General features: G+C 52.7%; 3 protein-coding genes and 1 long non-coding RNA gene across 5 annotated transcripts in view; all 4 read left to right on the top strand.

Moving 5' to 3' along the window:
- The window catches only part of LOC124092791 (uncharacterized), a 5,567-nt gene extending 4,186 nt beyond the window's left edge, over positions 1–1,381 (top strand). Inside the window, exons 3-4 of the long non-coding RNA XR_006851696.2 lie at positions 715–798; positions 954–1,381. This is a non-coding gene — a long non-coding RNA (uncharacterized LOC124092791). The remainder of the gene's footprint in view (positions 1–714; positions 799–953) is intronic.
- Positions 1,382–9,209: 7,828 nt separating this feature from the next.
- Ms4a18 (membrane spanning 4-domains A18) lies at positions 9,210–22,601 on the top strand. Its single transcript, XM_046444519.2, has 6 exons — positions 9,210–10,000; positions 12,369–12,482; positions 17,457–17,513; positions 19,101–19,193; positions 21,451–21,564; positions 22,270–22,601. The coding sequence occupies exons 1-6, from the start codon at positions 9,488–9,490 to the stop codon at positions 22,465–22,467; spliced, it is 1,089 nt and encodes a 362-aa protein (XP_046300475.2). The 5' UTR covers positions 9,210–9,487; the 3' UTR covers positions 22,468–22,601.
- Positions 22,602–29,640: 7,039 nt separating this feature from the next.
- On the top strand, positions 29,641–43,248 carry Ms4a15 (membrane spanning 4-domains A15). Of its 2 annotated transcripts, XM_046444479.2 has the most exons (7): positions 29,641–29,699; positions 36,770–36,944; positions 38,206–38,328; positions 40,824–40,880; positions 41,480–41,572; positions 41,913–42,026; positions 42,920–43,248. In XM_046444479.2, the coding sequence occupies exons 1-7, from the start codon at positions 29,641–29,643 to the stop codon at positions 43,034–43,036; spliced, it is 738 nt and encodes a 245-aa protein (XP_046300435.1). In that variant the 3' UTR covers positions 43,037–43,248. The 2 variants fall into 2 exon arrangements, with proteins under 2 accessions (XP_046300435.1, XP_058435662.1); XM_058579679.1 differs by lacking the exons at positions 29,641–29,699; positions 38,206–38,328 and having other exon boundaries at positions 36,720–36,944.
- A 9,177-nt stretch (positions 43,249–52,425) lies between these two features.
- Positions 52,426–58,150, top strand: Ms4a10 (membrane spanning 4-domains A10). Its single transcript, XM_046444518.1, has 7 exons — positions 52,426–52,460; positions 52,877–53,072; positions 53,459–53,578; positions 54,594–54,650; positions 56,324–56,455; positions 57,549–57,659; positions 58,034–58,150. The coding sequence occupies exons 1-7, from the start codon at positions 52,426–52,428 to the stop codon at positions 58,148–58,150; spliced, it is 768 nt and encodes a 255-aa protein (XP_046300474.1).
- Positions 58,151–69,169: the final 11,019 nt, after the last annotated feature.

The following is a 69,169-nucleotide window of genomic DNA, read 5'->3' as shown; positions in this document are numbered from 1 at the left end:
GGACCCCGAGCTCCTGGGCTCCCGGGAAGCACAGGCAGAGGGCTTCTATTTCCCTGGCTCCTCCTGATGCTGCTCAGTGACTTCAGATGGGGATCACTTCACTGGCTCTTTTCCAAAGGCAGAGTGGTGGCCCTAATCCCTTCCCCAACAAAATGCCACTGTCACCCACCTAGAGGGTTGTCTCAGAAGCCCACTTTCCCTGAAGGTTCAGAGTGAGGGGAGGTTGCCATCAGAGGCAGAATCTGCCCAGTCCTGAACACCAGCCGCCCCTGCTCTGGGCCCTCAGTCCCCCCAGCAGCCTGTTTCTGCAGCTCCGCCCGCCCCACGCTGCTGGGTGCCACCTCTGCTCTCGCCATCTCAATGTCCTCGCTGTCACTGGTCCAAACCCTCAGGGCCCTGTTCACTACCCACACAGGACAGTCTAGCTGGTCACTGTCTTGCTCCCGGAGACCTCCCCCGTCACCTGAAGCCACCGTCCAGGTGTTGGCCCAGCAGCCACAATCCATTCCTTGCAGTAGCCCCAGCCTTGAGGGGTCAAAGAGCAACTCTTTCACCCCCTTGGCCTCACAAAGCCCCGGAGACATTCTCCCCTGAGCCTGGGAGGGGACCGGGATTTCACAGGAGCCAGGGGTGGTCCATCATGAGACCCGACTCCAGCTGAGACGTGTGGGTCCCAGAGTTGGCCTCACGGCCTCTCCTCCCGTCTGCTTCCAGCTCTCTGGGATGATCATTTGTGGAGGGATGCTCGCCATCTGTGCTGTTATCACAGTCTTTGCGACCATAAATGCTTCCATTCAGGTGAGTTGTGGCCCTCCTGAGTGGGTGGAGAGACCCCAGCTAGGTGAACTCTAGAGGGCCTTCAGTGCCTCACTCCCTGCCCAGGGGCTGGAGGGCTCTGGTGGCCCAAGGGCCGAGCACCTGCCTGTCTCCTTTCATCTCATTGTGTTTTTCAGGTGAAGGTGGATGTCAACAATTACTTTGGAGGAGGCAGGTCCTACTCCAAGCCCCCTAGTCGCAAGAAGTGAGATCCAGCATGCAGATCAGAGGACCACCCCCCTTCTCTGCTTTCATAATCTGATTCCTTCCTTTCCAGACAAGCTGAGGGCTTGTCTGCTCACACCCTGCACTGCACCCTTCAATTCAGCCTGCTGCATCCTGCTCTTCTTCTGAGAGGCAGAGGGGTTTTCCGTGTATTTTAGCCCCAGGCTCCTCCCTGAGGCGCGTGCTCCTGTGTGCTTGTGTGTGGACATCCTCTCACAGGCTTCTCGCAAACCACCACCTGCACTCCTCTGCCTTGGGTTTATAGGTGAGGAGGAAAATATCCAGGCACCCATCTTCTTCTTTCAATCATCCATTCATTAATAAATTTGGATTGAGCATCTGTCCGTTTGAATGTTGTTCTGGCATCAGTGGTAACAGCATAGGGAGAACTGATTTCAGACTATTCAAGGTCGATTCATGGCAGGAAGTGGGTAAACATCATGACCAACATGGTCCTTGACCTCAAGGGACCTCTGGCCTCAAGAACACACAATAGCGCCCACCATGCATATTAGTGAAGTTTTTATTAGTGTAATAAAAGGCCCGAGACAGGCCGCCTTTGGAGAAAGAAGAGATCAGCTAGTAGTTATGAAGTTTGAAGGGCCTGGCAGCCACATGGGCTCTGCTGTAAGGAGGACATCATGTCAAATGGTGCTGGCAACCATGGGGGCCCTTGTGGAAGACAGTGGTCCCTTCTGGAATTGAAGGGTGCAGTGCAGGGTGAAGTACAAGGGGAGACTTTGCCCTCAGCTTGTCTGGAAAGGAAGGAATCGGATTATGAAAGCAGAGAACGGGGGTGGTCTTCTTTTTGTTGCAGTGAAAGATTCTTCTAGAATCTTTCATTTTGCTGATCTGCATCCTGGATCTCACTTCTTGTGTCTAGAGGACTTGGAGTAGGGCCGGCCTCCTCCAAAGTCATTTCTGACATTCACATTCACCTGAAAACGAAACACCATGGAGAACTGTGACAGCACCGTGGCAGGTCAGAGGGGACACAGCGCGCCAGGCACCATGTGATTCCAAGAACAGAGGCTCCTTTGAAATTGTCCCTTTGCCCCAGGTGGATTTTCAATTCCTGGAATTAAATGGGCCTTAGGAAATTCCAGACACTAAAAGTAGATCTTGATAAAGGAAATAGGGGGCACATCATTTCCTAGTTCTAGACCAGCCCTACCTGGATGGTTCTGCAAACCAGGATACGAGTACACTGAGCCCCCCAAGGGGGCCACCTCTCAGGCCATTCTCTGAGGGCTGGGCAACCAGGTGCCCTCACCTCTCTCTCCACATCCTTCCTCATTGCTGCCTGAAGGGCTCCATCAGATTCCACACCATCTCCTTCTACAGAACCCTAGCCCTCAGCCCTGACCCCTGACTGTGTTCCCAAAGCCTCCTCCCTGACAGTTTGGACCTAGACTTCACTGAGATTCTGCCAACATGGCTCACCTCTGTAGCGTGGTTCTTGGAGAAAGCACCTGGGGCTTCTCCGGACAGGGGGCACCAGGCATGACCCAATGACTTGCTGAAATCACCATGGGGCTTTGGAACAGGGTTTCTTGTGTGTCCTACCACCTACCTACCAGTGTTCTGTTCCCAGCACCCTCCAGGGACACCTCATCAACGTAGAGTGACAGCCACCCGTCCTGTGTATGAGGAGACTCTGGTCTCTCTGCACCTTCCCACAAGCCATCTATCTGCAGGATTCTGGCCCCTCCCCTCCCCTCCAGAACTGCAGAACAGCACACTCAGTGTCTTTGAAAATCTGTGGCCCACTCCACACCTGGGCAGAGAAAGCACAGAGGTAAGGGGGCAGAGATGTCCCCGGGGTCATCAGCCAGCGGGGACCACAGGCAGGACCTGCACCAGGACTCCAGAGGGCAAGTTTCCAACCTTATCTCACTGGCCCTCAACTGGATGTGACCCACCCACCTCTGTCTCCTTAAAGCACCGTCTCCTGGCTCTGCCCGGCTTCCCCAGGGTCCTCTTCATTGTCTCGCATGAGCAAACCTTTCCCCCCTCGTGCCTCAGGATGCTGCTTCCCCTGGTCTGCTTCTCAGGTGCTGGACCTGAGCCCCTCCCGTGGGGCTCCCATGAGAGTCAAATGGGCTAATCAATGTCTGAAGGTGATGCAAAGTCATCCCACCCTGCAGACCCTGAGCCCCAGGCCTCTCCATCCTTCCCTTTGGGATCCCTAGGAAAGAGCCAGGGCTATTTCTTGGTTGCTTTGCCCACACCTGGAACATTCCGGGGAGCAGGAGGACCTATGATAGTCCAGGACTGGCACCATAAGATTTAGGAGGCAAATCCAGAACACCTCCTGTTCCTATAAATAAAGCTTTATTGAAACACAACCTCTCCATTTGTTCACATGCTGTCCCTTACTGCTCTTGAGCTACAACAGCAGAATTAATATCAAGACAGGGACCACAGAGCCTGTCAAGCTGAAATATTTACTACTGGGCCCTTGCAGAAAAGGTTCTGTAATCCCAGAGATCAATGATGATGATGATGATGAAGCCCCTTCTTTGTGCACCAGAGTCATGATTGTGAGTCACTGTCACTTCCTCACGGTGGGGATGAGCTGGTTAGATGCACCAAACCCCCATCTGCCCTGCCTGCTATGACCAGAGGCTTCCTGGCAAACGTCATGAAGACAGAATCTGTAAGCACACAGTTGTGGTGCAGGGAGTGGCCAGGGATGGTGGAGCCGGACAGACTGAATGCCTGAACTGGCTAATGCAGTGCAAACTGGGGGGGAGTTTGGGACATGGTTTGCGGACAAGATCTCCAGGGATTATGGGTGGATGAAAATGCATAGTGGGATCTGAGCCAGAGGGATAAATTGAAGAGAGCTCAAAGGTTTTAGGCTCAAGAAAATTGGGTGACAGTCATTTTCTGAGATGGGGAAAGGCGGGAGTAGGAAGTCGTCAGGAGAAAAGCCAACACTCTAGTGATCTCTCCCTCATGAACTTATAGGAGCACAGAATCTCAGAGGAGGCTAAGAGTTTAGAGAAAATTCAGTCTCATATCCATTTGAGGCATGGAAATCGTCTACACTTGACCTTAAATTGCCATATCACATTTCTCAGAAGTCTGTTAGACCTGGAAATTCTTTGGCTCCACCCAGACCCACTGAAGTAGAACCTCCAGGCTGGGTCAGGCAATCTGTCTTTGCACAAGCCTCCCAGCCGATTCTGGAGCACACTCAGGTTGGAGAAGCACTGATCCATTGCATCTTCTCAAATGATTGTTTTATCTCATGTAAGCACCACTCTGGGTTGGATAAGTGTAAAGGTTTGTCCCCAAGGTGGCACTGTTGGGAGGTGGTGGAACCTTTACCAGGGGGGGCCTTGTGAGGGCATCTTAATAACTCCCCACCTCTCAGCAGCTCATCCATCCTGTGAGAGCTAACCCACCCCAAGAGGCCAGCACTAATCCCTTCACAAAGGAAATCATGACCAGTCAGTCACCTCCTGCTAGCCCACCTCTTAGAGGCCCCTGACCTTTCAATACAGTTACCTGGACAGCACGTTTCTAGCATGTGACATTTCAGGTAACAAACTATCCAAATCTGTCCAATAAACACCTGGTAGATGGGCACAATATTCTGGAAAACAAAAGGAAGCAATTAACATTTTTTTACTAGATCCCTGTCCTGTTATTTCTACTCAATGCCGTTCCATCGGAATGATGTCACTTTGTATTCAGACAGTGCAGAGAAGATTTATTTATTCTCTAGCAACAAGGAATCTGAAGAACCTGGGGCTCAGGAGGTTTAGCAATTGCCCTAATTGACACTGACAGTCCTTGGTGCCAAACTGGATTGGAATCCATGTCCCTCTTCTCTAGAGCCCATGCTGGTTTGCCACTGTATCCTGTCATGGCTGCAGTGCTGGGCACAGGACACAAAGAAAGCACACAGTAGTGGCCATGATGATGATGATGACGATGACGAGGTTGTTCTTTGTGTGCAGAATCATGATGTTGCAAGCTACTCACTCACAGAGGGAATGAATGGCCTTGACCCACCTGCTGGTCTCTTGCCCTTGATGTTGACCCTGATGTTGCTCTTGATGACCAGAAGCTCCCTGGTGAGACACATTAAGGTGGGATCTGGACATGCAGGACCATGGTTAGGGGAGGGGTCTTTTCGTGGCAAGTAGGGGTGACAAGCAAGAACTAAAAATAAAAAAATTTGGAATATTCTCCTCTCAGTCCGGCCTCAGCTGGGTGTCCCATTCCATGCTCAGCCACTCAACAAACCTCAGGGCTGCTGTCACACGTCTCCCAACCACTTCATCACTGACAATCTGGCTGACTCTCCCTAGCTGTGCTTGTACGATAATTACTCAATGATGGTACATCCTGTCTTGGCCCCTGAATGTCCCCCAAGGCTCATGTGAGGAATGCTGGGTCAGCCATGCAGCCATGTTCAGAGTTGGGACTTTTGAGGAGAGCCTAGATCATGAGTCCTCTGATCTCGCTAATGGATTAACCCATTAATGGGTTCATAACTGAATGGACGACTCGAAAGTGATGGAAACTACCGGACGTGGAACCTGGCTGGAGAAAGTAGGTCACTGAGGGAGAGTCCTAGAAGGTTACCTCTTCCCCTGTGACCCTTTCTGCCCCACTCTTTGCTTCCTGGCCACCATGAGGGGAGCAGCTCTGCTCTTCCATGTTCTCCCGCCATGATGTTCTACCTCACTAAAAGCCCAAATCTATTGAGGCAAAATGACCTTGTACTGAAACCTCTGAAACTGTGAGCCAAAATAAATCTTTCCTCTTTTACAATGATTTTCTCAGGCATTTTGTCACAGCAATGAAAAGATAACACAAGTGCCTTATATCCTAGTGCTCAGCACACCAACCACACACAGCAGAGACTCAATAAATACTTGCTGATTGCTTAATCAGTGTAATCTGTGGGCTCATGTAAATTTCATGGCCCACTTCTCCACTTCTTAATCTCTCCATTTCTCACAGACAGACTTTGGAAGGAGCTCCCACAGAATCCTAAGCAGTCAAGGCCATAAATTCTCTCAGGGGTAAATAAACCCTCCCTGGGTGCTAGACAATAGACTCGTTGACTCTACCTGAAACTGCAAAGAGGACTTTGGTCCTTGAAAGAGAAACCTAATATTTCTTCTTCATCTGGAATTTCTGGGCCAGCTGTAAGAACCAACAGACTGAAGAAGGAACCCCAAAGACTCACCAGGACCACAAGGTAAGGTTCCCGGGAGTTCCTCTGAGAAGCCTCCACAGAGACTGGGTGACTTCAGGAGAGACCTGGGCCCTAGACAGGACCTGGGAAGTGCCTCTTGGGAGCTGCAGGGAGTCAGGTTCCTCCTGTAGGTGAGCAAATCCAGCCTGATGGGACCTCTCAACAACCTGGCATTGGAAAAGGGGAGCCAGGCCACCTGGGAGGTAACCGAGAGTCAGAACAGGTCCCTGAGGCTAGTTCCCATCTCTGCAAGGACATTGCAGTGTCCCCCTAGAAGGCTGGAAACCCTGCATCTTCTGGGAGACCCCTCTGAGTCCAGCCCTGGGTGCCTTGTGATCAGGATTGTTTAGGGCCTGGAGCTGGCGATGCAGGAAAGCCTTCTGACAGACCTCCTGCTTTGCTCCTGATGGTTTCCTGGTAGGAAGCAGAACTGAATGGGTCTCGGGGGCCCCTTACAGGGCTCAGTCTTCTGTGCCCATTGTCAGGTCTTCAGTTGTCTTGTTTTTCACACATAGAAGAATGAAGCCTGCTCTGAAAAGGAAGAGAAAACTAATCCATTGTCTCAGGTCATGAAGCAGAGCCTGGCACGCAGCACAGTATTCATTTTGAAAACAAAAGCTTTAATTCTCATAATTCAAACCTCAGCGTCAGCATTTCCTAGCTGTGTGTCTGTGCTCCAGTTACCTAACCTCTCTCAGCCTCCAGTACCTCAGCTGCAAAATGATCATAGTAATAATGTGTCACTGGAGGAACCGCCTTCCCCCTGCAGGCCTGTGAGGCATAAGCACCGGTGGTGGCTGTGGTTGTTACTATGTCCCACTCCCCTAGGAAACCTGCCCTTCCTTCCCAAAGCCAGGAGTGCTCGGGTCTAAGAGGTTGCACGTGCTGCCTGCCACAGCCTCCCTTTGCACTGTGGAACCTTCTGCCATTTGTGTGTCTCCTGGTGGATCTAAGATCCCTTTAGAACAGTGACAGCACCTTGAAGTGAGCGTAGCAGCCAGGAAAGATGAGTCTGAGGCCCGAGTCCACTACTGAGGGCTGAGCATGCACAGGCGGGCCCTTCCGGCTCACTGCCTCCTCTCCCTGCTTAGCAGAGATGTGGGTAAGAGCCACCTGAGCAAGAAGTCCTGGGGAATGGCTCAGCTGCCAGGTGGCAGACAGGACAGGTGTTTTCTAGAGCAATAGCAGAGCTGCACGGGCCTTGGAAACCAGCTAGAAGGTAGAAGAGGGAAAGCTAGGAATTTCCTGAATTCCCGCAGAGCCCGCGTTATCGACATTCGGGATCCAAGGAAAGGGAAGTCACGAGGAGAAATGGGGGGTGTTTCTGAACAGCCATGGGTCTCAATCTTCTGCAGCAAATCCCCACTCCTGGAGCCTCTGATCCAGTAGGTCTGTGGAGTGGACCGAGAATTCACATTTCTAGCAAGTTCCCTGGTGATCCTGAACCTGCTGGCCTGCAGACCACATTTTGAGATCCCCTACTGTAAGTATTGCAAACAAAATACTTTGGAGTTAACTAGGAAAAATGTTCAAAACAGGGGGCCTTCTGTTGTGGACGGTCTCTATATTTCGACAGAGAACAAGTGTAAAGTGGGTGTTTCCCCTGGGCCAGGCTCTGTGCTGCAAGCACCCATGATAAGAGGCCAGAGCTTCTTATCATCTCTGCTTCATAGATAGGAGAGTGAGAGCTATGCCACGGGCTCAAGGTCATGAAACTATTAAATGGAGAAACTGAGAAATGACCCCAGGGCTATCTGATCTCGTAGTCCTGATGCTGTCTTGCCTTCATTTTCTAGACGATTAAACATTAAACACTATCCATCCTTCAGTCAGCCCCAAACCCAAGTTGGCTGTGGGCGATTCACAGTGTTTCTCACTCTGTCAGCAGCTGGGACTCTGGGCTCTAGGATGGGTTCACTTTATCTTTATGGCTGGTGTAGAAAGGGCAAGAGCCTCCTGAGCACTTATGGCTGGATCAGGTCTGCAGCATTTGGTACCAGAGAGGTGGTTTTCTGCCAGCAAGGAGCGTACAATTTTGGTGACACAAGCCCAGCAACCAAAACAACTAACACCCCCAGGTGAATCACACAAGCTACCTTCCCCTGCTCTGCGTGGGATCTCGTCCCACCTAGCGCTGCTTCAAGGGTCTCAGGAGGCCCTTTGCAACCTTGCTGAGCTGGGCTGAGCAGCACAAGAGTTTAGAGCTTCTCCAGATCCCCGTTATCTGAGGTCAACCCAGGACTACATTCACGCTTTTCTCAACTGCCTCTTCTACTCAGAAATCAATCGAAACTGCGTGTGATTCAGGGTTTGGCCATTCTCAGACCCTCTAGGAACCCAGAACATGGCACGGAACATGTCATTGGCATCATTTCCTGCATTTGATCCCAAGAAATTCATCAGTTAAACACAGACCAACAGAATTCAGCAAAGCGTCTCTGTGGTCCTGATCCCAGCACCAGGTGGACAACCTTCAGGAAGAGGGGACAAGATGGGCATTCCCAGGCCACCTGGTCCACTGTCCCCCTGGGTGGCAAGGGTACATGGAGCTTGGGAAAGATAATCTGCCTTTTCTTTCTAAAGCCAATGAATGTTAAGGAACCATCCATAAACTAGCTGAATTAAACCCAGGAGCTAGCTAACTGCTCATAGACTCCAAGAGCGAAAGTAGGTGGGGCTAATGAGAACCTTGAACCAGAAATTAAAAGGGCACAATCAAAGTCTCCCCTCCCCCTCCCTCCATCCATGGTCCTCATTCTCCTGACTCTGAAGAGCTATCTCTTCCCCTCTGCACATAACATGTGCTTGACCCTCCAGCTCTGTATGGCTTCCCATCTCACAATAGTCCTCAAATTCAATCCCAAGTCCCCAGGAGAAAGGAACTATCAGCCATTCAAGGTCAGCTGCGCATCCCCAGACCCACCCACAGTGGCCAGGGTAAGGGGCAGGTGGGCCTGTACCCATTCTGCAAACTCAAGGTAAGCAGACTGAAATACCAACTGCAGAGGCCTGAACAAAACCACCAGCCAAAAGGTACCCAGGCTCGACAGGAGCTAAGCAGCCAGGAGACCTAGTCTCCAAATCCACACCCACATAAGGAAAATAGAATGTCCCTAGAACATGGACTCCCAGGAAGGAAAGTAGCTTATTGGGTAGAGCAGCGTGGCAGGTGGTTTTCATTTTAATGAGGATGAAGCTGAACATAAGAATGAGGAAAGATGGGTCATGCATTTTGTCAGAGGAGGAAAATGCACCTTCTTGTGTGTTCTGTGGCAGCTGCACACCATGTCCACAACCAGCAATGTGCCCGGTGCTCATGCCCCAGCAAGTGTCCATGTCGCCCAGCCCCGGTATCCGGTGACTTCAGAAAGCCACAAGCAACCTTCGGGGACAACCCCTTACCCACCCTCCTCGACAGTGGTCCAGTGTGATACAGGAAGAACAAACTTAGCGCAGCCATTCCTAGTGTACCAGAACCCAGCGGGGGTGACCGGTGCACAGAGCCAGCTCACCGTGCTCCAGCCTCCAGCAGGAGGGCCCGGAGTGACCCAGTACCCCCTGGGAACAGCCCATGTCCAGACCCTGCCTGGAGACCCTGAGAATCCTGCGATCACCATCCCCGGGCTGACACCCACCTCAGGCCAGTCCCCATCGAACATGGCATGGAACATGTCATTTGCATCATTTCCTGCATTTGATCCCAAGAAATTCATCAATGATGAGGTCAGAACATTAGGGGTAAGTGCGATGTCTTTTCTTCTGCTTGGGTCACTTCATAAGGCCCCTTCTGGTGCAGTTAGATGAGGAAGGCGAAGATCTGGAGAGCAAAGAACAAAGCAGGTGACAGTTTCTGGAGGCTGGACCCAGGAGGTCCCACAGACAGCAGTCCCCCTCCCCGTCTCCCTCCCCCTCTCCACCAGTTCCCTGGTCTTTGGGGAGGCTGTAAAGTTGGTTAACCATCCCCTTCCTAGTTGTCAGAGCCAAAGGTCGGCATCAGTTTCACTCAAAAGACCATCGACCAGGAAGTCATGTGATCCAGGTTTCGGGGCTGGCTGGAGGCTGGGTGGACTCGGGCACATCCTTCCCTCTCGGGGCCTCAATTTGCTCATCTCTAAAGGGAGCAGATCTAGTGAGATCCTCTCTTAAATCCCTTCAGGCCCTGAGGCTCTGTGACTTCCTCCTCAACCAAGGGGATCCTGACCCTGACCTGCCTCCTCCAGCCTCATTTGGCCCCTGGAAAAGCTCCGGTCATCCTCCTCTTGGGGCAGAAGCCAGATCAGTCCTGTGGCAGACTGGAGGCCCAGCCAGTTCCTAGCAAGGGGACTGGCTTGTAACAGATCCTCAATCTGTACACACTCACCCATTCCATGTGACAGGGACTCAGAGCTGACCAGGACACCACCCTCAAAGACCAAGGAGGGTCTTCACTCCGAGGCAGCTACTGCAATTATATCAGCTTCTGGCCTGGCCAGAGGACGCATGCCCAGCTCATCCTGAGCGCCCAGAGAGTTCTGTGTGAGGCTGGAAGGCCAGGAAGCCAGAGAGCAAGCACAGGTCGGGAAGAGGCTGACTCACGAAGCCCCGCTGTGGGTGGGTATGGTTAGCACAGGCCCCCCAGGTGCCCATGTGCTGGAAACTGTGTTCCCACCAGCATGGCCATGTTGAGAGCTGATGAGGAACTGTAAGAAGTGTGGCAGAGGGGAAGTGCTTGGCACTGGGTTCAGAAGAGAATAGCATAGTCCCCGTGGAGCTTCTGACTAGATGTCAAGAGCAGGTTCTGATCAAAATCGCAAGAGTGGCCCTTCCCCATCCTCTCTGGTTTCTCTCTTTCTGGCATGAGCTCTCACCATGATGCCATCTGCCTCAAGGTGACACAGCCAGGGGGGTCTCACCAGATCCTGCATCATGCAGTTTAAGCTTTTAGCCTCCATACTGTGAGCTAAATAAGCCTCTTTTCTCTGCATATTACCCAGACTCAGGTATTCCGTTGGAGCAACAGAAGACAGACTAGCACACACCCCAATCTATCCCTCCTCATAGATCCTTCAGGAATAGAAATGTGGGTTTTACCAATGACAAAACTTATCAAAATCAATCTTAGACTAAGTTCCATAAAACAGTATCAGGAAAACAAATGCTGGTTGTGAGCATCTAGTGAGATTAGACATGTGTGTGGACCCTTCCAAAGGTAGAGCTAGCCTACGATATTGCACAGTGATTGGGATTTTGTAACATGATTACTATCATTATTAGTTAATACTGGATAAATAAATCCTTGTTAATTTTGGCTTCCAGTGATTTTAAGATATTTTGGAAGAATTTGAAAATTTCTCAAAACAGAATTGAGTCAGCAAATGCCTGGGGATCCTGGTCAGCCACAGTGAAAGCTAAAAATGTGGGCTGTCTTTCATGGATTGAATTTCATTTTAGTGGGAAAATTATGCCAGCCTTCTGAAGTACAGACCTAATGAGAACACAGACAAAAATCAAGCACATTGTCTTGTGAAGGGACGATCGTGTGAAATGCACATCTGTCACCAACTCATAGACACATGGGCCAGGAGAGTGGGACGCATCTGCTCAACCCTGGTCATTTGACCCCTGAGGAAACTGAGGCCCAGAGACGCCCAGAGCCACCTCCCACCTCTCAGGAATAGCCATGCCGTGGGAGCCCAAATAGGAGGGGATTCATTCTGATGGGTCATCAGAAAAGCGTTTAGGTGACCCGTAAGAGAAGGTTAGAGGAGAAGGAAAGATAAGAGGGATAGAGGGTCTCCCAGGGCATCCATTGCCAAGGGAAACTGGCTAGTCATGGGAATGGCTGAAAAGAGAACTCGGGTGTGGGAAAGTGTCCGTGTAGTTCCCTGCAGGAACTGGCCAGTGAGCTTCATGTGCGCTGCAGTCTCGCACGAGCCCTGCAGGCCAGCTTCTGAGAGCCCATCTTAGAAGGAAAGAAACCTGGGCACAGAGAAGGTAGGGTGGTCTGGGGGAGCCCCAACACCTACCATCCCTTGAGTCATTCTGGAGCATCAGCGTGGCTGGAAGAGCAGCGTGGCAGCCCGTGGCCCCCAGCTCTGCCTCTCACCATCCTCTGGTCTCCTCCTAGGCCATCCAGATCATCATTGGCCTGATGCACGTTTTCTCTGGGATCAACCCTCTGCTGTATTCCAAGCCTTCTGTGACTGGACGATCAGGGTATCTGTTCTGGGGAGGATTATCCGTGAGTACAAAGCCTCCTTCCTGGGTCACCCAAGGGGGACAAGGAGAACATAAAGAAAGAGCAGGAATTTCCACTCACAGTCATAGGATGCTCAGAGCCAAGAGCCAGCCTTCTGCAGGTGCAGCAAAAGGTCAGCATCCAATTCACACCTGCCCAGCAGCAGCCCCTGCCTCCAGGGCACATTTGGAACACAAACCTTTATTGCTTTAGGCCTTCTCCACTGCACTTCCTCAGGGCTCTTTCTAGGAAACATCTCATAGGTAAATCAGAGCATATCCACTCATGTGCTCGCGAGACGCCTGCCAGCCAGTCACGACAGCTAACTATAAAATTGTCAGGAATTAGGTAAGCTATTTGACCACAAATGATCCGCTGTTCTGCACCAAAGAAATCAGCAAATACTGCAAACCAGAGTCTTTTCCAAAACCACTGGCACCTCAGCAGGCAGATGGGAAGCCTTTCTGCTGACAGGCCACTAAGAATATGGAACTGAAGAAGTTAACTAATAGAGAAATGGACACCCATGTTGAGTGATTCCACTTGTGTGAGGCACCTAGATGAGTCAAATGCATAGAGAGAGAGGTAGCCCGGTGGTTTCCAGAGGCTATCCAATGGGGAGGTGGTATTGAATGGGGACAGTTCAGTGTGGGACAAGGAAAGGGATGTGGGTGTGGATGGTGGTGTTGCTGGTGCACAGTGCTAGTGAGCTGCACACTCAAAGGTGGCTGGAATGAGTTTTAGGATTGTGTGTCTAAAGGGAATAAAGAGTAAAAATTTTTAAAAATGAAGAGATATGTATCCATGACCTAACTCAAAACCAGAGGCATCACCAAGTTTTAAAACCCCAAGAGTATCCGCTCCCTGCTTCTAGAAGTGGCCCCTATTCTCCATTTTGTGTTTCTCATTCCCGTTCTTTGTGGTCCAGCCACATGCACCCACACGGCGTGCCTTTGCACGGGTATAAAGCCATGTGAATGAAGCCTGCTGCATCTTCACACAGCTCACTCTGTCTCACTGCATATTCTGTTTTGGAGATTCGTCTGTGCCACAAACAGCCATAGTTCATGTTGCACTGATGGATCCTGATCTGCTACATGAATACGCTACAATTTACTTGTCCATTTTCTTGTCAACAAATATCTAGGTTGTTTTCAGTTCTCAGCAGTGCAAACCGTGCTACTGTAATTGGTTGTGTGAGGCACGTGGGCAGGACTTCCTGTGTTAGCACACTATAAATGGTCCCAGGTGTGCCTTGAGATACTGCCCCAAAGCCCAATGAGATTTGTGGAAACCAGGGCAATTAAAACCAGGGCAAACGTTAAAACTTCTGCCAGTCTGGTGGGATATTTGAATTTCCATCTAATTATCAACGCTTTGAGCATCTTTTCATTATTGAACATTCAGTTTTCCCTTCTCTACCGACATGCCAATTTTCTTTTTCTTTTTTCTTATTTTCTTTTGGGTTGTTTGTCTTTTTCTCCTTGATTCATTGGGATTCTTTGTAAATTCATGCTTCTTCTTTATTGATGATAATAATCTTCCAGTTTTTTGACTGATCCTTTGATTTTTGGCTAATCCTTTCTTTATGGTATCTCCTGATGGACACAATATCTTAATCTGAATGTGTCCTAATTTGTCAAAATTTTTGTGTTCTGTGCTTTTAGTGTCTTGCCGAGGTAATCTTTTCCTGTCCTAGGTCATAAAGAGGTTCTTCTATGTTTTCCTCTGAATTTGTTTTAAGTTTACTTTTACACTTAAATCCTCAATTTATTAGGGATTGATTCTGGTTATGTTATGTTAATGTCCAATTTTGATTTTTTTTTTGTCTCTGTGAATTAGTAATTGTCCTAGGCTCTCCTTTGTCTGCTGACCTAAAAAGCCAAATATCATATGTCACATATGAATATGTGCGGGTCTGCTTCTGAGACCTCTCTCCTATTCCACATTGCTTGATCTGTCTTTGTAATTCTATATTACATTGTATTGATTACTATATCTTTATGCTAAATCTTTATATCTAAAATTTCCTGGAATTTGTTTTCCTTTTTAGCCAGGGGAGCCAAAACTAATGTTAGCTTTTGATCATCCATCTATACTTCATGTTCCAAGAAACATTCTACTAAAAATTTTCTTCCGATTCTTCCAAGTGGCTTTTTTTTTAAGCTGCAATATACTTTGATAGATATTTTTATTGATTGTGTAATTTTAACAGCACAAATTTAAGAGATACAGTATGATAATTTGGTACATATAGACTTTGTGACAAATCAGGTCAATTGAATTTATTCTGAAGCCACAGATCAGCATAGAATGAATTCACGTTTTGCTGGTATTTATTCTTTTGATCTATGAATAGGCATCAGAATTTAATATCTTTCAACATTGGTTAATTTTTACATTAAAATTTTTCATATCTTTATTACATCATTCTGTAATTTTTTCTTCATTTCAAACCACTCTTGGTAGTATATTTACATGCAATTGACTTTTACATATTGATCTCACATCTAGTGAAATTACTAAACTTTCTTATTAATTCTAGTGATTTGCTTCTAGAATCTTTTGGGATTTCTGTGTAGACTATGATATGTACTAATAATCACCCTGTTAGTTGTTCATGCGCAATCTGTTCATGGTTTTCGTTTTCTTGTCTTACCATACAGGCTAGTACCCATTTCGGCTGTTTTAGATGCAACTGTCTGGGACTAGCTTATCATTTTTAGGATTTCAAATCATCCAGTTCAAAGCTCCTTTCCAATGTATAAGCATCAGACAAAACACGTTTTTAGAGCAGTGGCCAGTTATGACCGTTTCTCATACAGCATCTCAATCATCTCGACAATAGAATAGAGGACTGGTCTGTTGTTCTGTAGTAAAGGGCTGGCCGAGCATGTAGAAGGTCCTGGGTTTGATCCCTAGCACTATTTTTTAAAGGCAACATAAATAGAAAGTCTTTTTTACACATAAGGGAATGGAAGAGGCTTCAACAGAAATTCACAGAGATCTCTTATCTGTGCCACTATTCTATTCCAGGATGTCCTTCCTGAACTGCAGGGGACTTTAGTGTCATGGTTTTCAGTACTGTCACAGATCATCAGATATGTCAAATAGTTTCTTTAATCCACTGGGTTATTTTAAGACTTGGCATTTTTAAATTTGTTTGACAAACCTATTTGATTGCCACTGATTGAATGCTACTACTGACACTGGATTGACTAAAACTTCAAATATAGTGGCCTAGAAAGACTTATATGCAAAACACAAATTCATAAAGAAACACTCAGATCAGGTAGATAGCATATATATTTCCTTATGGACAAATAGAATGGTCAACAGTGCCCCCAGGACATAACGCTGGGTCAGCCAGATTCTGCACTCACCTATTTCCTTTAGCGATGGCACTACCAGAGAGAAGTTTGCCAAAGAATAGTGACACTTATCTGGGAACAGAGGAGCATTGCAGTGGGGACACTCAGACCAAAGCAAACTGTAGGCAGAGTCAAGGAGGCTGAGGCAAAGGCTAGTTTTATGAGCAAAATGAGAGAAATCCACATAGGTGGCTTGGACACAAAGTTCACTGGTTTCGAGAGCCAAGGCAGGAATTGGCTTAGCTCAGTGGTGGAGGTACCTTGCTGGCCAAGTGCCTGTCCAGAACATCTGGTCTGTATTATTGTAGCCTAAAAGAATATTAAAGATAGACTTTGTTCCAGAAATATGTGCATATGTATCAACATGCAGAACCAGTTGTGAGCTCAGGACAGGAAGCAATTTCCAGGGGGATTTTAGGATTTAAGTCCTGTAACAGCACTGATGTCAAGAGCAGGCATGAATCTTCCTCTCAAACTTCCTGGATCTAACTTTCTGTGGACTGACAAGACCAAAGGTGTCAGCAACGACTGCACACTGATAACCTTGACCCAAGCTGCAAGCACAAGTCTATACAGCAGTGACAGGAATAAGTGTCTCTTGGAGAAACCACTGGAACACAATGAAGTCCCCCTGTGAGGAAAGTCCCAGAAGGCTGAGGGCTGCAATCAGCACATGGCGGGATGATCAAGGCTGCCCCATGCTGCTGTCCTCTGCCAGAAGCCCTGCTGCAGGCTCCCAGCCAGGCCCAAATTTATGCTCCAGCCCTGCTGCCTTCTAGCCTCCCACAGTGGCACAGGAAGTGAGTTCTTGGAGGAGAAGCTTTAAGAGAGCCCAGGATGCCCTGGAAATCTCCCTGTCCTCCCCACTGAGAATACCATTCTAATTCTCCCGCTTGAATGGCACGACCTACTTGGGGGTAGAGAGGACAGGGATCGTTATCCATGTCCATTGTCTAGATGAGGAGACTGCAGTGTGGAGAGGTTAGATGTTACCATCACACCCTCATGGACAGAAAGTTCTGGAAGAAGGAACTGAGCCTCTCCTAATTAGACTGAGCTTGGAGTCTAGCCTCGAGTGTTCCATGCCCATCACATGACTTGCATCATGGAGTGCTAGTTGGGACTCTCAAGCTGGGTCCTGGAGCACAGTGAGGTGACCAGTCACAGAAGTAGAGCAGGATCCCAGGTCTCCTGTCTCCCAGCACCAAGGCTCTGCCCACCACACCAACCTACCCTTGGCTGTTACCCTTGGTTGTTAGGCAGAGTGAGCAATAAGTGAGTTTGGGCAACAACATGCCCAGGCAACGTCCTCAAGGAGAACCTGTTAGAAGGTGACGATAATGAGACAGAGCACCCTGGAACAAGATTAGACTGCCAGAGGAAAGGGAGTCTTTAGACTCGGCTCACAGGGGTCAGAGCATTGCAGCACTCAGTACACTGGGCACGTTCACTGGGATGGGGAAAATGTTGGAAAGAAGTAAACAGTTTGCATTTTTTCTGGAACAAAATGCGTAGAACTTGCAGACTTAGGGAAGATCCACCTCTGAATGGATGGTTGTCATTTTTAATGTTCTGCAAAACCTATCATTCTTTTTTGTCTGCATAGTACATTGCCTCTGGATCCCTGTCTGTATTGGCTGAGAAGGACACCAGCCCATGTGTGGTGAGTTTGATGCCTTCTTTGGTGACCCCTGAGTGTTAATGTTTTCCTCTCCCAATCATGGAAAAGAGGTCCCACGGTGGCAGAGTGGCCCAGCGCTGGGTTCAGAACCTTCACTCACCTCAATCCATTCAGTATACACAACTCTAGGAAGTTCTGTCGTCCCTGTATTGTAGCTGAGGAAACTGAGGCCCAGAGAGGTCACATGTCTTATGTGAAGTCACACACTGAACACAGGGCAGAGCTGGGACTTGGACGTACAAGCTGATTCCAAACCTGTGCTTCTAGTTATCACAAGAATTTAGTTGCTAAAAACCACTTGGCTATTTGGGAAACTCGTGAGTTTGCAGAGCGGTGCCCCAGGGGGGCTCTGCGTCAAGCAGGAAGCCAGGCCTGGGCCACAGGGGATGGTGCGCGGCAGCCGCCTCCCTGGCACTTCCTGTCTTCCTCTTTGGCTGGACCTGGAAATTCTGCTTTGAACAACGTGGAGTCCCAGCCACAGGGCACAGGGCATAGCATTCCCTGGGGCCTTTGGGGTGTCATTCAACATCCAGAAAAACATCCGCTCATGTGTTGAGTTTGTTGTGGCCTCTAAGAAGCTTGGGAATGAGTGCAGAGCTCCACGGTGGCCCCCTTCACCCCTGCCCCAAGCCCTCCTTCCCCTTAACACCTTCTCCCCTCTGCAGGCATCGGATCTGTCTCCCGCCATGTGAAGAAGGCCATAGGCTGAGGGGCTGGGTGATCTAACTGAAGTGTCCCCAGACACCAATCTCCTTCCCCAGGACAAATGTCCACTGCCCCCATCTGCCTTCCTTACTTCATCCCTCCCAAAGGCCAGAACCCCAGATACCCCAACATCGGCTCAGCTCACACGGCTTCTTCATGTCCCAACAAGACTGGTTGAACCCTGTCCCCCAATCTCTGGGGAGTCTAGAGCCCTCTAATGGTGTCTGCCAATTCCTGGGCACCCCCTAACCCCCTTGCTCTGCTGCGTGACATCTGAGTGACATCTCTGCTTCAGGCTCTATGTCCCACAGCTGTCCCGGGCTCAGCCCAAATGTGGCCCACAGCCCCTGTCTCCTTCCCCATACCCCTCAGGGAGGCCGCCTGAGTAGGAGTCGTCGTGAACAACTGCAGGATGTCAGCATCTCATCACGGAGAAGCAGATCCCTTAACATTGACCGTTAGACTTTCTGGCCCTGAAAACCTTCCCCTGTCACCCTCCAGCCCAGGCTGCAGCCCTCCACCCCAGGAGCCATGTCTCTCCCACACCCTCCTCCCAAGGCAAGGCTGGGGTCCCTGCTTAGCTCCCTGAGAGCACCTGGGCCCTGTCCTTGTGTCTTTCCAACCCAGCCTTCGAACCTCATTTCCTGTCCCTCTACTTAGTGAGGTGTTGGCCAAGCAAAGGGGGCCCCTGTCCTAAGGGGACCTGCACGGTGATTCCAGAACAACTCCCACCTCACTCTGCTTGGAATCCGCTGGCTTCTCACCTCTTTCCTGCACAGACTTTTCTCTTTTCTCCTGCCTCCCTATGTTGCCAGATGCTGGGCTTTGGGCCCTGCTCACGTTGTCTCCCTCTGTGTCCTCCAGGTGAATGGCAGCATCGCCATGAACGTGGTCAGTGCAGTCTTCTCCCTGACGGGCATCTCCATTTTCATTGCAGATATGTCCATTCAAAGGGAGGTGAGCAATCCACCTGCCTAGGCCCATGCTGCCAAAGGACAGGAGGGATCACAAGGTTGTTTCCAGAGCAGGAGGCTAATTCCAACAGAATTCCAACCTAGTAAGATGAGCACTGTGTCCACCAAGTATGGACCCTCACCAAACTCTGTGGCTGTGGAGGCCACCATCATAAACCTCACTTCGCAGAGAGGACAGAGAGGAGAAGACAATTGAGCCTTTCTTTTACCCACCCTACATCCTGTTTAGAGGTAGCAAGTGCTCAGGTTTGCAGCAGGGTTGCCACCACTCAAATCCACAATCGAATGCACAAGATGACCTGCCCCAGGAACCTACGGAGGGACAGCCTGTCACTGAGAGAAGAGGTGCTGAAGCTAGGTTCCTGTCTTATTTGGGGGGCTGCAGAAGCAGATGCAGGAGCAAGATTCAGGTACAGGGCATTTCTGTCAGAGGTGAGCCCAGGAAGCCCCAGCAGGGGAGGGAGGGCATGATAAGAGCAAGGGGGGAAGCCAGGATGAAGGGCGTGGTCAGGCAGGTGACCACAGGAGCTCCCTCCTGGTGGGAGTCCAGCAGAGTGAGGAGTGGGCGTCTCAGTTCTGGCCTGCGCGGGGCGAGGGAGCAGGCAGGGAGCCCCCAACTCCACTCAGTCCTTGGTTTAAAACCGCTGCTGAGGCCACCAATTCCCAGGTGCTTCCTGTCTGCCCTGCACATGGGCAAAGCAGTCTCCTGGCCAAGGGAGGCCCTCGGGCATGTGATGAGGCTGGAAGACAGGTGGTGGGAGTGGAAATAGGGCCACTGGGATCCAGGAAGGACCTCAGTGGCATTGACACAGTACTCAGCAGGCCTGAAGGGCAAGGGCAAGAATAACTGTTCCACAGTGAGCCGTGACCCTGTCCTCCCTTGGGACTAACCAAGCAGGCAGGGAGGGCTGGCAGGGCACGGGGTCTCTATCCAGACCTGTGTGCTGGTGAGGTGCTCCCTACAGACAGGGCTCCTGCCGGCTCTAGGGTGAAGTGACTCTGCTGATGTAACATGGCATCTAGAGGATGCAGCAAGCCACAAACCAGGCCAGGTGTTGGCCTCTGGAGTCCCCAGGGTGGGACTGGATGTCCTCCTCAAGAGTGGATTGTGGTCCTGGGGAATCAAGAGGCCAATATCTACTGGTCCTAAAAGCAGTCATTGGGCATCGTGACCTCTGTCATGAATGACCACTGGTGTAGTGGTACCCAGAGACTTCGGATTCCCTTAGGCAAGGGGCCAGTCCTCTCTGCTGCAGAGAGGAGGAGTGTAGAGGGGACCACAGGATGATCTCCATGACCCCTCCACCCCACTGGGGATGGACATGATCCTAATTACACCGAGTTCTATGGGGTCTCTTGAACTGCCCTGGCCTCCCTCTTAGCAGAAGCTCCTCAAGTTCTGAGTCCCCATGGCCACCTTCCAAGGACAGCATCCATATAGCATCATAGGGATCAGGCCACAGAAGCCAGGAGCCAAGCAGAGCTGATGATCACCCTCATTGGTGTCTGTCCCAACAGCCCCTGTCACCAATCACCTGGTCTGTGTGCTTGTTGAGGCACGTCTCAGCTTGGGTTCTTCTCATGCGACTTTGAGACATATCGTTCATTTGGAAGAGAAGCAAACAGGAACCCAAGGGGCAAGGCAGCTGGGGTCTTCATACACCGAACACTGATGGTCATTAATAGAGGGCTGCCCTCCAGGGGCCTCTTTCCTGAGCTGCAGACCTGCTGTGCCAATAGCAGAGTGGGCTCTGGAGGCCAGAGGAAGCCGCAAGGCAGAGAAAGGCAGGTGTTGTAAGAGAGGCGTTCAGGGGTGTCCGTGGGGGGGACGAGCGAACAAGAACACATCCATGTGCAGTAGAGTGGTGCACCCCGGCCCCACAGGGACGGAGCCTGGGACCCTCCAGACCCTGCCCTCTGTGAGTCTCCATCTGATGGTCCATTTGTATATGTAAATATCCTTTATAATGTCAAAGGGATGAAAATACAACAATTACTTTAGAGATCGAAAGAAAGAAAAGTAAAAATGCAGGTGCTGACAGTTGGGCATCAGGTAAGGTCCACTAAGTGGACAGGAAGGGTACATGAAGGGGTGCCCAGAGGATGTGCTCAAGAGACCACTGCAGAGGGTCTCAGGCCTTCCAGATGAGGCATGTGGCACTTGCCTAAGGTGAGCCCTGAGTGTCACCTAGATAGTCAACCCTAAGGACTAAAGTGCTTCCGTTCCTGTCTGCCTCTAGGTTAACATGAAGGTCTACGTGGGTAGTCTCCTGCCCTTTGTCCTCTTGGAGTTCTTCCTCACATGTGTGGTCTCGCATTTTGGATGCCAGGCTGTCTGCTGGAGACGCTTTGAGGTCAGTGTCCCAGGAATCAGAGCATGCTCCTGGGGGGGGGGGGGGGCGGCGGGGAGAGTAGCAAGACATGACCAAAGACAGACAAATGAGCCTGAGAAAGAACGTATCGGTTAAGCTTTGCTGCATAACAAATGACCCCAAAATTTAGTGATTTAAAAAAGCAACCATTTATCAAGCTCTTGATTCTGAATATAATCAATCTGGGCAATCATCAGTGAGTCCGTCTGCTGGTCTTAGATGGACGCGCTCTTGCATCTGTAGCCAGCTACCAGGTGGGAAGACCTGTGTACGGAGCCCTTGATGGAACAGTTCCTCTCTGATCCACGGGCTATCTCATCCTCTGGTATGCCAGCCTGAGCTCCTTCACAGAGTGACCGTTCCACAGAGTCGTAAAACATGGCGGCTCCCTCAGCAAGCTCTCTTGTCCTCACTTGTGTCACACTTGCTAATCTTCCCGGGCCAAAGCCATTTACATGGCTTTGTAATCAGTTTTGCAGTTGATAAGTCTTCCTCTCTCCACAAATTACTAGCACTTATACAACATGCAAAATATGCTCATCCCTGTCCCAAGAAAGCCCTGTGACTAAGCCCAGCATCAGTGAGAGAAGGTCCACCAAGGCATGGAAACAGGAAGGGGAAGAATTAGTGATCATTTTACGGTTTACTGCAGAAGAAGATGATGGTCTTGTGTCCTTTGCCTTTCAGAACATGACAATAGGTTCAAGCATATTCAGCTTCAACACAGCCAACATGACCGCCAGCCACGTCTACACTACTGACATCCCTGTCAGTGCTGCCACCAGCCCTGCCAACCCTACCACCAGTCCTGCCAAACCTAGCTACCCTGACAACGTTCCTCCTGAACCGACGTACCAAGATGTACCTGATTATGGCCGGAGATAGACGTCGAAGGTGCCTATTCCAAGTCTCAGGAGGAGGCATTGCAGAAGAAAGACTCCTTACTTCCTGAACCTCCCATGACCTTGACCCTAGCATCATTGCTAGGCCAATATCAACCACCATCTTCTCCCCTCTTCATTCCTAAACCTAATTTTTATTTGTTATTAATATTTTTACTTCATACATATTTCCCCCTTGGCTCTAGATCTCTTTCAGCCACAGTGAACTGCGAGGGGCTTTTTAAGTCCGTTGCCCAGTGTGTGCACCCTATTGAGAGGCTGGCTCTAGACTGGTCTGCAGTCTGGTGGAGGTCCAACTCCCAACCTTCCTCCCCCGACTCTGACCGTGACAGTCTCACCCCCAAGGGGGAGGGAACGTGATACAGGGCGTGTGCACTGCCAGCCATCTGTGTGTGCCCCAGCACCCCTGGGTGTGTGAGCGGGAGACAAGGGGCGCCCAGGCTGCCCGCTGGGGCTGCAGAACGCATGGCACCCCTCCCCCACAGACAGAGCTGCTTGGGATGGGCCATGGTGGAGGTGCCCGCGGAATCCAAGACCGCTCATGAAGGGTCCTTCCCTCGGTTGCACAAAGGTGCTCTGTGGGCCAGCGGTCCCCACAGGTGGTTCCAGCCCATTGATTGAGAACTGGCTGCATGACTGCTCCCTCCTCTCTCTGGTGTCCCTCTGCCTTCTTTCCTGTGTGACAACAGCCACACTGTCAGGATGTGGGGGCCACAGGCCTGGTGCTCCTGACAGACCTCCAGGGGTCTTTCCACTGGAAGCATCTTCCAGAGAACCTCGCCCCTGCTCATGTGGCCATGCTCCTGCCGTTCTCGGATGGCTAGTTGTGCTCGGGCACCTCTTCTCCACCTGCAGCGAGGAGGGGAGGCAACAAGATGAGTGAACCCCTAGGCTACTGCAGTGCCAGCCACAGGCTCCCCACAGTCTCCTCTGGAGACACGTTTGTGTCACCAGTCACCAGAGGGCCCTGAGACTACCATATTATGCTCTCCCCACACGGCGCCAGGATGTGGTTCCCAAGACAACTCACACCAGAGCCACGCTCTGGGGGGTAAGGGCAGTGGGCCGCTCCCATGGGCACGGCACCTGTACTTCACTGAGCGCAGGTATTGAATCTCCAGTGGTAGCACAGGTGGATGTGAACCCATCTTATAGATGAGGACACTGAGGCTGAGGGAATCCCTCCTCTGAGCCAGTCACTGAGGGGTGGACACAAGGCAGGGTTCCTGTCTGCTGACCCACAGCCAGCCCTCTTTCCACCCGACACCGGTTCATCTGGTTTCCCTTTTCCGTAAAAGTCTCCATTTCTATTCCCAAGGCAGGAGAAGACACGCCCCTCTGTCCGGGAAGCAGCATGACTGGGAGCCATCTGAGATGGTTCCTGGGAGAGCAGGGGGTTGGAGTCCTTGTGTGGGGGCGTCCATTGTCACCCTCAGGTGAGCACATCTAGAGGTTGGCATCCAAGGCATTCAGCTCAAGGCATCAAGCTCCTCATCACCTCTGCTCAGGACCTGGCCACACGCAGTCCCGGACCTGCAGCCCCAGTGCAGAGCATGGCCCTGGAGGGTGCAGGAGAGGGAAGGGGAGCAGGTCCATGCCACACTTACAAGGTGCTGGACAGGGTGCTAGAAACTTCCCTCCATTCTTGAACACAACAAATGTATACCTGTTGTGTACCAGGTGCTGTACCAGATCGTAAGGGTACAACCAGGGGGTGGGAATCGAGATATTTCATAACGGATGCACAGACACTGAAAAATGAAGGTCATTAGAGCCTCAGAGAGGGTTGTTATCTGGCCAGGGAAGGCCAAGATTTATGAGGCGTCACTAAAGTTTTAGAGAAGGCTGCTATCTGGTCAGAGAGCCAGGCATGGGTGAGTTCAAGGCCCGGGCAGGCATTCCAAGCAGGTTCAGAATTTGCAGTAATTTATAGTAAAGCCGAAATTAGCTTTTCATGGCTTTGTGGCGAGATGGCTCCCAATTTTAAGAGAAAATCAGGCTGGCCAATGCCATTAAGAACCATTAATCCAATGCCATTAAGAACCACTGAGCTCATTGATGGCACCATTATTGATAATCAAACAAAATTGGAAACATCAATAGCCAGGTGTGTTGGCACATGCCTGTAATCCCAGATCCCAGCTATTCAGGAAGTTGAGGTAGAAGGATCGAACGTTTGAGACAAGCCTGAGCAACTTAGCAAAACCCTGTCTAAAAATAAACAACAAAAAGGGCTGGGGATGTGACTCAAAGCAACCCTGAGTTCAATCCCCAGCACCACACACACACACACACACACACACACACACCAAAATGTCCTTTTGGCCAGGTGTGGTGGCGCACACCTGTAATCCCAGTGGCTCAGAAGGCTGAGGCAGGAGGATCACAAGTTCCAAGCCAGCCTCAGCAAAAGCGATGTGCTAAGCAACTCACTGAGACTCTGTCTCTAAATAAAATACAAAATAGGGCTGGGGATGTGATTCAGTGAACTCAGTGCCCCTGAGTTCAATCCTGGCTACCCACCACCCCCCCAGAAAAAAAAAAAAAAAAAACAATGTCCTTTGGTGGGGAACTAGGGGACTACAAAAGCTACACAGTCCAACAAGGACAACTTAGCAGCTGTAAAGAGGAGTGCACATATATACCTAATTAAAATAAATAAATTTTTAAAAAGAGGGGTTCACATGATCTCCAGATCTGCTTGAGATGATCTCCAGGATGTCTTTTTAAGTGGAAAAAAAATGCACAGAATAATATAAAGAGTCCGCTACTTTTGTATGAAAAGAGATGAATATAAATAGATATTCTTACAGACATTGTGTATGTGTGTATATATATATATATATATATATATATATATATATACAACCCTCCCCACGTTGGTGGACAGAGGTAAAGCAGTTACTATCAAAATAACAGCTGGATCCTTTGTATGTAGAGGCAAATTGGGTCTAAAATTTACAGGAAAAGGTCAAGGAATTAAAATATCCAAAGCAATTTTGAAAAATAAGAATAAGCTGGAAGAAACACAGTATTTGATTTTAAGACATATTATATGACTATGTTCATCAAGACGGTGTGACATTGGCACCTGTCAGCACAGCAGAACAGAGAGTCTAGGTCCACTCTACTACACGAACTAAGGTTGACAAAGGCACAAAAATAATTCAGTAGAGGAAGATTGGTCATTTCTACCCACAGTATCGGAACAACTTGGCACTTGGCCAAAAAATTAAAAGGAACTCAATCTAAATCTCAGGCCTTATGCAAAACATTAACTCAAAATTAATGTAGATCTAATCTTAAAATGTAGAACTATAAAATTTATAGGAAAAAAATGTAAGAGAAAACCTTTGAGACCTGGAGTGTTTAGATATAACATCAAAGATACAATTCACAGAACAAGAACACATCGATAAATTGAACTTAAAATTCAAATTTTTGCTCTGTAAAACATCTCATAGAAAAGATTAAAAGTTGCCAGGTGCAGTGGCTCACGCCTGCCATCCCAGCGGCGCAGGAGGCTGGAGCAGGAGGATCATGAGTTTAAAGCCAGCCTCAGCAGCTTAGAGAGGCACTGTCTCAAAATGTAAAAAGAAAAATTTTTGAAGGGCTGGGGATGTGGATCAGTGGTTAAGCACCCCTGAGTCCAATCCTAGTACTAAAAAAATGATAAAAAGTCACAAATTAGGAGAAAATGTTTGCAAATCATATATCTGACAAAGACTATTAAGAACTCTCCAAACTCAATACTGAGAATACAATCTAATAACAAAATTGAATAAAGACTTCAATAGTTTAACAAAGAAAATGTGGGATTGCAAATAAGTACATGCAAAGAAGTTCAATGTCATTAGCCTTTACGCTATGACAAAACAGCACTAATCACCTGTCAGAATAGCTCAAACTAAAAACGGGCAAATACCAAGTGCTAGAGAAAACTCAGAACAACCAGAGTCCCCTAGGCTACTGTCAGGGATTGCATATGGCCCTGCCACTCTGGGAAAAACTCTGGCTGATCATTAAAAAGTAAAATACACACTTACCATATGTCAAGGCACCCTCACTCCTGGGTTCTCTTCCTATAAAGTAACTCAAGGCAGACTTCCGAACGCGGCATCTTCAGCAAAGAACAGCTGGGGCTGGGGCACAGCCCAAGGTAGGAGCTCAGGGAGCTGCAGGACTCAGCCTCAGCATGCTGGGTGGGGAGGTGGAGAGGTGAGGGATTCCTAGAGGAACCGGCAGAACAAAGGGAAGCAGGTTTAGACTTCCAAACGCAGAGAACGGGAAGGTGAACACACCAGAGATTGCTAAGACAGTAGTCCTGCCATCTCTGCGCTGAGAAGGTTCTAGGCATCTGCAGTAAAGGTGAATTTACCTCCTGCCTCTAGGCAGAAAAGGGCAGGGAGGGTCGAAAACCTGCCTCCTGGTGTTGGCTACTTCCCAGTTGCCTTCAGTTCAAAAGGAACTTTATGTCAAGAGACCTAGTTGGATCCAGCTCTGGGATGTCCAACCACAAAATAAATTATATTGAAAAACCAGCCTCTACCTCAGAGCAAAGCCTGTCCAAGGAAGGGACATGACCCACAGAGCACTCCTAGGCACATTCCCACCCCGCTAAGTGGTTTATCTACAAATAACAGGAGAGATCTGCTGCGCCAGGTGTCCCTGACTCAGTCAGGCTAGGTGAGGATCCATAGCAACCCCCTAGCAGCCACCAATCAGCATGAGACAGGGAAATACCTGGGATACCAGATGACCCCCCCAGTAGTTTATGGTGGTTGATAACGTGTTGGGAAACCATGTAGTTCAGCACGTACACCCTAAACCAATCAGTTCAAATGAATCCCCCTCTTGTACTAACCGATCACCCAACTTGTTCCCGCCAGTGAATGTGCTAATCATGTTTTAGAGTTGTTATTTGATTTTCCCGTGGTGTGTGATGATTTGCTAAGAGATGCTATGATGTATGTGGGGGTCCCTGCCTTCTCCAAAGAATGTATAAAACTGCTGCAAACCCTGGGCTCGGGGCCTCTCAGCGTCACCAGTTGCTGTGTGCGCGCAGAGGACCAAGCTAGCTCGCAATAAACACCTCTTTGCTGTTTACATCGATCTTGGTCTCTGGTAGTCTTTTGGGGGTCCCGAATTCGAGCATAACAATGTATAAATATTCATCTCTACCATATATGATGGAAAGACTTTTTGTTTTCCTTTCCCAAAGAAATAAATTGGAGAAAGCCTCTTGAAAAAAAAAAAAGAGGTATATTTGAGGGTGACGGCCTTCCTTCAGTACACACCACCATCTGGTGAAAAAGGCAACCTCAGAAGATTCTATGCTACACGATTCCACAGTAGATGTCCTCAGTGATACAGCTAAGGCCAAAAAGGGACTAATTGGACCATCAAGAGTAGTAACAATGGCAACAATGAAAACATCAGTGACATCTTTGATGGACTGAACCACTTAGCTTCATCATCATACCAAAAAAAAAAAAACAAAACAAAACTAACCACCTTTGGGGACTGCTCTGGCACCCCTATGATACTATAAAATAAACTGACAGTGGACAGATTCACAGGAGAAAAGACATTTCAAATTTATTACGTGTGCGCACACAGGATCTCACAGAACCCATCTGGTGCCAGGGCCCCTGGCTGGACGCTTCCTGGGCTGCAGAATCACAGGTCTGGGCTCTGGGAAGTGTAGACAACGGTGCCTCCTTATGTAGATGAAGTTCACTGGGTAATGAAAGTTGTCTACAGGAGAATAAGTGACAGCCTGTGATAGCTGTGACATTGACCTTCAGTCTCCCGGGACAGTAAGACGTCTTCCCTGGTTGATAAAATGGTGGGAGAGGGTTTACGACAATCGTGTGGGCTTTGGAGGGTCTGTCGCTAGGCAGATGGGACTTCAGAGAAAGCCCCTCCCTGCTCTCCGGGAGAAGGGCGAGAGGGAAGGCAGGGCGAGGCCAGAGAGGCCTTGGTCCCCCGCTGGAAGCATGGGGAGGCCACAGCGCCACACCTCGAAGTGTCCTTTCATGATCCACGGCGCTGCCTTATCTGGTGCCTGGCCTGTGGAGTTGCTTATATGAGAGCCGATGAGGCCACCATAAAGGCTTCACGTGGCTGTCGCCCCAGAAACACTGCACACAGAGCAAACAGCCCCAACCCCACACACACCGCAGAGAGCACTCCCTGCAGCTGGATCCCACCTGGGCTTGGCAGGGCCCCTCATGCCTTGGTGTTTGCTGACGGTCAGCTCGGTGCCCTCCAAACTGTGACTGCCCCTGTGGGGGCCACTGCAGGGACAACCGGGCTGGCGAGCTGTCCCGTGTGCCCCACCCTCCAGCAGTCTGGCCCAGACACAACGCTGCTGCTCACAGTACCAAGAGAGCCAGAGGCCAGCAAGGCCCTGCAGAGCCTCGTCTCAGAAAGGACATGCCCCCTCCTGCTTCCCAGGGGCACAGGAAGTCCCAGGGCAGCCCAGTATCAAGGGTTTGGAGAAAATGGACTTCAGTCCCTGCTGCCAGAGGTGTGGATACACACGGGTGAGGAGAGCTATGAGGGTCAGTGTGGCACCCTGCCCTGTTCTGAGTTAGCTGGGAGTTGGCCCCGGCCTGTGGATCCTGCGTGGGCTCCCAGACTTTGTGCAGAGACACCTGTGCAGAGGTACTTTGGCAAGAATCTGAACCTAGAAACTGATAAGCAAATCCTCCGCTGCCGCTTGAATACACTGTGCCCGCGCACACACACCTCACACACGCACGCACCTCACACACACACCCTCCATTCCTGCCGGGAACACCGTGGGCCACCTGGTCCTTGATCTAAGGTTGCACAAGTCTCCTGGGTGGGAGGAGGGTGAAGGCCACATGGACCCCCCTCTCAGCTGTGACACAAACAGAGGAACCCCAGCAGTTCGCCCGCCTCTGTGGGCTTCAGCGTCCTGTGGGTGGAAGGCTTGATGCTCCCCCAGGGCCCTGGGGGCTGGGAGACCAGTGACCCCCGAGCGACTTCCTCGGCCACTCTGCTGGCCCAGAGCAGGGGGGTGCTCAGAACCCGGAGGGACTCGATCGCTCCCCAGAGGCGCGGCTCACAAGCAGAGTGATTTCCAAGCCCCACGCGCATAGCAAAGCTCTCACACAAAAATGTGTGAATGCGGGAGAACAGAGGCAGCGGGGAGCCGGCGGCCAGCAGAGCAGCCGAGGCAGCCCGGTGAGTAGCCGCCGGCCTCCTGACATGATGGGGGCATGGGGAAGGGGATGCATGGGGTCCCCAGGGAGGGAGAGGAAGAGACCACTGGACAGAGAAGGCTGAGGCCTGTGGGTCTCCCCCTCACCTGGCACTCAGGGGGACAGGACCGTTCCCGGGGCCACCCACTGGCAGAGACCTCAGCTCAGGGCCTGGGGCCCTCCTGCATGGGCAGGTAGGGGCAAAGGAGGAGCATCTGCCTTTTCTGCTCAAAGCCAGGGACTGAGATGACTCACGTATTCCCCCAAGACCCCAGGTCCTAGCCATCTCCCAGGGAAACCTCACCCCCACCCCAAACCTCCACCATTTGGCCAGAGGAATAGTTTTAACCCAGACACAGGCATCCTGTCCTGCCCTTCTCCTAGAGAAGGAGAGGGCTCAGCAGGGGTTTTCAGGGCTGCAGGACAAAGACTGTCTCCCGTCAATTGCGGAGGGGGAAACGGAGACCCGGGGAAGGAAGGGGCTGTCCTGGCCACCCACCTCTGGGGGAGACAGTGCATGGAACTGTGGTGGGCGTGGCGCTGTCTCTCAGGGTGGAGCCTGCCTCCCCGTCCAGGTAGCCTGTGCTGGCCTCCTTCCCAGGTCTGTCCTGGAAGGGCTGACATCAAGGAGCCCAGGACGGCCTCCTGGGAGTCCAATGCCTCAGGGTTGGACTCGGGCAGAAGGAGCAAAGTCCTGTGGGGTCCTGAGAGCAAGGCTGGCAGTGGGGGAGTCGAGCAGCATCCCCTGGAGTCTGGAGCACCCCACCCCGACCGACACCAGAGCCACCCCCCTGACAGACGGGGAAACCGAGGCCCTGAGAGGTGAAGCCTCTTGCCCAAGTCACTTAGCCGGCCAAGCCCACGTGGTGGTAGTATGGATGCTCCCCGGGCTGACCCCAGGGCCTGTGGCCTGACCACTCTGCCGCCCCCGAGCTGTGCTCCTGTGCATTTCGTGCAAGATGCCCACTTGGAGCCTCTGTCCCCTCGCACCTCCCTAGGCAGCAGCCCCAGCCTGGGCATAAAGAGGAAGCCACGAGGGCTCCCAAGGGATCCCTGGCTGCTCAGCAGCAGCGAGGCCAGGACATGGCCGCCTCCCACTGCCTGCCTCTGACCTCGGCTTCCTCGTCTGCAAAACAAACGGGCACAGTAACAGAATCTGCTCCCAAGGTAGCCAACCCAGCAGAAGCCGGCGGGTATCCGAGGCCTCCTGCGGTGCCAGATTCAGGCACCAGATGGGCATCCCCCTCTTTTGACAGCCATAGTGACTAGAGAAGGGACCGGGGCAGTCCTGAGGCTTCTCTGGCTCAGAGCCTCAGAGCGTCCAGTCCTGTGCTGTGTGGCAGGTGAGAAGGGCGTTGCGTGGTCCCCTCCCTTTCCCACTGGCTTCCCCTGCGGCCCAGCTGGCTCGGGGTGGCACTGAGAGGCTGGATGATGGGGAAGGAGAAGACGGGGGCATGTGCTTGCCGGGGGCTGTTCTGAGCTGGCAAATCCCCCTGAGGCTGGGCCTTCTCTGCAGGGGTGTTTCACGGGCTCTGCGGAGATGCCCATCACTGAGGGTCTCTCCCCTGGGTACCCACCCAAAACCTCCTCGCTCACCTCTGGAGTCCCGACACGCAGGGCCTACACAGGAATTCTGCCCCACAGCCTCCTTACACCCTTGAGGAGAAAGAGGGTGTGTCCCCCTCCTCCCCCCATTCTAAATGTTCTCTCCCCAAATCTGCTCTCGACCCCACTCCCACCCTGTGGGGAAGGTGTAAAAGTCACCTAGCAGGTTCCCAGCCACCTCCTCTCTGCAATTCCCCCTGGGCCGTTGGTGGCACTGCTCACCCCAGTGTCGGGTCTCAGCCGAAACCTCAGCGTGAACGTCTCTGACACATTCAGCCTCCAAGGCCCACAGCCTGGCCCCCCACCACACTGCTCCTCTGACCCTCAGCTTGCCAGACTGCAGAGTGGGCACATTCTACCCGCCTCTCAGGGCTGTCGACGGGTCTCTGTGAGAGCTTGTAAACTGTGAAGGGCTGTGCACACAAGGGACCGTCACAGCTGTCACTACAGCTGACCCCTCATGTCTATCTAGGCCAGGGTGTTTTCTTTGTCTCTGTACAGGAAGGAGGCTGCCACGTAACTCCTGGAGGTGAGGGCTGTGACCTTCCCTCTTTTCCACCTGCCTGTGCCTGCCACGCACGCAGCAGTGTTGGGGCACGCGGTTGGTTAGAATGGCACAGAGACCAGGTGGGTCTCGAAAGTAGCAGATGGGCCCATCCCTCACCCAGGGCTGCAGAGGGGGGGGAGAGAGCGGCTCCTGAGTCTCAGGAACTCTGTGACACTTTCCTGCTTGTGATTGCCACGTAACCTGCCTGGGGCAGAGAGCCTATTTTTGCAGGTGTCTTCTCGTCTCCCCGCCCCCAGGATCACGAGGTCTGTTTTATCAGACTTCTCACCACCCACTGGAGAGAGGTGCTGCTAATTACACATGCGCCTCCTTCTGGGTGGCTCAGCCCTGAGGAGATCCCAGAGCCCTCCTGGCCCCAGAGAAGGTCCACAAGGGCACCCACAACCCACCGTGGGTCTCAGATGCAGATTTCAACTGTCCCCATGAAATGACATCTACCCAGTGGTGAGCCTTCCCGAGTTAGGTCTGTGCCTTTAAATGGTGTCCTTCCTGCCCTGCTGCTGTTAAGATGTCCTTCCAGATGAAAGTGAGAACATGGTTTTGCCTTAATGAATCTCCTCGGAGAAGGCGAAGCTGGCAGATGCATTCACCCCCACTGGTTTTTAACTTGATGATCTGGAACCTTCCTCAAGGAGTCAAGTTCAAGCATCAGTCCCCTCACTCCAAGAAAGCCTGCTTCTAACCCAGAAGCATATGAATCCCATAATGTCACTGTCATTCCTACTGAGAGGTGGTGTTCTAAGATCCATCCCAGTTCTGCCACTGAGGTGCTGTGTGACCAGGAGGGTGACACTCACCCTCTCTGAATCTGTTTCCTCTCTAAAGCACAGCTAATAATCTATGCCAGACTCTCTCTCAGAGTGAGATGAGGGCTGTAAATGTCCTTTATTCACACCTGAGAAAGTCAAAAGCCTGTCAATGGGGTGGGTCATCCTCAACTAGATTCTCCATCTTCCTGCCCTTGGTCTCTCTCATCCCATTTTCATGGACTCTTAGGGCAGACAGTCTTTATTTACTGATGTCCCCAGAAACTGCCTCATCTTCCCAAATATGTCTGGCAGGGAGGGAAAAGGCCAGTGGGTAGGACAGACAGACGGAAGGAAGGGAAGGAGCCTGCAGGAGGGGGTGAGAAGAGCAGTCTCAGGGTCTCCGGTTTAGGCCCTGTCCCCCTGAAGACATCCCTGAGGTCCATCAGGGACCCCTCCCCCATCTCCCCAGCCTCTCTCTCCTGGCAGTGGTCTCTTCTACTTCACAGGGACTCCCAGGACCTGAGCCCAGTGCACACAGTAAATGCTCAATAATTGTTTGTGGAACTGAATTGCAAATCTCTCTTGCTCCTCCTTCCAGACTCTAGGCTCCTCGAGGGCATGGATTGTGGTGTGTGTGTGTGTGTGTGTGTGTGTGTGTTAGTTACAGATATTCATTTCTGGAGGAGGTAGCAGTCAGGAGAAGCCAGGTTATGCTGCTGTAACAAACATCTTAATGGCTTAAAACAACAAAGATTGATCTCTTCCTCGGGTTCCATGTCCTGCTTACTCAGGGGCCCAGGTAAACAGAATGCCCTCTGCATGGAACTTTGCTAGTCACTGTGACACAGGGAAGAGGAGCTCTGTGGGGTCCTGCACTGACCACTAGACCCTCCGCTCAGACACTCATTTAACCAAAACAAGTCATGTGGCCACACCAGACCTGAAGGCAACCAGAACATGTGGGCCAGACCAATGGTCAAAGAACAGCGTGACTTCCCCTCGAGGCAGCCCCTGGGGACAAACACAGGCTTTGGCTGGGACACGCGTAGGCTTGACTCCACACCCTGCCATTTACTAGCCAAGTCACCCGGAACACAGCCCTTCACTGCTCTTTTCCTATCTTCAAGGACATTCTTGTCCATTTTTGCAGTGATCCTAACAACCTCTGAGGCAAGAGGGCAGCTGTATGAGCCAGCTCTCCAATACTGTAACAAATGCCTGAGACAATCAACTTATAAAGACAAAAGGTTTATTCTGGCTCACAGTTTTGAAGGTTCCAGTCCATGATCCATCAGTTGGCCCTGTTGCTTTTGGGCCTGTGATGAGTCAGCACATCATGGCAGGAGCATGAGGCCGAGGAAGACCAGGCCCCTTAGAGTCAGGAAGGAAAGAGGAAGAGGAGGGTCCAGGATCCCACAGTCACCTTCATGGATACACCCCCAATGACCTAAGGACCTCCCCCAAGTCCCGCCTCTCTCTCTTTTTTTCTTTCTTTTCCTTTTTTTTTTTTTTTTGGTACCAGGATTGAACTGGGGCCACTCAACCACCGAGCCACATCCCCAGCCCATTTTATTCTTTATTTTGAGACAGGGTCTCACTAAGTTGCTTAGGGCCTCACTAAGTTGCTGAGGCTGGCTTTGAACTTGCGATCTACCCGCCTCAGCCTCCTGAGCTGCTGGGATTGTAAGCTTGCGCCTGGCCAAGTCCCACCTTAAAGCCTCCACCACCTCCCAAGAGCACCAAGCTGGAGACCAGGCATTTAACAAAAGAGCATTTGGGATCCAAACTATAGCAGCAGCTGTCATTCCCCTTATTATACAGAAAGGTAGGACAGCTCACTGCATATTCACATCTTGCCCAGCAAATAATCACTGTACACAGCAGTTATTTAAAGCAGTAGGTGAATTTCACTGAGCACTTACTGTGTGCCAGGCCGTGTTCTAAGAACAGAGATGGCACGCTGCAGTCCACTGATCACACATGGCCCACCGCCTGCTCTTGTCAATAATGCTTCACAGAAACAGCCTCATCCATTTGTGTGTGTGCCACCTATGTCTGCTCTGCGCTATAGCAGAGGAGTTTCCTAATTGCAACAGAAGCCACGTGGTTCCATAAGGCCCCAAATATTCACTGATTGAGAAAAAGTTCGCCAATCCTGTTCTAGTCAATGTTCATGCCTGCTAATAATCGTTTTAGCGTGGGTTCATGCAGATGAGAGCCCCCAACAGAGTGAGCGCTGTGTGGGAGGTCAGTGCATAATCCCTATGGAGACCTGTTCCTGCTGTCACGTGTTGTCACAGCACCCTGGCTGGAGGAAGCCTTGTTAGCAAGCCCTTCAAATGTGCAGTGACTTACACCTCGTTCTCCATGTGGTTTGTTACAACACCACTGGCCTCAAATTTAATACATATAAACCAGTCACTTACAGTGAACAGATAATGTCCGCGGCTGCAGATTGTCACCCAGTGTGTCCTCGGTGTCTCCAGAGTCCCCAGTCCCTGCAGGCCTCGCCCAACAGCCCTTGCTGCTCTCCCGTCTGGTTCACTCTTGCAGGTCCCACACTGACACTTGCCTAGCATGTCCTCCAACAGAGCTCAGACCTGTCCCAGAGCAAACGGCACAGGCTGCCCAGAGGACACACAGGAGGCAAACCCAAGGACCCCAGCATCGCGGGCAGACCCACCCGCCGAGGCCTGCAGAGAACCCACTGCAGACCCACTTCAGAGAACTTGCTGCACAGTCTGTGAGCTGCTGCCTCCCAGTGGACATGCGCAATAGCTCTCAGGGCACTAGAAACACACACTAGCTGTTCATTTTAAGTGACTGGCACACACATGTGTATACAGTGTAATATATGCACACACAGATGCACATGTACATATATGTGTTATGTTTAAGAAAATATTTCAGGAGCTGAGCACAATGGCGCATGCCCGTAATCCCAGTAGTTCTGGAGGGGCAGAGGTAGGAGGATCACGAGTTCAAAGCCAGCCTCAGCAACTTAGCAAGGCCCTAAGCAACTTAGCAAGACCCTGTCTCTAAATAAAAAATAAAAAGGGCTAGGGCTGGGGATGAGGCTCAGCGGTTGAGTGTCCCTAGGTTTAATCCTAATACCAAAAAAAAGAAAGAAAATATTTCAGGCAATGAGTGTTGTGCCTAAGCAGGGTAAGGAATGGCTTTGATGGGGTGTTATGAGGCTGGTACCAGTGTTATTATCCCCACTTTACTGGTCAGGGAACTGAGGCAAGGGGAGGTGACCAAAATCTGCCGGTGTCCGGAGCTGTGTCCTGAAATGCTGCACTCTGCTCAGAAGGCCAACAAGAAGGTTGACTGTGTTTAATGTCGTAAAATCCACCAGACGGATCACCCTGCTTTTTCCTGGTTAACTCATCTCGGACACCTGGCTAATGGATGGTTTCTCTCAAATGTTTTCCCAGACCATCCATACCCAATGTTTCCATAACCCATGTCATCTTGGCAACATAATAACATTTGTCAAAGAGAAGGGCACAGGAACCCACCCAGGGGAATTATTTGCACAAGTTCAACAGCTGCAGACTGAGAGGCAGGAAGGGAAGAGTAAGTCCTGAACTAAGGGTAAAGAAGCTGGCTCTCTGGCTAAGCTCTACCTTGCACTAGCTGTGTGTACTTGGTAAAGTCACTTACCCTCTCTGGGGAAATGAGTATGTTTAAGTACCTGCTCCTTCAGAATGCCCCCCTTGGGCTGGGATTGTAGCTCTGTGGGGAGCTCTTGCCTGGCCTACAGAAGGCTCTCAGTTTGATCTCCAGTGTAGCAAAAATAAAGGGGTGGGGGGGTGCCTTTCACATAACACAGCACAAGAGTTTAAGGTCAGGACCTCTGACATCAAAGAGACCTGAGTTAAGTCTCCGGTTTATCTGCCTGTGAGCCCTTGTCCTGGGACCTACCTCCACTCCTTAATTTTCGGCTTCCTCAGTATGACCAGAGGTTTGGACCACATCCTGCCTTCAGTAAGCAAAGACACGAAGCCTTATGCTAGCGTCTAGCCTCCATCGGTACATTATTATCCCGAGCCTTTGTTTCCCAGGCCCCCTGAGCACCATGTCCGCGCCTCCCGCCAGCAACGGGGTATTCGTGGTCATCCCGCCCAGCAATGCCAGCGGCCTCCGCCCGCCTCCCGCCCTTCTGCCCCCGTCCATGTGCCAGCCTCCAGGGGTCGTGCAGTTCGAGGAACCACCGCTGGGGGCGCAGGAGCCCAGGGCCACCCAGCAGCCCGACCTGCGTCCAGTGGAGACTTTTCTGACCGGAGAGCCCAAAGCTTTAGGGGTAAGAGCTGCAACTCCTGAAGATCTGAGGCTTAGGTGCTGGGCAGGTAGTGGGCGCCCAGCCGCGGGGCATCCAGGACACCCGGGAAGGGGCAGCAGGCAGTGGTCAGATACTTGAGGAGGTCTGGGTCCTGCACCAAAGAGCCGAGGACCCTTCCCCCCCACCCCGTGGAGTTCACGGGGGGGGGGGGGGAACAAATGACTCAGAGAACTAATGAGGCTGATGAGGGTGGGGGAGGGGCAACACCAGCAAGGGCCGGGAAGTTCTCCTGGGGAGCTAACCTTGAAGCTAAAACCTAAATGTCAGGTTGAAGGCAGTCGAGGGAAGATCTGACCCAGGGTGGGTGAGGGGAAGGATCCTCGGGGTGAGGGGACAGCAAGTGTAAAGGCCTCTGGGTGGGAGGGAGGTGGCTTGTTCAAGAACGAGACAGAAGGTTGATAGGGCTGGGATGTAATGAGCAGAGGAAGGACGGACAGGGGACCAGGGGACCAAGACAGTGTAGCCAAGAGCCAGCTCCTGTCGTTGACAGCAATGATGACCTTCACTGCTCTATTCCAGTCTGGGTGGCATTGAGATATTATTCTCTTGGAGGGAATAAAATATTGGATGGTTGGATAGACGGACACGCCCTTGCGTGTTGCTTAAAAGAAAATCTCTAAACAAACTACACTCAACTGTTTGTTTGAGCAAAGAATGATTCACGAATCGGGCAGCTGTCAGAACCAGAAGGGATTCAGGGAGGTCCACCCAGCAGGGGGAGTGGCCACAGGGGAACCCAGGAGCCAGGTGGCGATGTCGCCTGACTGGCTGCAGCTAGGTGCCAGTTTGTGGGGATGGGGTGAGATGAGGCATTTGCCTTCTGTGGACATGCCCACCCAAACTGGGATGGATGAGGGAGAGACTGCGAAATGAAAAGGATGCTCGAGGCCATGTTTATTGCAGACAGCAGGGGACAGGAAGGGCAAGTGAGGCGGTCAGTGCAGAGTGTTGGGACCAGGAAAACCAGAGAGCCACAGAGCCATGCTGGAGAAGCAGGACTCAGACCACAAAGCAGATGCAGCCGCGGGGATCGTTGCCCTGTGGGTCCCGTGGCTGCGGGGAGCTGGCTTTCTCTTAAAACTGTCTCTTACGGATGTTATAATGATGTCGCCTCCAAAGAATGGGATCTGAGTTCCTTGGCCGGCCGCGCTCTCCTCCCGGGCCGGCAGGGGGCGGCGTGGAGCCGGCGGCCCGCGGGCTGAGCCCTGGCTGCTTCCCGCAGACGGCGCAGATCCTCATCGGCCTCATCCACCTGGGCTTCGGCAGCGTGCTGCTCATGGTCCGCCGCGGCCACCTGGGGATGCTCTTCATCGAAGGCGGCGTCCCCTTCTGGGGAGGAGCCTGCGTGAGTGCGGGGCCATCTGAGGGCCCCCACCCGGTCTCACCGGTCCCCCTGCCTCACCCCCACATTGCCCTGGGCTCATCTCCTCCTAGCTGGGACCTAAAGCACTTCCTACAAGAACCAGAGCCTAAGTCCAACTCCTGACCCCAAACCTGAGCCTGACCATCAGTTCCTAGGTAGGGAAGGTTCCAGCAAAGAGCCAGAGCAGGCTGCCAAAAAAGGATGGCACAGCCACATGCCTACCACCTGAGCCTAAGGCTCACCCCACATCCAAACCCCTCGGCTCCCTCTGAACTCTGCCCCAGGGAGTCTGACCAGCTCAGAAAGCCCAGAAAGCCCTGAGCCCACTCCTCTGACCACACCTCACTGGCCAGCTGCCCACCCTTGCTGGAGAACCAGGTGAGGGCCTCCTTCTCATCTCCAGTGGGAAAGGCGCCTTTCAGTGTTTGCAAAGTGAACACCGTTCGCGCCTTGGCAAAAGCTTTGGGGTCAGGCCAGTGGGGTCTGAATCCCAGCCCCACCACTTATTATCATGAAGTCCCTTAGGCAAGTCACTGAAACTCAAGCCTCAACTTCCTCAACTAAGAACTGGGTTCCTAGCCGCAGCCCTGACCATTCCGTAGTTTGCTGAGGAAATCGAGAGACAATACAGAACAGAGCCAGTGACTAGCCCTCAAGTTCTGCAGCTAATGGTGACTGTCATTTGTGAGGACTCCCCTTATGGAGAGAGAGTCAGGTTTGCAGGAGGGCCTCCTGGGGAAGCAAACACAGACATAGCATCTTTCTTCCCCTGTCCAGGCAGCCTCCAGCAAGAGGCCAAACGCCCAAAATATAGGGTCCAGAGAGGCCAAAATTGCTGACACGCCATGGCTAGAGAAGGATGGTCACTTGGCCATGCCTGAGGACCGGCGCTAACTCTTAATGGCCCAGAGTGACCCAAAGTTGGAGGAAATGTGGGCAAGCTGGACACTTTACAAGAAAAAAATCACAACAGGGAGAAAGAAAGGAGCCCCCTTCTTTCCTGAGCTCCCTCCTGCCAGGCTGTATCACACAACATGCCTCAGAGAGACGTCAAACTTGGTGGAAGGGAAAAATTAAAATAAGAACCTGCTCTTCAAGTTCAGGAGACATCAGGGTCGGGAGACCCAGGCAGGACTTCCCCAGCCTCAACACCTAATCATTCCATGGGGTCTGCACATTGCTGGCCTCTGGGGACCCCAGAAAGTACACATGGATAGCTTTCCTCAGAGGTTCACAGGAGTCCCCATGGGCACAGAAGGAAGGAGACAGGACAGCTGAGATGTGGCTCCAGCTGGGACTCCTCTGTGCAGTCCTGGGCCAGTCACTGCCTCTCTTGTTGGCCTCCAGCCCTGGGAGCTGGACTCTAAATCCAGTGCCATCTTGACACAGCCAGTTGATGCTGAAGAGGCAACTCCACATCTCGAAACTAAGCTCAGTTCCTGCCCCGTTTCCAACCCTACTCCTCCCTCATCTTGGCAAAAGACACCGCCATCCACCAGTTGCCAAAGCCAAAAACATGCCAAGAGTCATCCTGGACTCCTCCTCCCACTCCCACATCAGCGCACCAGCAGGGCCATGGACTTGCCCTCCAGAGCAAGGCCTGCGCTTGCCCACCTCTCCTCCTCTATCGCACACCCTGGTGCTCACTGCCTGGACGGCTGTGGTGGCTCCCTCCTAGTCCTGACCCCCTGTGTCCCCAGGGCCTCTGGGACCTCACCGCCTCCCTCTGGCCTTTCCATGTGACCCCTCCCTGCACCTCTCCAGCATGGCAGCAGCGAACCACAAGCTGCCAGGCCTGCTGAGTGCGGGACCCAGAACCACTGAGTGCCACTGCCACCTGCCCGCAGTCCAGCCGGTCACAGAGCCAGCCTAGACCCACTGGGAGACGACTGCCCAGCCCATGGGCACCATGAGGCAGGTCCCTTGGAAGCTATCCCTGGAGCCGGCCTCTGCACCCCACAAACTCTGCGCCTCTCTCTGCAGCTCAGAGGCCTCTCCTGTCCATCCTCCAACCTCAAGTACCCCCAGCGGCTCCTGGTCACTACTCCCCCTACCTTTCTCCAGTGTTTGTGAAGTGTCTGTGCTGCCCAACAGGACAGAAGCCCCATGAGAGCAGAGCAGGGACCCTGTCCATCTTCTCCAGCTGTCATGTTCTTGGCACATGGCCGCCACTTAGTACATGCTGGATACACGAATGTTAAAAAACAACAAAGTCTTCCTCATGAAGCCGTGATATGATGTCAGTGGGAACACTTACCTTGGAGGCGCTGGCCCCAATTCCCTGGACAGACCCTCACAGACTCCTTTAGACCCTTGAGAGAGACCCCGAGGTGCCTGGCCAGAAGGCAGACAGCTTGGTGGCCAGGAAGCAGCTGCTGCCCTGTCCCTGGTACCCGTGACCTCTTCACAGAGCCCTGGCAAGATGTGCCCTGGACAGTGTCCCTGCCGAAGCCTCACTGGGCCCCTCTTTCCCACAGTTCATCATCTCTGGGTCCCTCTCTGTGGCAGCCGAGAAGAACCACACCAGCTGCCTGGTAAGTGTGAATGGCGGTGGGGACCAGGGGCAGAGGGGGCCAAGGCGGATTCCACTCAGCTCCCCCAACCTGCCCACTGCGTCATGTGGCTCATTCGACAAGCGTTTCCTGGGCATCTGCTTAGTGCCAGAGACAGGACAACCAGACATAAAGTGCACATGGACAGGAGGAGACAGGACACACTTCCAAATACAATCCAGGGTAGAAAGGGGGCGTCCAGGGATGCAGTGCTCACCGTCACTCAGAGAAAGGCAGCCCTGCTGGGCCTGGTGGGCAGACAGTTCTCACAACGGCCTCCACCTGAGCTCTTTCCACAGCAGGAGGGAGGCAGAGGCCTGCTGCCAACCCTGCCCAGGGAGGCCATGAAGGTGACCAGGCCCTTCTCCCTAGCAGCTTCCAGAAGGAAAGGGAAGCAGAGGGCATCCGCTGAGGCCCCAGGGACGAAGAGGAGAGGAGAACAATGCAGGAAAGCAGCCAGGCACAGGGAGCCGGGCCCTGCGGCAGGGTGGAGGAGGCTGGCGTGGCAAGCTGCCGCCCCTGTCCTTTCTCTCTGTCTCTTTGCCCTGGTCTTTTCCCTCATGTCGCTCTCCGTCCTGCAGGTGCGGAGCAGCCTGGGGACCAACATTCTCAGCGCCGTGGCGGCCTTTGCTGGAACCGCCATTCTGCTCATGGATTTTGGTGTCACTAACTGGGTGTGTCGCCAGTGCCCCAAACTTGGAGAATAGTAGAGCCACACCCAGGAGGGGACGGGAAGTGACAGTTTGCAGTCCCAGAGTACTGAGGGCCTGTCAGACCTGATAGATCCCATAAGTATGTGACCCCATGACCGACCCCACAAACGGGCACCAAGGGGAACAGGGAAGCAGCCTGGGAGGGTGAAGGGGGTGCAGGATGGCCCAGGAAGAATGGTTCCAGGCACAGCTGGGACACCCCGTGGCAACCTTGCACCGGGTATTCCCATTGGGGTGGGAGGTGCTTGTCACAGGCTTGCCTTGACTGTGGCTTGCCTTGACTGTGGGCTTTGGTCCCCAGGATGTGGGCAGGGGCTATCTGGCAGTGCTCACCATCTTCACCATCCTGGAATTCTTCATCGCAGTCATTGCCACCCACTTTGGGTGTCAAGCCACACGCGCCCAAGCCAACGCGGTGAGTACTCCCACCCCACGCCAAGTCATATATGGCCCTCTAGGGAGAGCTGTGGGCAGGGAAGGCTCCCTGCCTCCAGCCTCCTCCTGCTTCCCTTTGGGAAGCACGTGGAGGGACTGCCATGCAGCGACATGGAGACCCAAACAAGTCCTCGCACATCCTTGAAGATGAGACTGTTCACCCCGTGGCCACGCGGGGGCGCCGCTGCGCTGAGCCTGCGGGCTGAGCCAACGCTTGGGCTGGGATTGGGGGTCTCTCCAGGAATTCACTATAAGGCAGACACGGACATCGGAAGAGGCAGCATGTCTGGGGTGGAAGTTGAGCTTATTTTCCGAGAAGATGGAGAACAGGGAAATCAAAAGGGGGGCCATGGAGAGCATCCAAAGTCGAGGAATCACTTAGAGCAAAAGCTGCCTGGGCAGGAAAATGAAGCGCAAGGGGTGGGGATGGCTGCCGGGGGTGGGGTGGGAGGGCTCCTGAAGGTCTTGAGCAGGGGAGTGAGCTGGGTTCAGGAAAACAGTGCAGAGGATTTGCCAAATGCAGGAGGCTGGAGGCCAGAGCTATGGGCCAGCAGTTCCTGTGAATGGAAGTCCTCAATCAGGACAGGGACAGTCCGGAGGGAACACACGTGGGGGGGTTAGCTCCTAGAGAAATGGGATTTTTGTCTGCTTTGCTCACTGCTGTGTTCCCAGTGTCTGGGTCGTAGTTGGACCCAGCAAATATTTTCCTAAATATTGGCTGAGTGAATGACAAATTCCGAGTTTGCAGTTCCGGCTTGCAGGATGCGTCTGGAGGGTGCTGCTCTCAGAGTGCCCACAAGAGGGCACTACTGTAACACACCCCGAAGGCTTCAGAGGGCTCCAGGACTTTGACTCGGTTCCTTTTCTTCGCAGTCTGTGATTTTCTTGCCAAATGCCTTCAGCACAGACTTCAACATCCCCAGCCCAGCAGCCTCCCCGCCCCCTGCCTATGACAATGTGGCATATATGCCCAAGGAGTCCTCCGAGTAGCAAGCTGTGACTCACACAGGTTGGAGTCCAGCCTTTACCCTCTCTTCGGACTCTCCCCACCCCCGCCTTGTTCATGTAGAGCAGCCCTTCCCCAGGTGTCCCCTCCAAGCCACACATGTGGTGGCACTAAGTGTTCCCCAGTGGTTTCTTTCCTAAGAAATGCTAAGCTGATATCCAGGGTTCATGTCCTTCGGTCCCTGAGCCCTACCCACCCTTCCAGGGATGTCCCCTGGTGCTGCTCAGGGTTTCTCTCTGCTCCCTGGGGGAAATCCCAACCTCGGTGGAGACTCAGATTGAGACCTAGCCTAGCCCACAGGACTTTGGAAGGTCATAAAGTTCAGAACCCAGAATGTTCCAGAATGTTGTGGTACACAATGAAGCTGTCCTCCCTTCCCAGGGTGGCTGGGGACCCTTCTGTACCTTTCCATGCTCCTCCCCCACCCCCACTGCCTGAGGAACAAGGCTGTCCCTGAAGGTGTCCATGGGACCTGGACTGGGTCTCCCAGGGACGTGGAGACACCTTCATCCCAGTATCCACAGGTCCTGATGCGTGGTTTGTCTCATCCATACCACAGAGGAAAATAAACTGTGTGGCTTAAATTTCAAGCTTGTCTCATTGCAATGACTTACTTTTTAACCTCAGGAACTTCTAAGGGTTGACTTAGGTTTATCAGAGGTCCTGAGAAGAAGGGAAGAAATTTGGGAGGTAAAGAGGAGAAACTGAAAGAAGAGGGAGGTTAGCCCCAAGTTGAGGTCACAGCCCAGCCCACTGTCCACTGCTAACTAAGTCCCTCAAAGGTTGTGAGGGGGCCACATACCACAGATTAGTTAGGAGGAACTAAAGAGCTGGGTTACTCCCTCGAATCCCAGTCTGGAACTTGAGGAGACTGGAGGTCCCCTAGAGATGTCCCCTGTCCAGACAGCATGGAGCCACAGTGTAAAGATGGCTGCAGCTGTGCCTGGACTGTGCCCCCACGTGCATTCCAGGGAGGGCCAGATGTGCAATGTGGATTTTTGAAGACTTTACAGCAAATAAAAGGGACAGTGTCCACCACTGAGAGACTTCAGCAGAGGCCACAAAGAACAGAACTTGTAAATTGGAAGTCATAGAAGTGACTGAGTTATCCTGAATTTGCAAGTTTAGTCTTTCCAGCACTGAGAGGCAAAGGGAGGTAGAGGTGTAATGTCCATGAAGATGAAGAATGCTGGGAGCTACAGAACTATTAAAAGAATTTAAAGAAAGTCTATGTAAATGAAGAGGGATATACTATGTTTATGGATGGCTTGATTTGTTAAAATGTCATCCTTCTCCAAAATGTATCCGTAGAGTCAATAGAATCATATTCAAAATTCCAGTGATCTGTTCGAGAGGAAATTGACAAGCTAATTCTAACATTCATGTGGAAATTCAAAGGACCTAGTAGACCCAAGAAAAACTCAAAAGACAGGCAAAGTTGGAGGACTGAAATGACCAGACTTCAAGACATAGTGTAAAACAATAATTCAGAAAACATAATTTTAATGCAAAAATAAACAAACAGACCAATGGAACAACAAAGCCCAGAAAGAGACCTTCACTGAGTCATTTGAGCTATGACAGAGGCCCAAATGCAGTCCAATGGAGAAAGCATGTTCTTTTCAATCGATGGTTCCAGAGGAAATTGGATATTGGTATAGAAAAGAAAAAAAAAACTTTAATTCCACCCTGTGCCATACATAGAAATTTATTCTAAATGAGTCCTGGATCCAAACTTTAAAATTAAAACAAGATTCTAAAAAGATAAGAAAAATATCTTTATTACTTTGGGATAAGCAAAGATTTCTTAAGCTGGACACACACAAAAAAAAACAATTTTCATAAACAAAAAGACTGATAAATTGGAATTTATTAAAATTAAGAACTCCAGTTTAGCAAAAAATCAGGAGTGTGAAGATGCAAACCACAGACAAGGGAAAATGTTTTGAAATATCTAATATCTGACAGAGATCTCACATGAAGGGATATGTAAATAAGTCCTAGGAATAAGTAAAGAAAAGATAGACTCCTAATTTAAAATGGGCAAAGGACTTGAGCAGCCACTGCACCAAGAAGGATGTCCAAATGGGCATTAATTAAAGCCAGGCATGGTGACAGACACCTGTAATCCCAGTGGCTTGGATTGGGAGGCTGAGGCAGGAGGATCACAACTTAGTGAGGCCTTAAGCAACTTAGTGAGACCCTGTCTCACAATGAAAAAAATAAAAAGGGTTGGGGATGTGGCTCACTGGTGAAGCACCCCTGGGTTCAATCCCTGGTACCAAAAAAAAAAAAAAAAAAAATCCATTAAATGTGTTCAACATCATTAGTCATTAGACAAACATAAATTAAAACTCCAAGGAGATTCCACAATGTTCCAGGAGGCCTACAATTAAAAGGACTGACTTCTAACGCCAGTGGGTTTGGAGACTCAGCTTCTTCTGCATTGCTGGTGACAGGATAATGAAATGACTACACTGGGAAAAAAAAAAAAAAAGTTTGGCCAGATCTACTAAAGCGAACCCCATGCACGTGTTCTAACCCAACATTCTATTCCTGGATACATACCCAACAGAAATGAGTGAATGTCACCAAAAGACAGGTGCAAGAGCTCTGGATGACACCTTTATTCATAATAAAACTTGAGCTTCTCAAATGTCCATCAGTCCTAGAACAGGTAATTAAATTACAGTAGACAGATTCAAAAGGAACGATGTGAAAGAACCGCCAATCGACATCCAACACATGGATGAATCTAACTGAAAAAAACAAAGGCAAACTTTGGGAGTTTCGTTCTGTTGATACGAATTTTGAGGACGGGCCTCCAAAACGAATGGTGACAAATGTCATCACAGCTGACTGCCCTAGGAAACAGCAGTACTGACTGAGCAGGGCGTGGGGCATCTCTGTGTCCTGATCTGAGCCATGAGGATGTGGTTGAGTAAAAATTACCTGGATGCACTCAAACACTCCACTGTATGTTATCACCTCTGCTTTAAAAGGTGGAGCTAAAATTAGAAAGCGGTACTGTCTTACTGACCCGTTTCTGCAGAACCCAAACCTAATGGTTAAAACCACACACAGTCACTATCAAGCGGTGCCTGTGGTCCGGATCCGGGCACAGCCCAGGGAGGTCCTCTGCCTTGCGACTCTCAGGCTGCAGTCAAGGTGGCAACAGGGCTGCGCTCTCATCTGGAGGCTCAAATGGTGAAGAATCGCTTCCAGGCTCACTCAGGCTGAGGGCAGCATTCGTTCCCTTGAAGCTTTGGGGCTGAGGGCCCCAGCTTCTTTCTGGCTATGAGGTTCAGTTGCCTGTGGCCCCAGAGGCTGGCTTCTTGGGCCCCATGGACCTCTGACCCCATCAACCTCTCCAAAGCCAGCTCTCCAGAGCCACCTGCTAGCAGGAGGCAGTCCTCATAACAAAGTAATGATATGACAGAAGCCACCGCCCATCTCTTTGTAACAAGCTCTCTGGTAGACACAAGTCACAGGTCCCACCCACTCTCAAAGAGAAGGGTGAGTGGGGGGCCCTTAGAATCTACCCACCACAGTTACGTTTCTGCTCATTTATACTTGGCAGATGTGAAAATGGGTTGTATTTCATTTGCTCCCAGTTTTTAAAAATACCATCCTGTCCCCTACTTCCCTCTAGCTCTGGGTTTTCTGTCCTCTCCTTACCACAGTCCCCACTTCCTGACCCACTGAAATCTCTGTCATTGATCTCATTGTCACCAGAATCAGTGAGCTTCTTAAAGCCCTGATTTTAAACATAATCACTCTAGCCATTTCTTTAATGTCGCCTGCTCCTCTGTGCACAGCACACAGCCCTGTGTGATCTCAAGCTGCTTTGCTTTCATTTAACCATCTACTCAGCAGCGGCGTTTGGATGCCTATGATAAGTCCTGGCTCCGGGGACAGCAGATGTTAGCCAAGGTCCTTGCCCTCACAGAGCTCACATTAGCCATCTGTCCCCACCCTCTGCCTCCCCCCAGATCTCTTCTCTGAGGCAGCTCCAGCACCTCCTTGCATGCCCCACTGGGGAGGAATTTATATCATCAACACAAGCCCCTTTCCCACCGGTGTCCCTGATGACAGCAGGTATCACTACAGACTTTGCTGCCCCGGCCAGAAGCCCAGCATGCATCCCTCCTCTCTCAGCCCCATGTTCCCTCTGCCCCCTGGATTCTCCTCGCTCTCGATTTTTCCACTCAGCCCAGTCTCCTCCGACCTTCCCCCGAGACTCTGACTGGTCATTATCTGTCCCCTGCATCCTGGCATTCAGGACCCTGCCCCCAACCCAACCCATGGCCCAGGCTTGTCCAACCCATCTCTGGAAAGATAACAGCCGTGGGGCTTCTTCTAAAGCGTCAAAGTAATTGACTCACTGCTCTCCAGACAGCATCTGAGACTCTCCTTTGCCCTCAGGCTAAAGTACAAACTCTAGCTCTTGGAGCCACCAGAGAGGTAGCCCCCAGCCCCACAGCCTTGACCCTCCTCTTGCGCTTGACCTGGCAGCCACCAAGGACCTCTGCGAGGCCCTTCTGCCTGGGAAGCTGTCCCTGCCTGCCTCCTGCTCTCCCACTTGCCCTGCTCAACCCCCATCCTCCTTCAGGTCTCTGTTTACAGGCCACTCCCACCCATTGGCCTCGCCTGCCCTTGTCCTCTCTCCCCTCCAGGTCTCTGCCCAGCCCTCCCCATGCCTGCCTTTCCAGTGTCACACCACTGACCCACCCAGAACGCAGGCTGGCCTCCCTGATCTGCTTTTCCCCCACTGTGACTTGAACAACACGTGAACACAAATGTAGTGGCTTGGCCCAACACAAATTTACTGCCCTCCAGTTCGGAGGTCAAAAGTCCTAAAGTCAAGGTGTCCACAGGGCATCTTCCATGCACAAACTCCTTTAACCCTCCAGTAACTCCCAGGTACTATTAGCACATTTTACCGAAGGGAAAATTGAGTCCCAGAGAGTTCAAATAACTCACCCAAGACCACATGACTATGAAGTGGTAGAATCAAGATTTGAATGCAGGCAGGTGGATTCCTGCACCAGCTCAGAGGTGCTAGGCTGTGCTCGGCAAGTTGAAGTCACTGTGCCCGGGCACTGGGGAGGGACCGTCTGAGAAGCCTTGCTTGGTGCTTCCCTGCTTCAGTATGGGAAGCTGGAGAGAGAAGCCAGACAGAAAAGGGAGCCCAGCTCCCCACCTCCTGAACCCGAAGAAGCTCTCAGAGGACCTGCAGATCCCGGAGCAGGCACCGTGCTCAGGGGCGCGGGGAGGGGTGGGAGAGGGTGCCAGGGCAAAGCCAGAGAGCTTGCCCAGGGCTGCCTGATGCGATCCACCAGCCATGCCCAGATCCTGATGCCAACAAATTGTCTGTGGGACAATCGGATAAACTTGAACATGGACTTGGTACTTTATACCTAGTGAGTACTAAAGCTGGGATGAGAACAGGCGTTTCTAACCCCTAGTGTATTTCCTGGACTCAAGTGGATTCTAAATGCACAGCAGAGATCTGCAGGGCTGCGGGCTTTTGCACTGAGCACGCCTCGGTGGACACCAGGACTTCATTTAAGTTACACAGTGGTGATCACGTGGTCCTACTTCTAAAGAGTCTGAGTCTTTAGAGTAAACAGCAAAGTGCTTACAAACGGAACGGCAGGATGTCTGGGTTTTGCTTACCAGCCAGGAGAACAAGGCCAGTCAAGAACCAATGACGACCCTGGCCTGGGGACGGGATGAGGGGGGATTGTGACATCATTCTCTCCATTTTTGTAATGCTTGAAATTTACCAAAATTAAAAAGATTCTTTCAAAACACTCAGCCTCTGACTCTGTGACGATTACAAGCATCTTGATGCCAAGAGTCCTGTGCCATAAACAGGATCAACTGTCAATGTCGTCTTTGCAACCAAAAAAAAAAGAGATGATGGGCACTAAAATGTTCCCCTGCCTGCGTTTGGGGATGGGAGAAGTTCTGACAGCTTTACGCAGCTGGGCGTAAAGCAGGGGGTGGGTCCAGGAGGGAAGAGATCCAAAGTCTAACGTTGTAAAGATGTTCTGATTTCCCAGCGCTCTGTGGGGCCGAGGCAGCTCAGGGTGCAGGACATGGCAGAAGCTCAGAGAGGAGGTCCTCAGGCCAGGTGAGTGGGCCCTCCTCACAAACAGGGGGATGTCTCTGCGATTCCACGTGGGCTTGGTGGGTGGGCGAGCAAGAGGGCCAAGTTTCATACCCATCTAGTCAGTGGTTGTCTGTAAGGTTGGAGGTGGGTGGGTGTCATTTAAATCCCCAGAAGAGAGCAGATGCAAGCCTTTAGCAACCCACCACCCCACAGCTAGAGAATGGGTGTCCCACGCTGTGGGGAGGATCTGCAATGTGGGTGCACCATCAGCCTCTGCCCCAGGGAGAGCCCATCCTGCTGCCAGTCACTGCCCTTAGAACTGGGAGGAACCTCCGTCCGCTCTGATCCAGTCCTGGAGACACATACACACAGAGACAATATGGAGAAAGCAGAGGACCACAGAGGACAGGGACCTGTCCAGGACCACCCTTTCCAGAGCAGAGGACTCTGTTTCCCCCAGACCCTGGGGCCCCTTGCAGGTGACCTCCCCTTTACACCAGGACCCCAACCTGAGGCACTGAAGGGGGTGGCCTTGGAACATACAGGAGCCTTTTTCTAACTGTTGAGCACTGAAACCCGATCCTCTAAGGTCCCCACCAGCCTCTATCACATGGTGCTACTCGGAGCCTCTGATTGCCACCTTTCTGCTTGGGGCACACGCACACACGCGCACACGCGCACACGCACACCCTCAGAAGCTCTCCCTGACTTCTCGGCTTTCCCTGCACAGTCTGACCAGGGTCACATTATTCATGTCCAGGTTTTCTCCTCCTGCATGACCCACCGCAGACCTGCCATGGACAGATCTCACTGGTTCCTGCAGGGGCGCTATGGTGTCCAGTTCAGAACTCCATAGACAAACCCGTGAACGGCAGTCCCAGTCCGGGCTCTCAGGACACTGGCTTGATCCGCTGGGAGCTCTCCGTCCCTCCCCACCACCTCCCCCACCCCCAGGAGCCCCGCTCCCCCGCCCCTCTTGCTGTGGCAGGATTCAGGTGGAGGCAATAAACTGTCAACTCCCAATGACAGAGGTGGGATGTGTCCCGTCTTGACAGAGGCCAAACAAGGGCAAGGTGGGGCCCAGCTGGTGGGATTCCAGGCATGTGATAGATGGGCGCTAAGCTGGCTGACATTGGTGACTAAGGGCCGGGCCCAGCATCTGTGACCTCTCTCCTAACCCCCACAGCCCATGCGCCAGGGCTGGCCCTAGGCTTCCTGTGTGCAGATGAGGAGAGACAGACACTGAGATGTCTAGACGTACCCAGGTCACAGCTCCCAGGAGTGGAGCCAGGATGGGGCCCTGGCCTGTCCCCTCTCGGTGCTGGTGGTCCAGCCCACTCTGCTGCTCTTCTGGGGGACGAGAGGCTCCTGCCCATCTCTGTTCCTGCCCTCCCAGGGCCGCAGGAGCAAAGGGGAGTATGCAGGACCCAGGGTGCTCACGGCCCTGTACTGAGCACCAAAACCCTGCTCGGTGTCCCTGGGATGCCAGGCTGGCTGGACTGTGGTCCCTGGGGAGGGGACAATGCTAAGGAATTTCCTCCCCTCTGCCCCCATTCTGCCAGCCGACCTTCACCCCAAAGCAGCCCTGCAGGTGCAGTGGGCCGGGGCCACAGGATATGCACATCACAGGACTCAGTTCACCCTGGGTCTTGGACAGAGGCAGTGAGACTTCACCAAGCCTTCCCTCTGGCATTCTCTAGCTGTGGGGGTGGGGGGTTGCTAAAGGCTTGCAGCTCCTCTCCTCCTGTTATAGGAAGGCCCTGGAGCAGCGTCCACCCCAGGAGAGAAACAGTTCCCGTGGATAGTAATCTGAGAGATCAGAGCCAATCCCCACCTCCGCCGTGGTACAGATCCCACAAGAAAGCTGCAAAGAAAGTCAAAAAATAAAAATCAAAACCTCCATAACCAGAGGTTTGGAAGTTTAAGGTCAGTTGGACCAAAATCAGACCCTCCAGAATACCAACTGCATAGAATCATTGGACCATGTGAAAAAGGGTTGTATGCCAATTCCGTTCAGGAAATTCCCTTAATGCCAAGGGTACACCCCTGTAGGAACCCTCACAGCCATTAAGAAGTGAAAGAGAAAGGTGATATCCAGGGTTTCCCAAAGTTATTTGACCATGAAACCCTTTTATTGCAGACCTGTTGGGATCAATTCTCCATGGAACATACTTTGAGAAAGGTTACTCTGTGTTCTTGAATAATCTTATTGGATTCTTATTGGATATCTGAACCACTTTCCCTACCACAGTGCCCATAAGTGAATGTCCAGGTGGTTGTCCTCTCTAGAGCCCAGATACTCACTACCCCTCACGGTCACTGCTGGTCAGTGGAGGTATCAACCAAGCAACCCAGGTCCAAGAGCACAGGCAATAGAGTCAGACCATACACGGTTCCAATCCCAGGCACTTCCCCACTGTGTGACCTGGGCCAAGGCCCTGGACTTCTCTGAACCTTGGGCTCCTCCTCTATGTAATAGTACTGACTTCCTGGGAATTGAAGGAGGTTGGCCTGCAAAATGGCCTCCTCCACAATGCTGGCAATGTCCCTTGGGTAATGTCCCTTCCTCTCTTCCCTGTCCATGACAGTCACCTGGGCTACTAGTCCCTCCCAACCCCCCAAGGTGCTCTTTCCAGCACCTCAGTGGGAAACATAACAAAACCAAACCTAAAAAATGGGGGTGTTCCCCCCGGGACCTCCTGAATTCACAGGTCAGTCTAAAAATCAAGGAGAACTGCACCCCCCCATTTATTTTATTTCTTCCAGGATAAAGAACCTGAGAGCACCCACAGCCTGTAAAGAATTCACTGATGAGCCCGCCCTCGGGGGGAGCCCACTGCCCACCTCCATCCCACAAGCCGGGTCCCATGCTCCCTGCTCTCCTGAGAAAGGAAGGCTTCCGCTTGTCTCCCCAGCAGCCCCCGAAGCGCTGATGCACCCCGTGGTGTCAGTACACACTGTCAGGGCCAGGTCCATATTGGCAAGCTTCTAGCCCTCTCCACAGCTTCCCCCTCCCTTTCTGGTACCCATTAAAATATCCAGAACATTCATTTCCACTTGTAGAGCAAACAGTACGTGAAGAATTCATGCCCACAGGCTCTGGTCAGCCTGCCATGTTTCCAGTCCTGGTCATTTATTGGCTGAGCAAACGTGGGCAAGTGGCTTCACTTCTCAGAGTCTCTTGTGAAATGAGAGTGAAGACAGTATTTGCCTCCTAGTGCCAGAATGATGGTAAAATCAGGTGGTGCCTGCGCAATGCTCATCCCAGGCCTGGAACAGACCGAGTGCTGGTGATGTTGGTGTTGATACTGTCCAGTATTGACCTCCTGACTCGGGGTTAGCTCTCACAAAGTCCTCAGCAGTTTTCTTTCCTTCTCTTCCCTTATTCCTGCAAACCTCGGAGGCCTGGGCATTGCTGTGGGGAATAAGGCACCAACTCAATCCCCCCCTGCCACCAACTTGGCCCAACTTGGTCCAGTAGATGGGGACTGTGTCCTTGTGACCCAGAAAGACTGGGAGCAGCTGCTAACCTCCATCCCCAGGGGCCAGACTATTCCAGATCAGATGTTGATCAGGGGCTATCCGACAGGGCCAGCACTGTTCTGAACGGCCCCAGTCAGAGGGCAGGAGGGACCAGTGTCATCTCACCCAAGTACAAACCTCAGAAACCAGACCAGCTGATTCAGCCTTTCTCCTTGACCCACAGCCAGGGTCCCCAGCCCGAGTCCACGGGAGCAGTTGTCCCCAGCTCTGTCATGGAGGAGCTCCCACCATGGGGGGGCCTCAGCCCATCCCAGCCTGGGCAGACAGATCCACCCAGGACCAGCACCCAGCCCAGGCTTCTGGTTCCAAACAGGCCCCAGGAGAAGCCCTGGAAGAACGACCTTCTCCAGGAACTGGGCGTGAGTGTCCACTCCCTGGGCCCCTGAGGGAGGGTGCGGAGGAGAGGGGATCAGAGGTGCCGGGAGACAGGAAGAGGTCTCCAGCTTCGTGCTTAATGCTCATCCTAAAATTTAAAAATCAGGAGGAGGAGAATTTGCCCACACCTGCTGCTCTGTGAAGTGTGAGCAGGGCCCAGGGTGGCAGCCATCAGAGCCAGCCCCGGGGACAGATGCCCCTGCTGGCATGGGGCCTTGGCAGCCCCTGCAGCGGGTCCTGGGGAGTGTCCTTCCTTGCAGACTAGGACCCTGATAGTGCACTAGAGATGGCAGGAGTTGGTCACTGACGGCCTCCCCCAGGGTCTGCCGCCAAGTGCCCCACCTCAGCCACCCCCTCTCCTCCCGCCCAGGTCTTCCACTGCGCCATTGCTATGATTCACCTGTTCTTTGGGGGTTACATGATCACCAGAGTCAAGAATCTTCACCTGGTGGTGCTCAAGTGCTGGTATCCATTCTGGGGGGCTGCCTCTGTGAGTAGGAGTCAGCACGGCCCGGGGCTGGGTTAGGAGGCTGGCTGGGAGGCCTAGCATGGAGGCTGGAGGCTGGGGCGGGCCTCCCCTTTCTCCAGTCTCCCCGTCTCGACTTCCACCATCAGCCACACTGGCCCTAGCTCCCTTCCAAGGCCCTGTGGCTCCTGAGTTCCAGAACATTCCAGGGCTCCCTGGCCCCTCCCCTGACGGAACATGTGCATTCAGCAGGGAGGAGGGCCAGTGTGACTGGGGACAGCTCCCTTCCACCGACGGCCAGGCTGCCTTTGAACCCCACAGCACATTGCTGGAGCCTGACTTCCAAGTCAGGGTCATTCTGCAGGAGCCCACGGGATGCAGCACATGGACACTGTCCTCTCAAAGCCGTGACCAGATGGGGAGATGGGAGGAGACCAGTGACAGAGACAGGAGCCATTTCTCTGAGGTTCCCTGTTTCTCCGGGTCCCCAGGGCACCTACCCCATCCCCTAATCTCCTGTGGGGGAACAGCTTTCGCACTAAGTCTCAATACCACAGGACGCCCTTGAGCACGCGTCCCAGACACCCCACTTCCACTTCAGTCCTGTGTCCCCATTGTCCCACCTCGGAGTTCATCACATGATGCTAGAACCTTCCAAACACACGGTGCCTGTTGGTCCTTTGCTCCCAAGGACTGGTACAAAAGTGCTCAGCAAACATCTGAAGGAATGAGCACAGAGATACGCAGAGCCCTTAGCACCGAAGGCTAGTAACCTCCAACTGCAGGATCCAGAAAAGGCCTGGGGGCAGGGGTGGGGGGGCTGGTCCCAGCGGGAGGGGAGGCTTTGGGAAGGGAGAGCAGAGGCACTACAGGATGTTCCAAGCGCAAGGCCCAGGGAGGAGCTGGCTTTATCTGGAGAGAGGTTCTCCTCCTCGCCTGCCACCAGCGGGTGGTTTTCTTGGAGAGTGGAGCGAGGGGAATTTGTGGGTTTCAAGAAGCCCAGCTTCTCCCTCCCTTGACTTTCCCATGGGGCCTGCAGTTTCTCATTTCAGGGATCTCGGCATTAACGGTGGTGACCTTTCCCAAGTCCTGTCTGGTGAGTTGGTGCCTTGAGATCATTCCCGCCCTCCCAAGCAGCGGGTAACTAAGGTCACCTGTGTGCAGTGGCAGCTGGACAGGCAGCTCAGGAGGATTTGCTGGGAGCAGTCACGTGCCTCTGGAACAGCAGAGGGCCTCTGAGCAGAAAGGTCCAAACGCAGGCAGGTGAGGGTGGCTGGGAGGAGAGGAGCCCAGAGGCTTTGATCCTCTCAGCAGGAAACGGCACCCTGGTCCCTCCAGTCTAGAAGGGAGCTTTGCTGGTGTTTTGATCTCAGTCACGATGTGGTCATCCTCCCAGAAGCCAAAGTCCCCCAAGCGGGAAGTTTGAGAACCACGCCTGGTCTGCTTCCCTTCCCCAGCCTGTTGCTTCCGGATGCCCCTTGCTCCTCACTTTTCTCGCCATCCCCTGTCCTCCCTCAGCCCCAGTGGTGGCCCTGTCACTCTGTCCTGGAGGGGACATCCAGCTTGCTCTCCACACAGCAGCCTGAGGGATCGCTGTGGAATACAAGTCCCTCCAAGCCATTCCACTACCGTCAACCTTCCCGGGTCCCCGGCCGCGCTCAGCTTGCCTCCAATGTCAGCAGGCCCCAGCCCGCACCTGGATTTCCTCTGCCAGGCAGATGGGACTGTGGTCCTGCCTGTGCGGCCCGGGCTCCCTGTCCTTTCCCATCTGTGACAGTCTTACCTCTGTCCTCCTGGAGGTCTTCCTGCCAGCCTCTGTGTCCCCACAGCTCTTTGCCCATGCTACATTCTGCATGGGCAGCGGCTGTAAGAGCATCTCCGTAGCCAAGAGTGGTCCAGGCGGGCGCAGGGCAGGCATCCCCCACCAGACTGAGTGGGTGGAAACGGACAGATGACCACACCTGCATATTGTATTCCATGGCCTCCACCCACGGCAGGTCCTGCTGCCCCTCCCCGCCCTCTGCCCCGGAATCCCTGGCCTGGTCCTGCCATGTCTGTGCCCCTCAGCCTGGACTGGGTGTGGCTGTCCCCTAACCCCCTCAGAGACAGAGAATAGGAGGCAGCTGGGGCATTGAGCCCAGCAGAGGCTGCTCAGCAAGACCTGCCCATCCCCAGGCCTCGCCTGCCTGCACTGAGAACCCTTCCGACACCTGAGCACAGGGAGCTCTTACTGCAAAGAAATCCATTCTAATATGAAAGTTTGTCGATTCCACGGGTTCACAGTCTTTCCTTTGATAAGGGTTTGCATTTGGCATCATGTTCTTGGAATAACGCTTGGCCCAAGAGGGTGGTGGACACAGGACCACTGTGGGATGAGCAGAGAGGGCGTGCAGACACTAGGTGGGAGGCCTGGGACACCTTCGGGGATACTCCTGTGCTTTCCTGGGGGGTGGCTCATTCAGGTCCAGTCCCTGGCCATCTGGTATAGGATGGTCGGGGCTTGTTTTGAGGGGATGTGGCAATGGGAAGTCCTCCATACCAAGCTCTGTGGACCTGTATCAGCTGTTGGGTTCTCAGCATGAGAAAGCTGGCTGGGTCCTCCTCAGTGGTCAGTAGCTCAAAGCCTCCTGTGTGGTGAGCAGCTTCGGGCCCAGAGACAGGCGAGTCCCTCTGGAGTCACAGAGGAAGCTCCCAGCAGGCCTGGGAGGAGCACCCAGACCCGAGTCTCCCGACACTGGACACTGGCTCGGCCTCTCTCTTGGCTTGCAGAAGGGGCTGTGCCTGACCGCCAACCTCATCAGCTTCTTCTGCGTGCTGGCTGGCCTGTTCGTCATCGCCAAGGATTTATTTCTGGAGAATTCATTTCCGTGGCCAATCTGGAAACCGTACCCCAACTCCACAGTGAGTGCCCAGACCCCAAGTGTCCTCTGACACCAAGGAAGCCGCTGCCCCGGGCTTGGCTGAGAGGGAGCTTCCAGCTCTTGGGAAACCTCCTCCGAAGCCCAGGTGCAGGCAGCTGAGCCCTCAGCTGCTCCGTCCCCAAGGCTCCCAAGGGGATGGTCAGCCTTCTCCTGTATCAGCATCAGGGAACTGAACAGGGCCCCAAGTCACAGAGTCTGACCCTTCTTTTATAGAAGGACAAACTGAGGTCCAGGGGGGCTGTCTGAGATCAAGGAGCGAGTTAGTTACAAAGCCAAGGCCAGGACCTAGAACTGCCCGCTCCCCAGCCCGTGTTCTAAATGTGACATCCGTCACCTACGAGCCTCCCAGCAGCCTTGTAGAATTGGCCAAGTCTATTTTGCTATTCCCACTTTACAGGAGTGAACACTGAGGCCCAAGATGCTAAACTGGGTGACTAGGGCCCCACAGCAAGTCAAGGATGCAGTGACAACCCAAAGCTGGGTCCGTGACTCCAAGCCCCACTAGCCACACCACAGCTGCCTATGCAGCAGGAGGTGGACTGGCCATGCCAAGGCCAGTACCTCTGGGCCAGGTTCTCGAGGTTCTGACCATGGCCACCCGCTCTTCCTTATCTCCCCCAACACTCACACCCACACGCATGTGCACACACACATGCACACACTTGGTCCCTACTGAATGTCAGCAGCCTTGGGAGCTGTCACCCAGCTGCACCATGGTCCTCAGCCCGCTCCTCCCCTCCCCCACTGTAAAGGGTGCTCCTTCTGTCCCATGTATCACCACCTGTCAAGAAAAGTTGGCTCAGATGACCCTAAGGCCACCTTCAGTTCTCCCAGGGACCCCCCGAGATTCCCCAGCCCTCAGACGTTAGCAAGGGCTCATCAAGAACCAGATGTGGAGCAGCAGAGGTCACCCCCAGCCCCAGAGCCCCGCCCCGGCCTCCCCGCACAGCCCCCCCCCCCCGGGGGCTGAGGCTCTTGCCACTTGTGCCTTGATCTGACTCCTGCCCTGCCTGGTCCACATGAGAGAAGCGGAAACCCAGCAGGACCTGGTCCTGTGTCCCCTCTGCTCCCAGAGCCACATGCAGAGGCTGGAGCTGGGCCTGCTCTGCTTCACCTTCATGGAGCTCTTCCTGCCGGGACCCACAGCCGTCGTAGCCTACAGTGGGGACCGCCAGTCTGCAGAGGTGAGCCCTCAAAAGATGGGGACAAGAGGCAGCAGCGGGCTCAGAAAGGGGAGAGAGAAGGCCGGGGTCCCGCAGTGGCATGTGCTGCTCCTTCCTGAGCATGGTGTAGGCAGCACACACGGCGAGTGACTTACCCGTGGTGGCCAGGACACGGGTAGCAGGACCAGAAATGAGGGCCCTGTCCACTGACCCCGGCAGGCCTTTCCCCAGCTCCTTCCTCAAGACCAGGGAGGCTGGGAACGGTCACTCAGCCCCACGGAAGTCTCTGGATCTTCAGTTTTCATCTTCAAAATGGCCCCTGGGGAGGGCTCTGGGAACAGCCAGTCACACCACATGCATGAGCAGCAGCAGGGACAGAAACTCCTCTTTTGCAGGACAAGGACGATGCCTCCCTCATTCCCGACATGCCACTGGAATTCAGGGGCCTGTCCCTGGGGCCTCCACCGACCTACAAGGATGTGACTCAAGGTGAAGAAAAAACTCAGGGGTGAAGAGGCTCAGCCCCCGGCGCCCCTGGACCTCAGAACTCACATGGCCCAGTCTCCCTGGCACAGACAGGAGCCAACGCCCACGGGGAAGGGGCAAATGGCACTGTTGCTAGAACCATCTGTGCCAGGCGCGGTGGCCACGGTGGGCTGGCCCCTCCCTCCGGCCCACGCCCTGAGCCCTCAGCACCTGGCGTGGCTGGTAAGAGCTGCCTCTTGGGAACCCAGACACCATCGGGCCCAGTTGTCTTCCCGGCCAGCCTCCAGAGCACAGCCCTGGCCCGCAGGTGTCCACGGTGGGCTGCACGGGAGCCACCGAGGGGGCTCCTCAGAGCTGCGGGCAGCAGGAGAGGTTTCTGGGGAATCTGTGTGTCCGAGTGTCTGGATTTGGGGTGGGGGCAGAGGGGGCCGTGAGTCAGACAGAAATCTGTGACCACTTCTTCCCTCCAAACTCCCAGTGGCTCTCTGCCTCCCTGAGCCTCAGTGTCTCCATCTGAAAAGTGGACAGAGGTGACCCGGGAGCCTCTCCTGATCTCAGAGGCCAGAGGTCAAGAGTGGAATTCAAGGTTCTGGTGGTGACTGAGGTGGCCAGAGGCCCGGCAGCCTCCGTCCAAACCCGGCTGTCCTGAATAGCGAAGGCCAGGGAGAGATCCGCGCCCCAGGGCCCAGCTGCAGTCATCCAAGGGAATTCCTCCTGGGTCTGGCTTATTTGTGGACTGTGTGATGTTCTTACTATTTCCTTAAATTGATATTTTTCCCTTATTTTAAAGGGGCAGCTTTGTAGCAGCAACAAATGAGAAATCAGTATCTTTCCATAAGTAGACACTAAACCCCAGCAGAACATAGAGGAGGTGAAATTAAACACAATGTGACTCCCCACCCCACCTCGAGATCTCACCTACTGCTGCTTGTCCTCTTGTTCAACTCTGCTCTGGCCACCCTGGGGTCCCCTGAGGCTCCCTGGACATGTCAGGCACACCCTGCCTCTGAGCTGTGGCCCTTGGCCTTCCTCTGCCTGGACTCTCCTCCCCCAGAGCCCACTCTTTCCACTTTACTGAACCACCAACTCTAAGCCAATGTCAACATCATCCGGCCTTTGTGTCCACCTGGGATGCAGGCACTGCGACTATCCGTTTCACACAGGCTCAGAGAAGTTCAGTAAGTTGTCCAAGGGCACACAGCGAGTCAGTGGCAGCCTGGCTCCAAACTGAAGTCCACCTACTGTTGACATGCAAGATTAGTCACAGGATGGCCCCTGCTCTCCTCAAGAGGTGCTTTCACTTGGGAGGGGACTTGCACCTATGAGGGGCCACCACCCAGGGCTCCACTGCAAAGTCAGCCCTCATGGCCCACAAAAGCCCCATCCACCTAGTGGGCGTAATGCACACGGTACCCCCAATTTTTAGTTCTCTGGAACAGCAGGCCTCTGTCTGTGGGTGGGATGTCCTGGGACTATTTGCCCTTGCACTGAAGATTCCAGGGTTCGGGGTTCTCTGAATTCTGCTGTCTGCTTTGTCACCTCCCTCACTGCCACTTCTGACTGTCACCTCTGGCTGTGGTCACGGGCTTACTCAGCACCTCTTCTCTCCACTCTGATCTGCTGCTTCTCGGTTTCTGTGGGCTGCATCTGGCTTTAGAATAAAATGTAAAGCTGAAGTCTCCCTGACCGCGTGGCGAGAGGAAGCCGTGCAAATGTCCAGGACCAACCCCATCTCTCTAAAGATGAGCGGCTGGAAGAAATGAGTCTCAGCTTGGCTCTCTGGAGACCTAGGGGCTAACTCCAGCTCTGCCAGTAACTTACTGTGTGATCTCCACTCAGCCCCTTTCCCTCTTTGGGCCCCAGTTTCTCAGCTGTAGAAGAGGACATTGTGCTAGATGGGTGCTTGTGTCAGTGAAGATAGAAAGGACCCAGCTGCTCAGGAGGCTGAAGCAGGAAAAGGACAAGTTCAAGTTCAGCCTTGGACAAATTAGTGATTCTATGTCTCAAAGTAAAAGAATAAGACTTGGGCTATAGCTCAGGTGTAGAGCACTTGCCAAAGCAGATGAGGAGCCCTGGGTTCAATCCCCAGTATGGGGGGTAGAGTGCGGTGGGTGGGCGGGGGGTGCAGGGTGTAGAAATGGCATGTGACTTGATTCATATTCTTTAAAGGTCAGTAGATACGAGATTGTCAAAATGACCTTCCTTTAAAAGGATGTGGCCTTTGCCACAGCCAAGCAGGGTAAGCAGACCTGAGAGGAGGACGGTCACCTCGGCCGTTGGTGTCTTTAGCAGAGAAGGCAGAGTTTCCAGCACCAGGTTAGAAACCGCAAGCAGATCTGACCATGGAGTTGAGTTTGAATGAACTTGTCAACTTTTTCTTTTTTTTTTTTTTTTCCTTTTTTGCTGTCCTGGGGATTGAACCCAGGGCTCTCTATCACTGAGCTGCATTCCCAGTCCTTTTTTTTTTTTTTTTTTTTTTGAGACAGGGTCTCACTTATTTGTCCAGGATGGCCTTGAACTTGTGATCTCCTGCCCCAGCTTCCCAAGTCACTGGAATTACAGGCATGTGCCACCATGCCGGCTTTGAATCAATATTTCTATAGGTATTCAGCCCGTAAACTAGACCCAAGGTCATTTTGGCCCATTATGAAAAATACTCACACAAACCAAAAAGTTAAAAGAATAATACAACAAGTGCTCTTAAAAAACTCTCCACCAAGATTAGAGGGTTAACATTTTGCCTGTTTGCTTTCTCGCTTTCTGTACTGATATCTCTTTTATCTGTGTATATACACATGCACATACATAAATTCATATATATGTACCATTTTGTGAAACTACCTCAAAGTAAGTTGTAGAAATCATGACTCTTTGTCCCTAAATTCTTTCACCTGCATTATTTCCTAATGATAAGATTTTTTTCTTCTACAGAATCTCAATTGTCACGCTAAAAAAATTAGAAATAATTTCCTAATTCTAACATCCTGTCCGTATTCAGATTTTCCCCCCACCAAACCAAAAAAGTCTTCATTGTGATAAATTTTTAGCCTGGGTCTATTCACATTTTACGTATTATATTTTATTATCCAGGAGGGACAGGCTAGGTGAGCAGTGGCTTCCGGAAATAATGAGCACATACACCCTGTAGAGGTCAGGGGCAAGAACAGCTGAGGTGGTGGGGGTTAGACAGAGCACCTGGGGCCCCCCACCACCTATATCACTTTCTTTTCCCTTTACCTAGAACAGTTCTCTGCGTTGTTTCATGACATGGACTTTTTGAGACACGTTGGTTTGTGGAATGTGTGATGGTCCCCTGGTGGGGCCTCTCACTTCTTCCTCCCCCACCTCCTCCCTGCAGCCTGGCAGTAATGTCTAGGGCTTGGTCCCGTGCAGGAACCTCTGCTGAGAAGAACATTCTGGAAAGGATTCCTCATGCTGTACCCCACCTGGGGCGCTGCAGGGAGGGGGACACTCGCTCCTCCATTAGCCATGCTGGGCCCAGGGAGACAGTTTTATTCCTTTTTCCTGCAAGAGTTTTTATTTTATGAAACAGCACACATCACTAATCAAATAGGAAAATGTTGCCATGTGTCCTTCTGTAATATATGAACATACACGACAGGGAAACTTCAAATGCATTTAGCCTTCACTTTATAGCACTCAGTTGGAAGCAATGGCTTAAACGCCGTATTTTTTCTTTTTACTTAGAGTCGCTCCTTATCACATGCATGCAACAATGCAGAGTCTTTGGGGCTCTCCCTGGAGGGCACATATGATTACCAGTGCCACAGCCAAGTCATGGGAACCTGCAAGTCTGCATACGGGCTTGGGAGGCTGAAGGGGAGGATAGCCAGGTTCTCTGCCTGCTCTGGCCCTTGAGGCTTCCACAACCAGGAGCCAAAAGAAGGAAGACACCATAGCCCACATCTCTAAGCAACACCTCCTGCAGTCAGATATCAGCTCAAGGGCCTGGGAGCAAATTAACCAGAAGCCTCTGGTGCCTGGGTCCCCACAGCCAGGGCTTTTCCACTCCCTGGAGAAGACAACGCCCAGTGAACTTTGATCCCGGGAGAGACAGGCTACCCTGTTGAGGTCAGGGGCAAGAGAAGCTGCAGGCGGCGGGGGGCGGGGGGGGGGGGGGGGGGGTGTAGAGCACCTGGGGCTCCCCCACCTCCTAACTTCCTCCTGCTTGCAAAATTTCACATATTCTAAAAATCATTGAACTGTAGGGGGAAAAAATGAGTCCATCTAAAGCAATTTATTAAATAAATAATGATACAGCTGAGCATGAAGGCACACACCTATAGTCCCAGCAACTCGGGAGGCTGAGGCAGGAGGATCACAAGTTTGAGGCCAGCCTGGGCAACTTAGTGAGAGCCTGTCTCAGAATAAGAACTAAGAAGGGCTTAGGATGTCACTCAGTGATAGAGTATTCCTGGGTTCAATCCCCAGTACCACTAAATAAATAAATATGAAGATACAAAACACAGAAACAGTTAAGAATCTCGAAGGTAGCACTGGAAAGATTGGGAAATAGGGAAAGGAGATCTTTTCACCCTACCCTGCCTTCCAAAAAAAAAAGTGGACTTGCACTCTGTGGTTGAGATTGAAACTTCCCTGTGGCCTTGAGCCTGGTGTTCTACTTTCTATGCTCATTGACCTTTTGCGTTAGAAGAATCTCTGTGGATCATTTCACCCTCATGTATCAGATGGAGAAACTGAGGCCTCGGTGGGTGATGGGGCTTAGTGGAGATAACCAGCAGCCTCTGCGTTGCCCCTCTGCCCATGGCCCTCCTAGCCCCAACCCCCTGCTTCCCTGGGAGCCCAAGAGCATAAGAAATATAAGTCCCATCTGTGTCTGACCCGTCCTAAGTCTCTGGCTCCCAAACCTACTGTCTCCTCCAGTCTGTGAGACAACCTGCAAACTAACCCCACCTCCACCCCAGGAGCACACTGCGAAACCCCAAGGTTCCCGGAGGCAGGTCCTGAGGCTTGTCAGCATCTCGATCATTTATTCCCTGCTTCCTTCATCCCACAGGAAAAAACTGAGCTCCTGCCGCGCTGTGTCTGGGGCAGATCCCCACGTCAAACCCCGACACGTCCCCAGCCCCCAGAGGTCGACCCTGTTGGGTGAGCCCGGCCTGAGTCAAACCATCACACAACTAAATGTAAACCCGCTCTCAAGGAAAACAGAAGGGTTATCAGAGAACATGATGGAAACCTGACGGGGAATTCGGTGGGGTTGGGGAGGAGAGGGGGTCGAGAGTCAAACACTCTTGGACAAGGGGTACATCTTTTTTTCCTATTTCAATAAACAAAAATAAAATTACAGTATAAATGAATCTTATGATTGCTCCCAACCATAAGACAAAGAATGATAGAACTGGAAATGACCTTGAAGGTTATGATCTGGTCCAACATCTCCATTTGACAGATGGGGAAACAGACTCAGGAGGGGAAGGGGTGTTCCAAGGTCACCCAGCTTGTACCCTTAGAAGCAACCAGCTCTCCTCCCTCTACCGTTAGTCCCCTCCTCGTGACGCCACCAGCCAGCTCCTGCCGAACAGTGAGGGATATTCCTGCTCCCTTCGCCGACTCCCACACGGGGTCCCGACCCCAATAGCACCGCCCTCCAGCTTTTCCCAACTGCGGCTCTGCGCCCCTGTCGTGACCCACAGAGGTGGCATAGAAGACTAGGAAAACTATCCCTTAAAAAAAAATCCAGAAAGGGTGAGAGGGTCCAGGAACACGGAGGACATGGGAATGGCCAGCGCTGGAGACAGAGCAGAGGCAGTCACCATGGCCCACCCCAGGATGCCAGCCCCAGCCACACCCTCCCAGGTTCAGGGCAGCCCGGGGAAGATGTCAGGATTGGCAGGTGTCACTTGTAAAAGGACACACAGGCTTTGTGTAGGGAAGTAGCCTTTTCTGCGGGGGATGGCTGGGGATCTCTGAAGGAGCCTCTCCTGGGGCCTCCTCTAAGGTGCTTGAGACGGTCTACAGGACCCAGGGTGCACACCATCCCAGGCCTCAGGAGGGCCCCTCCCCAGATTCTCGCAGCTGGTTTGCATCTGGCATGGAAGATGACACTAACATGTACAGAGCCACCTCTGTGTGCCACGGCCGTGTGGGACACTTTGCACGTAGTCTTCCATTTGGTCCCACAAGGTCCCACGGATGGGTATCTCCCTCCGCTTTGGAGGTGAGCAAAGGGAGGCTCGGGAGGTTTGCTGGCTTGCTCAGGTGAGGGAGGTGTGACGTCCAGGCAGAGTACCCGCAGCCAGGAGGCGGCAGGAGCATCACCAAGGCCCAGCATGGCCCGCAGGACAGGAAGGATGGGAGGGGCCGGTATTCTGCAAACTGGCCTGCTCAGAAGCGTCACCTGGGACACCCTGAAGGCAAAGCTTCCCAGGCGCCTCCCTGGAGATCTGATTCTGACAGCCAGCCATGAGGCCCAGGTGGTGGTGTTTTCATCCCGTGTCCAGATGATTCTTAGGATCAAACAAGAAGGGGCAACACCGCGGAGAAAAGAGAAGGGACTGTTTCCGGGTTCACTGGCAACTTGAGATGTTTGGGGGGTGGTTATTTTTGCTTAGGGAGGCATGAGGCACTAAGGTGGACCGACAGGGGGATGGGAGTTTGGCCTTCTGTCGCTGTCCATCCACAGCCCGTCTGAGCTGAGCAAACCGAGGTGATGCCCCTCGCCCCCACGCGGGAGGCCTGGTGATCAAGCAGGGGACCCAAGTGAAGTCTCCAGTCCGTGATGAGGACCTACCAGACAGGTGGAGCTGGGGGGCTGGTGAGGAGGGAGGGGCGGCAGGCGGGAGGGGGAGAGAGCAGGAAAAGCCAGGCTTCCCAGCCAGCCGTCCTGAAGGCACGCCCAACTCCTCCGCTCGTTAGCGGTGTCAGCTCATGCGGACCCCACAGTTCTGGAAGGCAGGGGGGAAACTGGAGATGGCCGTGGAGAGAAGGTACCAGGTAAGAGGCAACCAGCTCCCAGCCCCCAGCAGGGACCTTCCTGCGTCTCCAGGGTGTGGCTTTGTCCGTGAAAGGTCTGGGCGCACACCGCTAAGTGAATGGCATGGTGATGTCTCCTCCTGTGGCCTTTGATTCCCACCAGCCCCGTGTTGCAGACCCCTAGAGTTGCTGGCCGTGGTGGCCTGTCCTTTGGTTTTGGTGACTACAAATTACACCCACACCGTGTCCTACCTACCACCTTCCCTAGTGACGAGGCTTTTCAGATGGGAAAACGAGACCCAGGACGAGGGCATCTGCCTCATTCTTGGGCCCCAGATGTGTGGGCTACAGACACCCTGAGATGGCCGAGGCCAAGACCTGGGCTCCAGCCCCCTCCAACAGGCTTCAGGCAGCCCTGCCCACAGCCCACCTGCCTCTGAGGCCAGCCCGTCAATGGTGACAGTCAGCCAGTGATTGTCTCTTCCCTGGAAACCCCAAGGGCACCGTGGCAGAGCCCAGAGGCCCTGGGGATGCCCACCCCACCCAGGAAGAGCTCTTCCACCAGGGAAAGCCAATGAGTCTGGGGGTAAGTGGACCCCCTAGGCCCACCCTTTACATCATCAGCTGCTACCGTGGCCCTGGAGGTACGGGAAGAGTGTCTGGGAATATCAGGAACGTCACAAAGCCATCCCAGCAGTGACACAGTGACAGGTCCTACAGGGCCCAGGGAACATCAGCCAGACAGGGAGAACAGATCTGCTGGGTTTCCCCGCGTGCCCCCAGCTCCAAAACTCACAGCAAAGGGCTGGGCTGCCGGCTCCTGGAAGTCTCCTGCTTGAACCCAGAACGAGGGGCAGTGCTCCCAGCAGCACCTGTCCCCTCCCCAGGCCCCAGGAGCCAGGCAACATCCTCCTAGGGCTGCTGTGGTGAGGGCGACTTCTCCCCAGTTCCCTCTGCTGATGCCCCTCACCTGTGCTACCCAGGGTCTTCCCACTGTACCTGCCAGTGTGGCAGAAGGTTGTGCCTGCCCAGCTCTGATGTCAACACAGGCAGCTGAGCGGGAAAAGTGGGGGAGCAGACGTTTGAATCCCAGCACCTCCATTCACTGCCTGTGTGGCTCTGAGCCCCTGTTTCCAAAATGGGGTGTCACCTACCCTGCTGGTGAGCACCAAATGTTGGGGGGAGCAGAGAGTCCCTGGGAGAAGCTACTTCTCTTAGGTGACCCTCAAGAGGCACAGTGTCAAGGTCAGGGTCAAAGAGCTTCTCTCAGGGTCACAGACACCTAGGAGGCTGCTGGTCACACTCTGGGACAAGCGACTATGTGCTTCTGGGCATCAAGAAGGCAGAAGCAACACTGTGTTCTAAAAGGAGAGGTGGAAACTGGAGATGCCACAGGCAGAGAGTAAGGAGCTCCAGCTTTGTCCACGGCAGAGTCCCCGGTCCCAGGCCCTGTTCCTGAGTCACAGCAGTGAAGATGCCACCTCCTGGCGTGGGTATCAGGAGAGCTGACTAATGATTCAAGGCACAGGGGTGAGTACCCTGGAGACTCGCCAGTGACAGAGCCACCCGGGAAGGGCTGCAGAGACCCAGGGACTTCATTTTCTCCCCAGGCCCACAGGGGAGAGTTTGAGTCTGTGACATGGGACTGGAGTTGCAGGATTAGAGCTCTCTTGGCTGAGGGGAAGCCCAGGTCCACCCCATGGGAGCACCCAAGCAGGACTGGATGGCCCAAGATGGAGCGGGACGGTTGGGGTACTCGGCTGCTTCAGAGAATCTGGGGGCAGCATGAAAAAGGGCCAAGCCCCAAAATATACAGCCCAAGGAGGCAGAAAGGTGATGTTCCCAGGGACGCGCCCCCCGTGATGGCACTCACGAAACGCAGCTGCCAGGACTGTGGCTTGATTCCTGGTCCCAGATCAATGTCACCCTGTCACCTGGGCAGGTGGCTTCCCTTCTTTTAGCCTTAGTTTGTTGTTGTTGTTGTTGTTGTTGTTGTTGTTGTTGTTTAATCAAAATAAGGAGCTGGTCACTCCCTCCTTGAAGCATGGTCCAGGGACCAGCAGCTTTGGCATCACCTGGGAGCTTGTTAGAAATGTGGCCCCAGGCCCACTCCCAGGGGCAGAGTCAGCCTGCACGTTATAGTGAACCCCAAGCTGTTCATCCAGGTTCGAGAAGTCCTGGACCAGGTACCTGGGAATCTGCAGTGGCCACCCACTAGGCTCCTCCTTCCAAGCCAGCAGAGTGTCAGGGAGACCTACCACCCTCCCCTGCTCCCAGAAGGCCCATTTCTCTCGGTTTCGTGTAGGAGCCCTGAGCCTTAAATACCCTCGGCTCTGCATGAGGGGTTCACAGGACGGCAGGTGCTGAGGTTCCCCAAGTCCATCAGTCCTCCTGTCTCTCCGTGCAGTTCTGCATCTCAGGATGAACCACCCCGTCACCTCAAGGGATAGCATGGTTCACCGGGTGAGTTTATCAGCCATTGTCTCTGACTCTGGGCACAGCTGTCCTGCCCATGAGGGACCACGTTAAAGTGGATACTTACAGGAGCCTTTGCACAGGATGGAGGAAGAGTGGAGATCGGACTCTGTCCTCTATCCTACCTACTGTCCAGTGTGAGCCCCCAAGCACCCTCCCTTCTTGTAGGAGCCTCCTGCCTCTAACTAGAACCTAAAGTCCCAATCCCTCTCCTTTACCACAGTTCCCCATGCCTGCCCCCTGCTGTGGCCACCATATGGCCCCAACCAGATAGGGAGAATGCAGATGGCAGTAACCTTGCAGGACCTCCTGGGCCAGACCTTCGGAAGGGGATCCATCCAGTCCTGAGCAGCCCCCAACAGAGCCATCTCTCTGTCTAACCTAGAGACTTGGGATGGTGTATTCATGTCCTAGGGTGGCCACACAAATGACCACAAGCTAAATGGCTTAAAACAGCGGAAACATAATCTCTGATCCTGTTAGATGAAAGCCCTAAACCAAGGCATTAGCAGGATTCGTTGTCTCTGAAGTCTGTAGGGGAAGATTCTTTCTTGCTGCTTCTCCACTTTCTGTAGTTGCTGGCAATCCTTGATGTCCCCTAGCCTACAGACACACGACTCCAGTCTCTGCCTCCGTTGTCACATGGTCTCTGTGTGTTCCTTCTCTTCTTATAGGGACACAAATAGAAATCCAGTGTGACCTTACCTTAATAGGATTGCATCTGCAAAGACCCTATTTCCAAACAGGTCCCATTCATACATGTAAGTTACGACTTCAACAGATCTTTTGGGGAAAATGTAATTCAAACCACAGAAGAAAATGGTGTTTATATTAAGGTGGATTCTGAGGATTGATTAATGTTGTCCTCCAGGACACAGGAGGCACTGTCCATATGTCTGCTATCTGGGCCACGTGCCACAGAGCCACCTTCTGGCTATTCAGGCTGACTTAGTTCTGGTGGCCCAGGGCTCTAGCAGTTGGAGTAGAGATGTCTTTTCAGCTGGGGCCACTGGTTCCTAGCACCAGGGGCAGGTTGGAGGCTCTTCACGGGGAGGCCAGCACCCTCTCCTACTGACTGGGTAGCAATGGGTGCTCTGGTCTCCCCGGCAGATGAAGGTCAATGCAGGGCTAAACCTGGCCAGCTCTTGTGTGCCGGCCTCGGGGTGTGCACCTTAGTGACAGAGCTGGTGGTCAGCAGCAGGTGCACTCAGGTGAGTGCCAGGGGCCCAGCAGAGGAGAGAGACGGGGGCCAGGGGACCAGCACCTGCCTCTTTGTGAACCTTCCCATCCTGGAAACAACCCTCAGAGATGTCGTCTTGTCCCCCATTACCAAAGCCAAGCTGGGGAATCAAGCTGAACTGCTTTTAATCCAGAATCCCTGAGAAAGCTCAGCCTCCATCCACCTGCCGGGGATTCCTGCCCCTCCGCTGGGTTTCCATGTCGATTCTGATGTAAAGAATGTATTGCATCAAGATACTCCAGCCCACTGTCCCCTCCCAGGGGGGGCCCTTTAAAGGGGAACATCAGGAAGACCACAAAGCTGAGGAAACCGGGGCCTATCAGTCCTACTCTCCTCTGAGTGGGTGTGTCTGGGTCAGATCCACGTGAATCAC

Source organism: Marmota monax, unplaced genomic scaffold, assembly GCF_021218885.2.
Source record: "Marmota monax isolate L192 unplaced genomic scaffold, Marmota_monax_Labrador192_F-V1.1 WCK01_AAM20220418_F8-fsc00038, whole genome shotgun sequence".
Classification (NCBI taxonomy): Eukaryota; Metazoa; Chordata; class Mammalia; order Rodentia; family Sciuridae; genus Marmota; species Marmota monax.
The sequence above is the reverse complement of the archived record's forward strand: the minus strand, read 5'-3'. Positions and strand labels throughout refer to the sequence as shown.

Coding starts and splice junctions, on each gene's coding strand:
- Ms4a18 (XM_046444519.2), top strand. CDS start 9,488: ATGCATTTTGTCAGAGGAGGAAAATGCACCTTCTTGTGTGTTCTGTGG. Junction 10,001..12,368: donor ATGAGGTCAGAACATTAGGG/GTAAGTGCGATG, acceptor GTCTCCTCCTAG/GCCATCCAGATCATCATTGG. Junction 19,194..21,450: donor ATATGTCCATTCAAAGGGAG/GTGAGCAATCCA, acceptor GTCTGCCTCTAG/GTTAACATGAAGGTCTACGT.
- Ms4a15 (XM_046444479.2), top strand. CDS start 29,641: ATGCGGGAGAACAGAGGCAGCGGGGAGCCGGCGGCCAGCAGAGCAGCC. Junction 29,700..36,769: donor AGAGCAGCCGAGGCAGCCCG/GTGAGTAGCCGC, acceptor CATCCCGCCCAG/CAATGCCAGCGGCCTCCGCC. Junction 40,881..41,479: donor AGAACCACACCAGCTGCCTG/GTAAGTGTGAAT, acceptor TCCGTCCTGCAG/GTGCGGAGCAGCCTGGGGAC.
- Ms4a10 (XM_046444518.1), top strand. CDS start 52,426: ATGCTCATCCCAGGCCTGGAACAGACCGAGTGCTG. Junction 52,461..52,876: donor CTGGAACAGACCGAGTGCTG/GTGATGTTGGTG, acceptor CTTGACCCACAG/CCAGGGTCCCCAGCCCGAGT. Junction 53,073..53,458: donor ACCTTCTCCAGGAACTGGGC/GTGAGTGTCCAC, acceptor CCTCCCGCCCAG/GTCTTCCACTGCGCCATTGC.